Consider the following 72089-nt stretch of genomic DNA (forward strand, 5'->3'; position numbering starts at 1 on the left):
TCAATGCCCGCTATCCTGGCAGCAGCCACAATGTTTTCATCCTGCGCCAAACCGGTGTGCCAGCACTCTTCCAACCACCATGTCAAGCTCGCGGCTGGCTGGTCAGAGACAAGGGCTATCTGATCTCCACCTGGCTCATGACTCCCCTCTGCAACCCCAACACTCCTGGCCAGCACTCATATAATGAGAGCCATGCTGCCGCCAGGAACATCATTGAGCAGACCATTGGGGGGCTCAAGCAATGGTTCCACTGTCTTGACTGCTCGGGAGGGGCCCTCCAGTACTCAGCTGAGCAGGTGTCCCTTTTTGTCATGGTCTGCTGCATGCTCCACAACTTGGCCATCATGAGAGCCTAGCCCTTTCCACCAGGGATTGTGGGACCACTTCAGGAGAAGGAAGAGGGAGAGGAGGAGGATGAGGAAGATGAGAGGATGAGGAGGAGGAGGAGGAGGAATAGCAGTGAGGGAGGAGGCAGCCACTCAACCAGCCTTCCAGAAGGGCAGTCCGTGACTGCCCCATCAGACCGCCGTTACAATAAATTAAACCCTAGACCCCGTTGCTCACCACATCCCTATCATTCCATCCCTGTCGCAAGCCATATCACAGCACAAAGCTGAAATGAGACACACCACAAAAGAATACAAACTGAATTAATAAATTTATCAAATATCAGTGAGTACATATTTACAACAAAAATATTAACTATTCACACTTGTGCAATCCCTTAGTGCCTCTCGTTACTGTGCCTTTGCCTACTCTAGTGCTCCTACAAAGTGTTAGCCCTGTGGCTGCAGCACGGCTGGTGGAAGGCTGCTGAGTGTCCGTGCGGGAGACTTTAGATGGCCTTGCAAGACGCCCTCAACCAGCTCTGGGTCTGGAAGGCCCAGCTGTGGACTACACCACCTCAGCATGGGCGCCAGCAGTCTGGGCTGGCTGAATGACTGGCAGCGACAAGGGCAATGGCAGAGTGGCAGTGGTGGGAGCAGGAGTGCTGTCATCCTGAGAGAGGACAGCAGGTTTCTACGCCACAGACACACTACCACTCCTCCTGGGCAGCACCTCAGCATCCCTACCAATCTGTTGGAGCACAGATTGCTGGCTTGCTGCAACACCGTGAAAGCCCCGGTCGATGGTGGTAGACCCAGCCATGGTGGCAGCAGTCAGAGCTTGATTGGCATCAAGCATAGACTGCATGAGAGCACTAAGACATTGCATTGCTTCCACCTGTGCTGCAATGGAAGCTGCCAGATTGGCCATCACACGCGACATCAGGTCTGGGTTGCCACGGTCTCTCTGGAAGTCTACCATCCTTTCCAGACTGGAAAAGATGGGCTGCATGGTGTGCGCAGAGCTTTGTGCAATGTTGGAGGTGGACTCCTCCATGCTCCTTATCATTGCCAAGAGACTCTCGGGCACCCTTTCCATTGCACCTATCATCTCCGTGTGCTTGCCCATCACCCTTCTTCTAAACGCCTCCTCATCGAGGTCCTCATCTGAGTTGTATGCAGTAGAACTCGCGCATGAACTCGTCCCATGGGGAGCTAGCCCCCAAGCTACCCTTTCCCCCTGACCTTGCTGCAGCCCTCTCATCCCCCGTGCCTCACCTTGTGCAGATCCCACTACTATGCTAGCCTCTAAAGAACGCGTAGTGCCAGTATCTGAGCTGGTGTCTGCGAGTGAGATGCAGGGACGTGGTGTGTTCTTCCGCCTCCTCTTCTCCCACCTCGCTCTCTACTGTGCCCTCAGGGATAGGCTGCTCAGGAGCTTGCTCATTATCTGAAAGCATAAAAACACAAGAGTTGGTTTAAGGTGAGGGGAGGTGGGTAGGAAGGGAGAAATGCATGCATACAGCATGATTAGCTGGAAAGTGCGAAATGATTGTGGGGTAAGGGGGAAGTGGGATGTGAGAAGAAGGAGTAGGGATGAACATACCGTTGTTGTCCCCAAGGGGGTCAACGTCACCGGTGTCCACGGCACCCACCACCTGGTGTCCAATGATTTATTCTCCAGCGCAGACAGTGGTTGGGTGTTGGCTTGCCCCCTGCCTGTGCGCTCCTGCTCCCTTCTCTTGTGAGTCATCTTGGCCCGCAAGAGAATGGAAAGTGTGTGAGTGAGTGTGGAGCAATGTGTTTGGGTGATGTGCCTGTCATAGTTGAATAGTTGTCATTGTGTGCAGGGTGTGAGATGTGGGTGTGAGCGTTGGTAGGTAAAGATTGTTGGTGGGTGAGTGCTGGGGTGTGGTGCTTTGGGCAGTTTGTGAAGACTGGTTCAGATGGTGGTACGTAGCATTTGTTGAAGCATTCACTCACCCTGACCACCTGAGTGAGGTCATTAAATTTCTTCCAGCACTGTGTATGAGTCCTGGGAACCACAGTGCTGCCCGAGATGTGCTGGGCTACCTCCCTCCATATGGTGCAGAAGACTTGCGGCGAGGGCCTCCTGCCACTTGCCGGGTAGAGCAGCGCCCTCCGTCTCTCCACAGTGAACGCCAATGCCTCCAATGCTTGATCGCAAAGTCTGCGGGCTCTCTCCCTGGGACTTGGATCTGTCATGAGTACAGCTGCTTCAGTCCTCTGGCTCCTTCTCCTTGACCTGCTGCTGTTTGCTGAGGCAGCTGCACAGCCAGCAATGCTGAGAATAAAGTTCTGCAGCATCAATGAACCTCCCCTTTAAGAACTAGAAAAAGGCCTGTGGCAATCATGACTTGCAATTAGACTGCACCTGATATTGGTCCACCCTTTAAGTGTAACACCAATGAGCTTGGGCTTAAAGACTTGAATTAGCGCTCCAATCATTTCTTTGAGCAGTGAGAATGAATTTTGCATGTAGTCTAAAGCATTAGCACCTGGCGCTAATTCTCCAACTTTTCTAATTTTACCGCCCATTCCTGGGCTATAATGAATTTCGCCCCCAGGGTCTATTAATTATGGGTTCACAATAAAAACTACAAATCTAACTAGCTGTTCTAATCAAAATGAAAGATATCAATTCTATTTACCACATTTATAATGCTTATTTATAACTTTCTGTACTGAAGCCATAGACCAGTATGTTGCTAAATTAGAAATGTAAATGTTGATCACAATCTAAGATGCACTTAGTTCATGTGAAGGGTTCTGATTTTGAAGAGCTTTTGGATGAGGCCTTAAAACAAAATAATTTGATTTCTTCAGCGATTTACTCCATCATCAAAGCTGATGTAATCATATTTGATCAGCCCTGTGGAAAATGAGATGTGGGAATTGTTCCACAAGTATGCTTGGTGAAATAACTCATCTCATTAAATTGCATTTATGTTGATTAGCTCATTTGTATAGGAGGTAGAAAGGAAACTTGGTGGTGGAGTGGGTTTGCATGTGGTCAGAGTTTGACTCCAACTTTGACTGGTGAAATGCAAGTTTTCTCTCTGCTGCTTTAAGGGTTGCAAGAGCAGGAATTCACAGTAGTGCAGCAGAGTGCACTGTTCTGTGAGTGAGCTATAGGCACGTTGTGGGGTTGGTAAAAGGAACTTTGCTTTGAGTTTAGCTATGTTGTATCTGATATAGAAGTGTTCATAGCTGACACTGGAAAAAGTGTTCAGTTTCCCAGCACAGATATTCTTTATTTTGAGCTGCTTGATGGCTTTCCTCACCTGATCTTTATACACTTGCCCTTTCAGTACACATCACCTGGATAGTGATTAGAAGTAGTAACCCAGGCCACTTCTTTTACTCCCTAGCATGGAAGTACTATGGCCAGTTGTAGCACACTCAATGCCATCCTGCCTGAGATCAGTTAACTCATCACAGACCAGAAGTCAAACCTGGTACTCTCAAGGTCTGTATGCCTCATACATAGAAATACATTGAATGTACAGCACAGGAACAGGCCATTCGGCCCAACTGGCCTATGCTGGTGTTTATGCTCCACACGGGTCTCCTCCCACCCCTCTTCATCTAACCCTATCAACATAACCTTCTATTCCTTTCTCCCTCATGTGCTTATCTAGCTTCCCCTTAAATGCATCTATGCTATTCACCTCAACTACTCCCTGTGGTAGCGAATTCCACATTTTAACCACTCTCTGGGTAAAGAAGTTACTACACCATGCAGTGCACTTACTCGATGAGCCATTACCGGGAGCAACAATTTCTGTTTTTTCACAGAACCATTAAAGGAGCTAAAATATACATCTTTTACAAGTAAACAGGATGTGTGTATTAAGAATTGGATTGGAAATTGAAGGAATAAATGTAGGTGCAGATTATCAATTACTCCACCAAACACCATCTGTGTCTCCACTCCTGTTGAAATCTGTGGAATGCAGTTTTAGACTGATATCCTGAAGTTTTTCCTCAATTATCTTTAAGGGCTAGGGAAAACTTGGAGTCATCTGCTTTTAGTAGTTTCACCTGCGATTAGTCACTGTTCCCAGAGCATTCAATTAGAGAGAGTTCATGACAACACAAGCTGTAAATGTCCCATTGAAAAGAGAAAACTTGATCAGTTGATGACCTTTCTCCTCCCATATTTTCTTGTATTCTAGTGTAATAGATGCAATATTCAGAACAAACTTCCCTTTTGGGCAAAGTACAAAAGCAACAGCAGATCTACAAGCAGCTCGATTTAACATGGGCTGCATATAATTCATCTGTGTCTTCCAGGAAGTAGATTACAGCTACCCACTAATCACACTGGTGATGACACATAGCTTTACCTGCAGCTGTATTGATTATAATTATACTGGTTTTATCAAAGCATGAGTACTTTTATGTTTTAAGCTTTATTATACAGTTACCTCATGCTGGCATGCATCAAAACTCTACCAAAAAATATGTTGCTGAATGAGCGTTTGACTAATTAACTGAGATAGCGACAATACAACTTTATCAGTTCTGCGATCTTAGGAGCAAAAAGAAAAAAGTAAGTTAGAATGAAAATGCATTTACACTGAGCTGTGTCTATTTCTAAAGAGTGAGAGGTCTAGGTGGAGGCTATTTTTTTCCTACAATAGAGATTGAGGGAGGAATTTTAACTCCCAAAGAGAGGTGGGCTGGCGGTGGGTTGAAGGTAAAAATATCAAACACGACCCCAACCTGCCTCCAACACGCCACTTCTGGGTTTAATGGAGGCACGTTTGGCTGTGTGCGAGTAACCTGCTCTCCTGGGCCAGGGCCACATCACTCCTACCAATCTGCTGGAGGGCAGCTTGGTGAAGATCAGTGATGCGTTGTAAGGCCACAGATAAGGAATCTGTCATCTGGTTTAAGGCAGCAGACATCTCCTACCATGGTGCATAGACTCAGTTGAGAGCCATGCTTGAAGCTCCATGAAGTAGCCACTCTCTCCATGGTAGACATTCTCTCAATTACCTGCGACACCAATCCACTACTGTTGGAACTGGACTCCTCCACCCTCTTTGCTGTTGTGGAGCGTGTGCGTGGCATGTCTGTCAGTATCTCGCAAAGTTGCTTCTGTACTTCTAGCATTCTCCTTCACTAATGATAGCTCTCAGGGTTCAGCATCAGTATCCAGCTGAGCAGAGTTGGAGAGGATTGCACACCCTCAACGAGAACTCCCCAGCGCTGTCCCTGCCACAAGTGTCTGCTCATGCTCACTTGTGAAATGTGAATCACCAGGTGAAAACCCAACTAACTGTCTAACTGGACCTAACAAAGTGCGAGTATTTGTGCTGGTCCATGGCTGTACGTCCTGTGATGGTGCATCCTCAGAAGGAATGAGCTCCGCTGAGGAATCATCATCAAGCATGCCCACAAACTGTTGCTTCACACGTGAAGGCCCTGGAAGACAAAAGAAAATGATATGAATTTGTCCTGGCAAAGTAATACTCTTGACAATCGCTATACTCAGGCTTTTCATCGTTCAGGTATTGATGAAATAAAGTCAGCATGTGCTTCAGAGATATTTGTGATTCTCTCACTAGGCGTCTGCATGTTCTCAGTCTCTCCATTTCTAATTGACAGGGATGCAGATGCAGGGACACTTAGCTCCAGTGCCTCCTCCTCTGCATCTGTGAGCTGGGCTATTTGTGATGGATCACCTCCAGTCCTCTCCCTCTCCCTTGCGTTTTGCGCTCTTCTCCTACAAGGGGCGAAAGAACAGACCGGTGAGTGGCTGAAGGTCACATATTCACCCAATGAATGCAATGCATTCGGTGAGGGTGACTGTGAGACAGATTGCATAAGTATTGAGTGAGTGGTAGCAGTGAATAGATAAATGGGGAAGTGAGGAAGTACATTGAAAGTGAAGGATGGGTGCAGGTGAAACAAGTGTATTTGAGGAATGAGGATGTGGAGCACACTTGGCAAAGCAGAGTGAAAGGTGGGGGGGGTGTAATTTGGTAAGGGTGTAAATCAGGCTGGGTGTAAATCGGGGGGGGCATGTAAATCAGGTGGGCGTGTAAATCAGGTGGGCATGTAAATCGAACGGGGTGCAAAGCGGGTGGGGGAAAAATTGGGCAGTGTGTAAACCAAGATGGGTGTACATCGAACTAAATTGGGCAGTGTGTAAATAGAATCATAGAAACATAGAATGGTTACAGCACAGAAGGGGGCCATTCGGCCCGTCGAGCCCATGGCGGCTCTCTGAAAGAGCAATTCAGCTAATCCCACTCCCCCGCCTTTCCCCGTAGTCCTGCAAATGTTTTTCTTCAGGTACTTATCCAATTCCCTTTTGAAAGCCATGATTGAATCTGCCTCCGCCACCCTTTCAGGCAGTGCATTCCAGACCCTAACAACATGCTGCGTAAAAAAGTTTTTCCTCATGTCGCCTTTGGTTCTTTTGCCAATCACCTTAAATCTGTGTCCTCTGGTTCTTGAACCTTCCGCCAATGGGAATAGTTTCTCTCTATCTATTCTGTCTAGACCCCTCATGATTTTGAACATCTCTATTAAATCTCCTCTCGACCTTCTCTGCTTGAAGGAGAACAACCCCAGCTTCTCCAGTCTATCCACATAACTGAAGTCCCTCATCCCTGGAACCATTCTAGTAAATCTTTTCTGCACTCTCTCTAAGGTCTTCATATCCTTCCTAAAGTACGTTGCCCAGTATTGGACACAATACTGCAGTTGAGGCCGAACCAGTGTTTTATAAAGGTTCATCATAACTTCCTTGTTTTTGTATTCTATGCCTCTGTTTATGAAGCCCAGGATCCCATATGCTTTTTTAACTGCTTTCTCAACCTGCCCTGCCACCTTCAACGATTTCTGCACATATACCCCCATGTCTCTCTGTTCGTGCACCCCCTTTAGAATTGTACCCTTTCATTTATATTACCTCTCCTTGTTCTTCCTACCAAAATGTATCACTTCACATAGTTCTCCGTTAAATTTCATCTGCCACGTGTCTGCCCATTCCAACAGCCCGTCTATGTCCTCTTGACGTCTATCACTATCTTCCTCACTGTTCACTATACTTCCAATTTTTCTGTCATCTGCAAATTTTGAAATTGTGCCCTTTAAATCCAAATCCAAGTCATTAATATATATCAAGAAAATCAATATACCTTCCTCCAGCCCAAAAAACAACCATTCACCACTACTCTCTGTTTCCTGTCACTTAGCCAATTTTGTATCCATGCTGCCACTGTCCCTTTTATTCCATGGGCTTCAACTTTGCTGGCAAGCCTATTATGTGGCAGTTTATAAAACGTCTTTTGAAAGTCCATGTATACCACATCAACCGCATTGCCCTCATCAACCCTCTCTGTTACCTCATCAAAAAGCTCAATCAAATTAGTTAAACACGATTTGCCTTTAACAAATCCATGCTGGCTTTCCTTAATTAATCCACATTTGTCCAAGTGACTGTTAATTTTGTCCCTGATTATCGTTTCTAAAAACTTCCCCGCTACCGAGGTTAAACCGACTGGCCTGTAGTTGCTGGGTTTATCCTTACACCCTTTTTTGCACAAGGATGTAACATTTGCAATTCTCCAGTCCTCTGGCACCACTCCCGTATCTAAGGAGGATTGGAAGGTTATGGGCAGTACATCTGCAATTTCCACCTTTACTTCCCTCTGCATCCTAGGATGTGTCCCATCCGGTGACTAATCAGGAAGTAATGAATAGATGATGCCAAGCTTGGATTTTAAAAGTTATTTTGGAGGAAAGAATGAATTATTTTGGTATCTTCTAATGTAAGGAGTCACTGTTGATTTGTAGCAAAACGGGACAGCCAATTTGTGCAAGTAAGTTCCCACAAACGGCAAATGCGACCAATAGCCAATTAATCTGTTCTAATGGTGTTGTTTAAGGGATGAATGCTAGCCTGGACACAAGCAAAACTGCCTGCTTTTTGAATGGTGCCATGGAATCTTTTACATTCTGAACAGACAGAAGGTCTCTTGGTTCAACATCGCAGCCTTAAGATGGTACCTCCAACAATGCAGCACTCTCTCAGTACTGCACTGAAGTGTTAGCCTAGATTTTGCGCTCAAGTCCTGGATTGAGGCTTGAAACCAAACCTTCTGGCACCAGGACAAGAGCACTATTAGCTGAGCCAAGCTGATATTTGAGAGAAGATTTGCCTATTGGAAGACAAGACTTTTCTTGTTTGCTGTCCAAAAATGCAAGAAAATGTTATAACAATAACCCCAGATATTGAATATATTTAAATCTTAGATGGACTTGGGCATTATAGAGAGTTAAAAGATGTTGAAGGGAAAATAAGTGTGTAAGGGGTTTTCCTCAAGAGATGTCCCTGAGGTTTCTCTCTCTAGAGGCCTCTCTCTCTTGCACAGTAAAACCTTGAGTGGTTCAACCCACTCGCCCCTTAGATTCTGTACTCTGGACTTAGGGGCAGGAACTACAATGTAGAGAAAACTCTTGTAGACCAAGTTTGATGAAACAAAATGAAATTTTATTGCATAAGGAAAAATATCAAATCAAATGCAAGCAGATAAGAGAGTACATGGGAGGGAAAAACACAAAACAAATCATAATGACACAGTACTAACTAAGGCAAATACAGGCATCTTATACTCTACAAAGATCATCATGAAATAAGGAAACACACGGAACATCGAGGGACAATAACTCATGTTAATTGTACCCTTAAATCCACCCCCTTATCTAGATCTGATTGTGAAGGGCCAGAAACATGCTCACCAATCCCACGGGAAGTACAAGGTTTTGAACCAGTCTGCGTTTGATCCTTTCAGGCTTTCCGTCTCCACGTGGATCGTGGAGCCCCTGCGAGCTGCGCCACACCTCTCTCCTGAGGTGGGGGTCGGGGGCGGCTGGACACCGGCGGGCCTGGATGTCGGCGGGGTCGAGGATCGTCGGCTCGACCCTGGTCAGAGGAGCCTTGGGCTGGCTCCCATCGCTTCTTCAGTTTGTTTTTATCTCTTCTCCCCCAGCCAGGGTGGCTGAAGGTTTCTTCTCTTGGGGTTTTATTTTTTTGTTTCTTCTCCCAAGTTGGGTCAATGGCCTCTCGTTCCGGCAACGGCCCGGGGATGATTGATGATCTCCCGATGTGTTTCCCGGGGCGGGACGCCGGCTTCGAGACGGCCTTCTTGATGTTGGCTTGGTTCTTCTTCCTCCTCCGATGGTGGAGAGGAGTTTGCTGATCTTCTCCTGAAGCAACTCCTCTTCACCCACCAGTTCTCTCTCCGAAGCTGTGTCTGTGTTCAAGCTTGCCCCAACTGCCGAAAAGTCTTCCAGATATACGTTTCTTCCAGAAACTTCCGTCTCCCGCCCAAAATCAGGTTAGTCTTTGTTTAACTTTTGGTGGGCTGGGAGCACAGCGGGGTAGTTATTATATTTTTTAATGTTTTAAACGGCCGGTAAAGGCCCATCTCTGGCCTGGAATGACCTTCATTGTTTTTAATGTCCTGCTGATCTCGTTATCTAGTCCTTGGTGCTGTTCTCATGAATATGAAATTGTCCCCTTTTGTCTGGGTCAACATTTAGATGGCCTCTGTCTCCAGGCTGATCTTGACTGGATCTGCATCTAATCCATATGTATACGTGTGGGTCTGGTTTCATTCTCTCAGAAACGGCTTCCAGAACTTACTGTGGGTTGAATCCACAAAGCTGTCTGAGGTTGCGCAGGAACCATTTTAAAGTGTCCCAATAAGCTGGTCACATGGTATGGTGGCCATTTTGTGTGCCCCTTTTTCTGGGCTTCTTATAAAACAGTCTTTAAAATCACAGCCTCTTCTGCCATTTGACCCTTATTAATACAAAGTCCAATTTTGCGAATCCTACAAGTGTTTGTCATAAAAGAGATGGTTTTAGCATTAGAGGAGATGTAGGATTCCATTTAAAATCAAAGGTGATAGTAATATCATAAATGTTGAATGTACGACATAATCCTAGTGAGTTGTGTGGAGGTGGGTTGGGGGGACAGTGGAGGTGGGTGGGATTGTGGGGGGGGTGGATGTGAACTCCTCTTGCTATTCAATAGTGTGAACTACAGATGTCTTGTTGCCATTTTGTTTACTTTCTACTTCCTTGTAGACTCGGAGGACACGGATATACAATAATCATCTGTGGATATATAAAAGTGCGGACAACATTGCATTTCAGCAAGATCAGCTATGCTAGTTGTAACATAAGAATGAGCGCAAGAAAAGACCATCTACAATTTGCACCGTTGTGGACTCCCCCTAATTTAGTTAACCTCTGTACAGGCAAAGCTTCTAAAATGGGTAACTTTGTGAGATTTTTGACTGCCTGAAGGTTTTTGAGTAGTTACTCTGGAACATCAATCTAACATAATTGCAACAATGTTGCAATGACATACATTAATGATCTCCTTAAACACAAACTGATGCTTAATCTAGGAAATGAAATACACTTTTAGTAATAATTTATGATGTTTCTCATTGCTTGAGGCTGTGTAAAGTAAATAGGATATTCAAACAAACTGAAAATATGAGATTGTTTATCAAAAGTTTATACGTATCAGATTCTATTAAATACTCTAGAAGCCTGGAGAAAAAGTTTAGCACTGGGATGAAAATCCACTATTCTGCACCCTGCTACATAGAAACTTTAGAATGAGAAGGGGGGAAAGAAAGGTTAAGAGGGGAAGGAGGGAGAGATAAGGAAGGGGAGGGGAAGGAAGAGAGAAAGGGGAATGGAGGAGAAAGTAGAAGGCAGGGAGAAGAGGTTTGATGGGGAGGAGAAGGGGAGTGGGAGGTGTTATGTCCGTGTAATAATAAGAAAAGGACTGCAGAGAACGGTACAACAGGTGTTTACTCAACGTGGTTCAAACTGCAACTGACTGTACATATCACTACTCAGGGTTTATATACAGGTGTGGTCACTGCCGGTACTACAGTATACATGAGCTGTAAAAAGTAGTTCTCCCCCTTAAAGGTACGTACATTACAATTCCTCCCCTTTTAGATTGACAGTACCATAACACTCATTTAACAATTAAATATCAAACTAATTACAATTAACACTTTTAACATGCAACATTAACTGAAAATAGTCTATTTATAAATTCAGTCATTGGGGAGGCTTCCTGATTCTTTCTGGATAACGCCTTTCCCGAGTGTCTCGTTCTTGGTGCGGAGGCGATTCTAACACCCTGTCATCAGTTGATTCATCAGCTTCCAATGCTATTGTTTCTGAGGTAGAGGCGACCTTTACGTCGGGTTCCTCACCAGGTACGTATGGCTGAGACATGGGGTTGACTCCTTCCTGTGACTCTAGGATCTGGTCAGCATGGCGTCTCACAATGTTCTCCCCAACATCCACTGTGTACATTAGTGGCCCCTGCCGTGTGCATATCGTTCCTGGTTGCCATTTCTCTATTCGGTAGTCGCGGTCCAAGACTGGTTGCCCTACATTGAAGCTCCTTGTCGGCTTCTCATTGAGGTGCTGGAATTGCTTACTCTCACCATCTCTTTGTACATTTGGTCTGAGCAAATCCAGACGAGATCTCAACCTTCGGTTAAAGAACATCATGGCCGGGGCTTGGTTGGTGACTACATGTGTCGCATTTCTGTAGGCTAACAGGAAATTGTCCACCTTATGCTGCACTGGAATGTCGTCATCACACATGGCCTTTACTGCTTATTTAAAGGTTTGTACGAACCTCTCAGCCAATCCATTTGTGGCTGGATGATACAGGGCGGATGTGTAATGACTTACCCCATTCCTTTTCATAAATCTTCGAAACTCTTCAGACACAAACTGTGGTCCGTTATCAGAGCAAATCTGCTCTGGCAAGCTGTTCCTGGCAAAAATGATCCGTAGGACTGCAATAGTTTTCTCCGTGGTGGTGGAGGACATTTTGATCACCTCATGCCATTTCGAGTGCGCATCCACGGCTATTAAAAACATTCAGTCCATGAATGGACCAGCAAAATCAATATGCACCCATTGCCATGGAGATGAGGGCCACTCCCATGGGTGTAGAGGAGCATGTGGTGGTGCATTTTGGAACTTCTGGCATCCTGAGCAGCTCTTTGTCAGGTCCTCGATTTGCTGATCGATCCCCGGCCACCACACATAAGCCCTAGCAAGGCTTTTCATTTTCACCCCTCCCAGATGACCTTCGTGAAGCTCATTGAGCACTCTCTCCCTTAACTTGGGTGGAATTACCACTCGGGATCCACACATCAAGGTCCCCTGGCATACTGACAGCTGTTCTCTTCTGGATGAGAATGCTGGCAACAGTGAGTCACCGTGTGCTGGCCATCCCTTCACCATCAAATCATATACCCGAGACAGTGTCGGGTCATTTCGGGGCTCCTTCTCTATACCAGCGTTAGTTACTGGCAAGCATTCAATTATAGTCGAATGAAATATTTCGACAGGATCCACTGGTGGTTCTTCCTCCGCAGTAGGCAGTGGCAGGCGTGATAGCCCATCAACATTTCCATGCTGTTTTGTGCCCTTATACTCGATTTCATATTGGTGCTCCCCTAGAAAAAGGGACCATCTTTGTAGCCGTTGCGCAGTCATCACCGGAATGCCCTTCTTTGGATTAAAGATGGAGACAAGTGGTTGGTGGTCAGTCAGCAAGGTAAACTTCTGCCCGTGCAGATAGTGATTGAACTTTTTCACTCCCCACACTAGGCTGAGGGCCTCCCTGTCAATCTGGGTGTAGTTATGCTCGGCTGAGGTTAGTGACCGAGACGCAAAGGCTACTGGCCTCTCCGAGCCATCCGGGAATTTGTGCGAATGCACCGCTCCAATGCCATAGGGTGATGCATCACACGCCAACCGAATTGGTAGTGCTGGGTTGAAATGAGCCAACACCTCTTTTGATGTGATCAATGTTTTGCTCTTCTGGAAAGCTCGTTTATATTCGTCACTCCACATCCATGGTACCCCAGTTTGCAGTAGGGTGCTCAGTGGGTGTAGTACGGTAGACAAATTCAGCAAGAACTTATGGTAGTAGTTCACCAGCCCGACGAACGACCTCAGTTGTGACACATTTTCCGGTGCTGGAGCCTTGACTACTGCCTCAATCTTTTCAGGGGACTTATGTAACCCCTCTTTATCAATAACGTGGCCACAATACGAGATCTGCTTCTGGAAAAACTCGCATTTGTGGCGATTAGCTCGGAGCCCATATTCCTTCAATCTAGTGAGCACCTGCTCCAGGTTGGCGAGGTGATCACTGTCATTTTTGCCCGTGACCAGGATGTCGTCCAAATAACACTGGGTCCCTGGAATCCCTTGCAGGACTTGTTCCATTGCCCTTTGCCAAATAGCCGGAGCTGATGCTACCCCGAATACCAGCTGGTTGTATTGGTAGAGACCTTTATGAGTGTTGATCGTGAGGTACTGTTTCGAGGCTTCTTCTACCTCCATTTACAGGTATGCCTGGGCCAGATCAATCTTAGTGAAGCGTTTCCCTCCAGATAGTGAGGCGAAAATATCTTCAATCCGCGGAAGCGGATATTGTACAGTGTGAAGGACTGGGTTCACTGTCACCTTAAAGTCCCCACAGATGCGAACCTTCTTTGGTTCCCCAGGCGTATTACTCAACGACCTCTTCATTACAGGAACGATGGGTGTAGCCCACTCGCTCCAGTCTACTTTGGACAGTACTCCTGAACGTTCCAAAACTTCCAGCTCTGCTTCGATGGCTGGGCGGATTGCATAAGGTACCAGTCTAGCCTTAAAAAACTTTGGGCTTGCATTTTCCTCTATTTTGATCATCGCTGTTATGCATTTTAGTGTTCTGAGTCCCTGCTGGAAGACTTCTTGTGCGTCAGTTAACTTTTTTTACAGTCGTGCAGGTGTGACGTCATCATCCTTTTTGGCATCTACAGTCAGCGCTTGTATGGAATGTCAATCTAGCTGTATCTTCTGGATCCATTCACGTCCTAGTAGTGGTGGTCCTCCATCTGGCAATACATATGTAAGAATTCGCAATAATTTACAGTTCTGAAGATCAATTTTTTTGATTAAAGAATCCCTGGGCGTTGTGCTTTTAAATTTCCAGGGATAAAAATGGCTGTCGCACCACATGGCCGAAGACAAAGGGGCTTGGAAAGCAGCTTCCTGTGTCTGGAAGTAAGGTTCAATGGAGACAAAACATTACCACAGGACAATGCTTTGTTTACAAAGCAATTGAATGCTATTAGCATTTGTTTGTATATCGAGTGGATACATCTAAACTGCAGAAGAGACTTTTGTATCTTGAATGGGAACCGTTTAAGAACTGAATGGGTCTAAATCACCTAGCATTCTGGACAATAGAGCAGTTGTATTTCCCTTTTGTTTCAGCCCAGGGAGCTCCGGAAGACACATTAACCCAGTCCAACCACTCTGAGTTAGCCAATCACAGCTTTCTCTTGTGTATTGGACACTTTGGGTGGGAATTTTGCACACAGCCCTTGCAAGGCAGAATGGCAGGGGGCTCACCAGGTATAAAGATAGCTGCTGAGAAGCTATCGCTCTCTCTTTACTTCGCTGGACCACAGGTGAGCAGGGTGTTCTGACTCCTCAACAAGGCAACTTAGCAGGAATTTGGGGTGGTGATTTGAGGGTAATTACTAAGATTGTTTAAGTAACATTGGAGCCATTTTATCCCTCATTTTCGCCGTCTGCAACCCCCTGTTATATAGTTTTACTGTAATTACTGTGTTCGTGTGGTATAGTTTATTCTTTTGATGGTAGTTTATTTAGGTAATAAAACTTGATTTTTCTCTCATCCAAACCACTTGTCCGTTTTAATGTCATTAATTATAAGTTCCTCCACTCAGAACTGAAGGAGGGGTAGCGATTCGAAACCGCTGTTTGTAAATTGGTCAGAGCTCAGAGGCAAAGGCTGCTGGCCAGGTAAATTACATAAACCAGTTAAAAGATGCCCCCCTTACAAATGGCGAGCCAGGTAGGATTGGAGGCAGTTTTTGATTTAATAAGTGGTCTGGATCTGGAGAAAGCATCAGCTATTGTTTCTCTCGTTTTCAGTATGTGGGTCGCCCTGCGGATGTTAGCAGCAGCGTGTAGGCTGACCTATCATGGTATAGGTGGCTGGGTTAAGAAGGATGAGAAGAGGGTGCAGGAGGAGGTTAAAGAGGCCAAGAATCGGGAGTCCCAGCTTGAAAAATGCCAGGCGGAGGTAGAACGCCTCAGAGAGGTATATGAGGCCAGAGCTAGTGGAATGAGGGTGCGGGAAGAGAATGCACGCCTCACACTAGAGGTCACGAAATGCCAGGCATTTATAGAGCGCCTTGTGCAGGAAGTCACAGAGGCGAGGGACTGGGAGATGAGGCTACAGGAGGAAATCGCACACCTCACCCAAGAAGCTAGTGAGGGAAAAAGCCATGCAAGGATCGAGATAGAATTCCTAAAGTACCAAATTATAGAAGTAAAGAGGAGCGAGATGAGACTGCGGGAAGAGAATGCCCGCCTCACCTCAGAAGTAACAGAGCAGGAGGAGAAGGTTAGGGAGGTAAAGGCAGCTTATAAGCTGGCCTGCGCCCTAAGGTTTGAGGAAGCAGATCATGGCCCCTGTAGGGCAGAGATAGAAAGCCGTAACATGGCTTTAAATGCATCAAAGGGGATGATTTGTCTGATCAGCCCGAAGGCAGGTCAGCTGGACTTTACTGGCAGCCCAAGTAGAACCATCCCACAGGCAGCACCCAGAACGGTGCTGGATTGGGAATTAGAGACCCCAAGACCGCAGCCCACAGCTCCGAGTCTTGAGGAGCTCTGGCAGCGAGGAGGGGTGGACAATGGGGTGGTAGGAGAATACCAGCAGGTCCCGCTAGGCAGGCGGGGACCAGGACCAGTGTACCCCCTCCAACAACGGATGTACGGTCCGCCCGTGAGGAGTGAGCCTGAGAATAGGAATCCTCAGCCCACAGCAAGTTCGAGTTCACAGGCAAGCACTGTGGCTTGTGTGGGGGGAGGAGCCATTCATGTTCAGAGTAAGCTGTTTAAGCCAGGGAACAGGGAAGGAGAGTTCTGGGACACCTGTAGAGCAGGTTCAGTAGCAGAAATCCAGGACAAGGGAGGCACACAGGGGATAGCTTTGGCCCCAGATGAAAGGCAGGTCCAAAATTCCCCATTTAATCCCACCTGGGTGAGGGAACATGAGTTTGCTGTCCATGCAAGTTCAAGTTCACAGCCTACAAAGACAGGCAATGTGGCTTGCTTCCAGGGACAGGTTGTCCTGCCCACAAATTGGGACACTTCTCTACCCCAGTGGGACCCTAGTTTTGGCAAAACTTCGAATTTAAAAAGCTCAAATTCGAACCAAAGTTTAAATTTGAGCAAGTTAGGTGGCTCAGAAACAAAGAAACAGCAGCCTGGGATTAGAAATCAGCAGGCTGCTGCCCATTCATTCACTGAAACTGCCCGCGCAGGCGCTGGTCTGGAGACAGGAATCCCCCAGTCGTCTGAACAGCAGATTCACGCAGGTGCAGTGGCCTGTTTAAAGGGGCCAGCTTCCCAGCCCACTTCTAGAGTGGTCCCCCCCATGATGTGGGACCCTGGGGGGGGCAGGGATAGCAATCCCTCTTGCAGGAGACATAGGGGGAAGCTGACACCAGGTTTTAAACATGGGGAGGAAAATTTCCAGCCACCAGCAGCGGGTGGTGAGAGTATACCTGCCCCCAGCACAGGAGTGGGCAGGGAAGAGCAGACAAACCCAGAGAGAGATTTGCACCGGCAGGCTGCCAGGTACATTATACAGTGCGGGCTATTTGGACATGGGGGAGAAGGTTCCCAGCCAGCTGGGGCTGTGACCCAGCTCAGGGTCCGCCAGCCAAAGTTTGCCCCATAGAGACACCCCTCAGAAGGTCTCAGCGGGTGCCCCAGCCTAAGAAAGCATGGTCACCCACTTTACAGTGGAGTAAGGCGGTCTCCCGAACCAGGCAGAAGCCAAAGAAGAGAGGTCCCATACCAACAGCCATAAGCTGCGGGGGACCAGAGATAGGAGGCAGTGCAGCTTCGCTGCAGCCAGCAGCAATCTGCGACAGTGCCAGAGATTAGCCTGGCCATCCGGAGACGGGTGGCATTTGTATTATAGCTGTGGTGTGAATATAGCGTGCTTTTAAGGTGTATTTTAAGTTTGTTGACATAACTAGTCTTAAGTTTAAGTTTAAAGAGTTTAAGTTTACATGTGTGTCAAATACTTTTATTTTGGTCCGAGGTCAAGGGACCCGACCATGTCTCCACCTAAGGCAGCAGGTCAGTGAGACCTGGCTGCATGTCCTTTTAAGTTTTTGCAGGAGATTGGAAAATGAAGCAGCCATGTTCGCCCAGCCCGAGCTGGGCATCGAATGAAGATACGGAGTCAGAATGTTGGGGATCACCTCGCCACTGGACGAATCCAGGAGACCCTGCAGCGATCTTCGGGAAAAAACGGACAGTGTCCGGAGGAACATGCCTACTCCTCCTATGGGGAGGAGATGGCCCCAGCTGGGTGGGGCACGGCCCCCAACCCAGCACTATCCTGGCTGAAGTTTACTTGCGGGAGACCTCGCTGTTGAGGAGTCATGATGGGGAAGCGCGGGCGCCTTGTCGCATAGAGACGCGTTCCCTGGGGGTGGGTGGTGATCGCCCGGGTAGGATTGTAAGGGAGGGGGAGACCCAAGAGTTGCGTGGGTGCGGTCGGGGAAGGGAGGAACTCACCCGGGGGCCCACGGGCAAAGAGGGTAAGTGTGGCTGGGAAGGATGAGTGGGTGGCCGGATCTGGGTGGGGGCAGGGAGAGCCGCCACACAGGCACCCATCATTTTCTGCAGCCAGTCGAGGGAAGACGGGAGGGGGAGGGACTGGGAGTCATGGTCCCATACTCCCCGGTCTCGGTCTGTGCCAAGGTAATTTTAAACAGGAGGGGTACCCTGCCTCCACACAGGGACAAGGGAACGGCTCGGGGCTGGTGGAGCAGGCTGGTCTGTAAATCCATTCTGCCTGTTTTAAAGTTTAAAACTATCAAAGGGGGGTGGAAGGTACTTTTACTGCCTGGGTGGGAGGAGCAATACCCACTCGAATTTTCGCAACCCATCATTGGCACATGATGGTTGGTGTTTATTTAAGCATGTTGTTTCAAATGTTTAATTTTTTTTGTATTTTGTGTTGCAGCCCCAAGTTGAGCAGAGGCGTAGGATCCTCTCTGCGCTTGGGACCATTTTGTGACAACTCCAAGTTGAGCAGAGGCGTAGGACCCTCTCCGTGCTTGGGATCATTTTGATTACATTGTGTAACTAAGATTGCAACATTTTGTAATAAGTTATGATGTAAAAAAGTGATTGTAAATTTGGTTTACATTGTATAATTTTACAAGCGTGTAGGGGTATGAGACCCCTTATTGAAAACTGAAGTATCTGTAAGATGCCTACCGTACCATGGTTTTTTTTCTTGCATTTAAGGGGAATAGACGGGATGGGGATCAGCGGCAGATAGCTATTAGGTAAATACAGGGGATGGTTGTTTGTGAGGAGTCAGAAATTATTGCTCATTTCTTCAAGAGGATACTACAAGCAAGCGGGAACTATCCAAGGGCGGACTGTAAGAATTCGCAATAATTTACAGTTCTGAAGATCAATTTTTTTGATTAAAGAATCCCTGGGCGTTGTGCTTTTAAATTTCCAGGGATAAAAATAGCTGTCGCACCACATGGCCGAAGACAAAGGGGCTTGGAAAGCAGCTTCCTGTGTCTGGAAGTAAGGATCAATGGAGACAAAACATTACCACAGGACAATGCTTTGTTTACAAAGCAATTGAATGCTATTAGCATTTGTTTGTATATCGAGTGGATACATCTAAACTGCAGAAGAGACTTTTGTATCTTGAATGGGAACCGTTTAAGAACTGAATGGGTCTAAATCACCTAGCATTCTGGACAATAGAGCAGTTGTATTTCCCTTTTGTTTCAGCCCAGGGAGCTCCGGAAGACACATTAACCCAGTCCAACCACTCTGAGTTAGCCAATCACAGCTTTCTCTTGTGTATTGGACCCTTTGGGCGGGGAATTTTGCACACAGCCCTTGCAAGGCAGAATGGCAGGGGCTCACCAGGTATAAAGATAGCTGCTGAGAAGCTATCGCTCTCTCTTTACTTCGCTGGACCACAGGTGAGCAGGGTGTTCTGACTCCTCAACAAGGCAACCTAGCAGGAGTTCGGGGTGGTGATTTGAGGGTAATTGCTAAGATTGTTTAAGTAACATTGGAGCCATTTTATCCCTCATTTTCACCGTCTGCAACCCCCTGTAATTACTGTGTTCGTGTGGTATAGTTTATTCTTTTGATGGTAGTTTATTTAGGTAATAAAACTTGATTTTTCTCTCATCCAAGCCGCTTGTCCGTTTTAATATCATTAATTATAAGTTCCTCCACTCAGAACTGAAGGAGGGGTAGCGATTCGAAACCACTGTTTGTAAATTGGTCAGAGCTCAGAGGCAAAGGTTGCTGGCCAGGTAAATTACATAAACCAGTTAAAAGATGGCCCCCTTAAACATATAGGTCCATTTTTGGTGTTTCCTTGCCGTTATATATAACGTTCACCCTTATTTTTCCTTTGGGGTAGACTTTTAGCCCCATGTACGTCTTCAAGACAATCTTTGTATCTCTCAAGGGTATATGTGAGAATAGCCGCTTGTAGTCCCTTCGGTTTATGACTGTTAGGGCTGATCCTGTGTCCAATTCCATTTTCACTTGGACTCCTGCTATCTTGAGCGTGACCCAGATAGTTTGGTGATCCTCCATTTTGATCACATTATGTAGTTTCAGACAACCCAGCTCCTTGCTTCCGGAGTCTGTATCACTCTTCTGTTCGTCTGAACTTCTCTCCGTCACCTTATGCACGTTTTTGTACTTCTCCTGTGGAGATTTCTTGCTGCTGGTTTTCTTTCCCGACCTGCAGACTCTTGCTATGTGTCCTACTTTTCCACACTGTCTGCACACTTTGTCCTTGAACCAGCAATCATTATGGTCGTGTGTTGTTCTGCCACAGTGATAGCACTTCACTGTTCCGTATGACATTTCATTTGTGCCATATTCTTGCGGTCTCCGTTGTATCTCTGCAGCGCCCCGTGCTGCTGCTTCTTGTGATACTGCAATGCTGAAAGCCTTGTCCAGCGTAAGATCCTTTTCTGATAGAAGCTGTTTCTGGGTTCCTTCACTTTGAAGCCCACACACAAACTTGTCACTTAAAGTATCTGCTAGTCCCGTTCCAAACTGGCAGTGTTTCGATAGCTTGCGCAGTTCCATTAAATACTCAGCATTACTTTCATCTTTATGCTGGTTCCTTTTGTGAAACTTAAATCTTTCTGCTATCAGCAGCGGTGTGGGGTTTAAGTGGTCCTGTAGGATTGACACTATGTTTTCAAAATCCTTTTCTACTGGCTTCTCTGGGGTTACTAGGTTTCGTAGTAAGCCATATGTTTTTGCACCCATTGAATTCAACAATACCAGCGCTTTCTTGTCATCTGGCACGTCATTCGCCTTGCAGTATACTTCTATGCGTTCGACATATGTCGTCCAATCTTCGACTTCATTGTCGAACGCTGTCATACTGTCACTCTTCGGCATTTTTGGGTGCGGTTAGACTGGCTTAAAATGGCGTCTCCCGCGCTTTCCTTTCTTCCCCGCTGCGGCTTAAAATGGCGTCTCCCGCGCTGCTGCCAACGCCGCTCTTGGCGGTCCTCGTGGCAAATGGCGACGCCCTTTCGGTTTCGCACGCTGCTCCTGCGCTGCTGCCAATGCCACTCTCTGTGGTCCTCATGGCAATGGCAGCGCCTCGCGTTTTCCTGTGCACCTCTCTCCCCCATTGACGCTGCTCGGCCCTTGAACTCCGGCTGCGCTCTGCACTCTCTCGTCTCTCTCCCCCGTTGACGTCGCTCGGTCCTGAACACCGGCTGCACCCTGTGCGCTTTGCCCTCTCTCTCTCCCCCGTCGACGCTGCTCGGCCTTTTTCTGTGCCGCTCGGTCGGGCTCTAGCCTGTCGCTGTCCGGGAAGGGTCTGCGCAGTACCTGTTGCCAGCCCGTTTCGCTGGACCACCGTGACTGGAAAGCCAAGCCTGGCTCTCGACAGCCTCCCCTGCGATGCTCAAATCTCCGCTGGATGACTGGGCGGTTGCCCGTGGTCGACGCCCGTGCTTCTGGACTCGACCTTCTTCCACTGTTCTCCAGGAGCGAATTCCTGGGAGGTGATGCAGAGTTGCAGGTAGGGTCGAATCTGCTCGTCGCCACTGTTACGTCCATGTAATAATAAGAAAAGGACTGCAGAGAACCGTACAACAGGTGTTTACTCAACCTGGTTCAAACTGCAACTGACTGTACAGATCACTACTCAGTGTTTATATACAGGTGTGGTCACTGCCGGTACTACAGGATACAGGAGCTGTAAAAAGTAGTTCTCCCCCTTAAAGGTACATACATTACAGGAGGGATGGAGAGTAAAGATGAAGAGCAGAAGAAGGATGATGAAGGGATGGGGATGGAAGAGAAGGAGGGGATGGGGACATGGAAGGGAGTGGGATAGAAGGGGCACAGGTGGAATGGGGAACTTATCTCAGGGTGGAGTGCTTTAGGTTAATCTGTAATTGTCTAGCAGGGCAATAGTGACGATCCTTTGGATTGTACTCTGAAATATGTTTAAGAACATAAGAAATAGGAGCAGGAGTAGGCCATTCAGCCCTTTGAGCCTGCTCCGCCATTCAATGAGATCATGGCTGATCTTCTGCCTCAATTCCATTCTCCGGCCTTATCGCCATATCCCTTGATGCCCTTACTAGTCAGAAATCTATCGACTTCTGTTTTGAATATACCCAATGACTGAGCCTCCACAGCCCTCTGGGGCAGAGAATTCCAAAGATTCACCACCCTCTGTGTGAAGAAATTTCTTCTCATCTCAGTCCTGAATGGCCTACCCTTTATCCTGAGGCTGTGGCCCCTGGTTCTAGACTCCCTAGCCAAGGGAAACATTCTCCCAGCATCTACCCTATCAAGCCCTGTAATAATTTTGTATGCTTCAATGAGATCCCCTCTCATTCTTCTGAATTCAAGAGAATACAGGCCTAGTTTACTCAATCTTTTCTCATACGACAATCCAGTCATCCCAGGAATCAATCTCGTGAACCTTCGTTGCACTCCCTCTATGGCAAGTATATCCTTCCTTAGGTAAGGAGAGCAAAATTGTACACAGTACTCCAGGTGTGGTCTCACCAAGACCCTATATAATTGGAGTAAGACTTCTTTACTCCTACTCAAATCTTCTTGTAATTAAGGCCAGCATAACATTTGCCTTCCTAATGGCTTGCTGCACCTGCACATTCACTTTCAGTGACTCATGTACAAGGACACCCAGGTCCCTTTGAGCATCTGCATTCCCCAAACTTTCACCATTTAGGAAATACTCTGCCTTTCTGTTTTTTCTACCTAAGTGGATAACTTCACATTTATCCACATTATAATCCATCTGCCATGTTCTCGCCCACTCACTGAGCCTGTCGAGATCCCCTTGAAGCCTCTTCACATCCTCTTTGCAACTGACAGTGCCACCTAGCTTTGTGTCTTTAGCAAATTTTGAAATGTTACATTTAGTCCCCTCATCCAAATCATTGATATAGATTGTGAATAGCTGGGGCCCAAGCATCGATCCTTGTGGTACCCCACTAGTCACAGCCTGCCATCCTGAAAAAGATTTGTTTATTCCTACTCTTTGTTTTCTGTCTGTTAACCAATTCTCAATCCATGTTAGTATATTACCCCCAATTCCATGTGCCCTAATTTTGCTCACCAACCTCTTGTGTGGGACCTTATCGAAGGCCTTCTGAAAATCCATATACACCACATCTACCGGTTCCCCTTTGCCCACTCCAATAGATTTGTCAAACAGGACTTCCCTTTCATAAATCCATGTTGACTCTGCTGATGTGAGGCTAACAGGTCTGTAGTTCCCTGTTTTCTCTCTCCCTCCTTTCTTAAATAGCGGGATTACATTTACTATCCTCCAATCTGCAGGAACCATTCCAGAATCTATAGAATTTTGGAAGATGACAACCAATGCGTCCACTATTCCAATGGCCACCTCTTTCAAAACCCTAGGATGTAGGTCATCCGGCCCTTGGGATTTATTGACTTTTAGTCCCATTAATTTTGCTAGTACTGTTTTTTTTACTAATAATAATTTCTTTAAGTTCCACATTCTCACGACACCCTTGGTTTTCTCGTATTTCTGGGAGGTTTTTTGTGTCTTTCTCCGTGAAGACAGAAACAAAGTATTTATTTAATTTCTCTGCCATTTCCTCATTCCCCATTATAAATTCTCCCGTCTCTGACTGTAAAGGACCTACATTTACCATCACCAGTCTTTTCCTTTTCACGTACCTATAGAAGCTTTTACAATCTGTTTTTAGATTTCTCGCTAGTTTGTGCTCATATTCTATTTTCCCTTCCTTTATCAATTTCTTGGTCCCCCTTTGCTGATTTCGAAAAAGATCCCAATCCTCAGGCTGACCGCTTTTTCTAGCAACTTTATAAGCTTCCTCCTTTGACTTAATACTAGCTTTAATTTCTTTTGTTAGCCATGGTTGGTTCACTTTTCCTTTTCGGTTTATATGCCCTAGAGGAATATATGTTTGTTGCAAATTATGCATTATTTCCTTGAATGTTAGCCATTGTATGTCCACCTTCATACCTTGTAGTGTAGTCTCCCAATCTACCATGGCCAACTTGTCCCTCATACCTCTGTTTAGATTGAAGACCTTAGTTTCAGATTGAACTACATCACTCTCAAACTTAATATAAAATTCAATCATATTTTGGTCACTCGTCCCTAAAGGCCCCTTTACCACAAGATTATTGATTAGCCCTTTCTCATTACTTTGTACCAGATCCAGAGTAGCCTGTTCCCTGGTTGGTTCCTCCACATACTGATCCAGGAAACCATCTTGCATGCATTCCAAGAATTTGTCCTCCACGCCATTAGTGGTAATTTGATTTGCCCAGTCAATATGTAGATTAAAGTCCCCCATGATTACTGTATTGCCCTTGTTACATGCACTTCTAATTTCTTGATTGATACTGTGCCCTACATTACCACTACTGTTTGGTGGCCTATACACAACTCCCACCAATATTTTCCACCCTTTGTTGTTTCTTAGCTCCACCCAAACTGATTCCAGTTCTACATCACGATCTGCCAAGCTAAGATCTTTTATCTCTACCGTGCCGATCTCATCCCTTATTAACAGCGCTATGCCACCTCCTTTTCCTTTTTGACTGTCCTTCCTAAATGCTGAGTACCCTGGAACATTCAGTTCCCAGCTTTGGTTACCCTAAAACCATGTCTCTGTAATGGCAATTACATCATATCCATTTACTTCTATTAGTGCCATTAATTCATCCACCTTGTTGCGAATGCTATGTGCATTTAGATAAAGTGCCTTCAACTTTGCCTGTTTAAAATTTTTCTGCACTTTGACCCTCTTTACTGTAGGCCGTTGTTTCTGCTCCCTACTAGTTTTGCTGACTACTTTTCTAACTTACACTTCCAGCTTTGTTCCTCTCTGTTCTGGGCCCGCAGTTAGGTTTCCAGCCCCCTGACAAACTAGTTTAAATCCTTCCCAACAGCATTAGCAAACCCCCCTGCGAGGATATTGGTCCCAATTCTGCCGAGGGGTAACCCATCCAGCTTGTACAGGTCTCACCTTCCCCAGAATTGGTCCCAATGCCTCAGGAACTTAAATCCTTCCCTCCTACACCATCTCTCCAGCCATGCATTCATCTGGTCTATTCTCCTATTTCTGCTCTCGCTAGTATGTGGCACTGGGAGTATTCCTGAGATTACTACCTTTGATTTTCTCTTCTTTGACCCCTTTTTATTTTTTTCTCTATTTCCTCTCATCCTTCACTTTCCTTCTGTCTTCTCCAGTTTTTTTTTCTTTCTTTCTACTTTCCTCGCGATCAGGTGAATTTAATATTTTTTTAAAAAATCAGATTTTTATCTGAGTTGGGGGACACCTAAATCCTCCCTCCCTCCAAACCCAGGAATTCCTTTTAGTGATGGAGAACCTTCAGCTATTTTCACCAACACACGGGTGGGGGGAGGGTGGGGTAGGGGGAATGAGAGGTGTTGTTGAATAAAGCCTTGCCTGGTGTGGTGATCTGTAATTCAACTGGGCATGAAGGCAGCACTGGCATTCTAAATTCTGGGGGCAGAGCTGGAACAAGGGTTATGGTGTTGCGAGGCTGTTGTTGCCGGCCGGCAAAGTGTGAGCAAAAGTTTCTCTTTGCCACTAGGAGATATCTTGACCTTGGGGCAGTGCGAGTTCTAGTTTCCAATATGGCCGGTTCAACAGCAGAAGCTCACACATCGAGCTCAGTTGGCTGGCAAGAGATTGGATTCCTCCACTGGAAAGGGTTTCATATGGAGGATTTTGTTTGCATAGAGAATTTTTTTGATCAGGGGAGATCATGGATTTTAGCAAGGCTTTTGATCGAGTGTGGCATCAAGCATTTGATCGAGTATGGCATCAAGGAGCCCTAGCAAAACTGAAGTCAATGGGAATCAAGGGGAAAACTCTCCATTGGTTGGAATCATACCTAGCACAAAGGAAGTTGGCTGTGGTTGTTGGAGGTCATTCATCTCAATCACATGAAATCACTGCAGGAGTTCCTCAGGGCAGTGTCCTAGGCCCAACCATCTTCAGCTGTTTCATCAATGACCTTCCCTCCATCATAAGGTCAGAAGTGGGGATGTTCGCTGATGATTGCCACTGTTCAGCACCATTCGAGACTCGTCAGATACTGACGCAGTCTGTGTCCATATGCAGCAAGACCTGGACAACATTCAGACTTGGGCTGACAAGTGGCAAGTAACATTCGCACCACACAAGTGCCAGGCAATGACCATCTCTAACAAGTGAGACTCTAACCATCTCCCCTTGACATTCAATGGCATTACCATCGCTGAATCCCCCACTATCAACATCCTGGGGGTTACCATTGATCAGAAACTGAACTGGACCAGCCATATAAATACTATGGCTACAAGAGCAGGCCAGAGGCTGGGAATTCTGTGGTGAGTGTCTCACCTCCTGACTCCCCAAAGCCTTTCCACCATCTACAAGGCACAATTCAGGAGTGTGATGGAATACTCTCCACTTGCCTGGATGAGTGCAGCTCCAACAACACTCAAGAAGCTCGACACCATTCAGGATAACGCAGCCTGCTTGATTGGCACTCCATCCACCACCTTCAACATTCTCTCCCTCCACCACCGGCGCACTGTGGCTGCAGTGTGTACCATCTACAAGATGCACTGCAGCAACTTGCCAAGGCTTCTTCAGCAGCACCTCCCAAACCCGCGACCTCTACCACTTAGAAGGACAAGGGCAGCAGACGCATGGGAACATCACCACCTACAAGTTCCCCTCCAAGCCACACACTATCCTGACTTGGACCTGTACCGCCGTTCCTTCACTGTCGCTGGGCCAAAATCCTGGAACTCCCTTCCTAACAACATTGTGGGTGTACTTACACCATATGGACTGCAGCGGTTCAAGAAGGCGGCTCACCACCATCTTCTCAAGGGCAATTAGGGATGGGCACTAAATGCAGGCCTAGCCAGCGACGCCCACATCCCATCAATGAATAAAAAAAACAAGGTCCCACATGGCAGACTAGTCAGAAAAGTAAAAGCCCATGGGATCCAAGGGAAAGTGGCAAGTTGGATCCAAAATTGGCTCAGTGGCAGAAAGCAAAGGGTAAAAGTCGACGGGTGTTTTTGTAACTGGAAGGCTGTTTCCAGTGGGGTTCCACAGGGCTCAGTACTAGGTCCCCTGTTTTTTGTGGTATATATCAATTATTTCAACTTCAATGTAGGGGGCATAATTAAGAAGTTTGCAGATGATACAAAAATTGGCCGTGTGGTTGATAGGAAGGATGAAAGCTGTAGACTGCAGGAAGATATCAATGGACTGGTCAGGTGGGCAGTAAAGTGGCAAATGGAATTCAATCCAGAGAAGTATGAGGTAATGCATTTAGGGAGAGTTAACAAGGCAAGGGAATACACAATAAATGGTAGGATACTGAGAAGTGTAGAGGAACAGAGGGACCTTGGAGTGCATGTCCACATATCCCCGAAGGTAGCAGGACAGGTAGATAAGGTGGTTAAGAAGGCATATGGGATACTTTCCTTTATTAGCCGAGGCATAGAATATGAAAGCAGGGAGGTTATGCTTGGACTGTATAAAACACTAGTTAGGCCACAGCTAGATTACTGTGTACAGTTCTGGTCATCTCATTGCAGGAAAGATGTGATTGCACTAGAGACGGTACAGAGGAGATTTACGAGGATGTTGCCAGGACTGGAGAATTTTAGCTATGAGGAAAGATTGGATAGGCTGGGGTTGTTTTCTTTGGAACAGAGGAGGGTGAGGAGAGATTTAATTGAGGTGTATAAAATTATGAGTGGTCTAGTTAGAGTGGATAGGAAGGACCTATTTCCCTTAGCAGAGAGGTCAATAACCAGGAGGCATAGATTTAAAGTAATTGGTAGAAAGATTAGAGGGAGTTGAGGAGAACTTTTTTCACCCAGAGGGTGGTGGGGGTTTGGAACTCACTGCTTGAAAGGGTGGTAGAAACCTTCATCACATTTAAAAAGTACTTGGATATGATATTGAAGTGCTGTAACCTACAGGGCTACGCACCAAGTGCTGGAATGTGGGATTAGGCTGGATAGCTCTTTTTTGGCAGACACAGACAAGGTGGGCCGAATGGCCTCCTTCTGTGCTGTAAATTTCTATGATTCTATGATTCTAAGATCATAGTGGTGGAATTTACTTACTAGAGTTGGGATTGTGAATGTTCACAGTTCTTCCAAAAAAAAGGCCCTCGAGTGTTCAGGTGAACTCTGGGGCTAGTTTTAGGTGGAGAATAACATTTCAATGAGATTTTTTTCAATACTTCATCTTAGCTTTACTGATAAGTGACTAAATTATACCTTTAAAATGTACTGGTACAACCAATCCTGCTGTGTGGGATGCCTAGGCTAGTGGAGTGTGTGACACGCAAGACGTGACATCGTTAATATTGAAAACTCCAATCACAGTGCTACCTTCAGGTGTTACTGATACTACAGGCAGTTTAATAGGTTTGCCCATAGGGACAAAGTGACCCTGAAAAGTTTCAATAAACGCATGCTCCATGTACTGAATTTAAACATAATAGATATTTTGAAAAATATTTTTGGTTATGCTGGCAACGTACTTTTAATTCTTAATTTTTTTGATAAATTGGAGCTGAAGCCTTTTAGGTATCTAAAGTTTTCTCAGGCACTCACTCCTCCTTGTCAATTGTTTGTATAATAATCTTCAATTCTACATTCACTGTGCCTGTGGATATAATGAAACCATGACATGTACAAGGTAATGTCACTGCACCCTTCTCTCAGCTTTTCTGCAATTCCTTTCAATTATTTTGTTCAAGAAAACATTTATCAGTATGCTACTTTCTATTCTGCAAATACTGTGCCTGTGTATATGGTGAAATCTGTGCCATTACAAATAATGATACAGATTATCCTGGTTCCAGCGATTGGATAATGAGCTATGGGGCATAGCTCATTATTTCACAGTGGAAAGACAAAAATAAGACACCTTCAATTTATAATAAGAACAGATTAAACTTTTTGGGCAATTTTGAGCAATTGTGAATGAATAATATTGTATGTTACGCCCTCAATATAATTTTCACAATTGGGGATTGTCAAGGTAGGGAAGGTGATTTTTCAAATCTACCAACTTGCAAAGATGCTTGTGTCTCGCAAATAAATCATGAGTTGGCCTTGTAACAGTACCTTGTCTGATGCTGTTTTTCAGTAAAGTGCAGTAGGAGGTTTGCAATGTTTTATGTTTGAGGACAGAATCATGCAAGTTCTCTTTTAAAAACCCACGTGATCTCAAAGTTTGTAATCAACTTCTAATAGCAACGCAGATGGTCATGGCTTACATGAAAAAGCACATTTTAAGATTTCGAGAGATGAATATTTTAAAACCGCAGAAGTTGGTCACCTCATTGAATGCTACCCCAAAATAGCTCATTGAGGAGATAAGCACGACAAAGAAAAAACTTAGCAACTGATAACAGAAGCTAAAAGATAAATGAGAAACCTATTGTCCTGGCCTATATTTGTCTGAAGAGGAAATAGGAACTCCCAATCTTGCCTCCCCTTTCCCAACTCTGCTTCATTGCCAAGGTAATAGACTTTGAAAACTTGGCATTGAGAGCAACATCATTAGAGAAGCTGTCCTTAACACAGTTAGTTATTTTTTTGGGGTGATCGAATACATCCCTTTAATCTTTGAAGCTTGTTTTCTATTACATCTTAGTTACATAATGCTAGGCCGGGCATCAATTGTCACTGATATGGTGGCCCTCTATCAAGAACACTGTTTAGCTGGTTGCTCAAGAACATTTTGACAAGGTTCCACCCTTTATAAGAACTCGTAGAGTTTCCAGGGACCCGGCATCTCTACCTTTATCAGGTGGGTTCTGCCAGAGTCCTCCGGGAGTCCAGTGGGACTCTTGCAGGAATTCGGGTCCTAAAGTTAGGAATTTGAATTTTTGAAGTTCACAATCATATTTGGCACCCTTATGTCTGATTGCAATGACACGGCGCAACACTTCCTTGTTGCTCTAGTGATGTATATGTGACTATTAATTGGTGGCAGAGATATGGCTTTTCTAATTGTTGCAAATTCACTAAAATAACAGACTTGTTCCAGTTTCCAAAGTGGTGCACTATAATGGCAAATGCAACAAAGATGGGAATACTTTTTTGCTTTGAAATTTAAGTCAAAGAAAAAAGTAACAATGAGTCATTTTAATGAATATTGTGGTGCTTAAAATGAGAAATGAGAGATGTCATTGCAGGAGAATGAGAAATGTTCTAGCTTTCTGCACTGACTATCAGTATCAATGTGATGGTCTAAATAGATTGTAAATGTTAAGAATGTAAGAAAGGTAATGTTGAATATGCTGTGGAAAGCAAATCTTAAGAGATAGTGCACTCCAAGTGACAGTGAAGAATGTCAAACTTAATCTCTGGAATAAAATGTTAATTAGTTTATTTCCCACTGGAGAAAAGCCAGGGAGCAAGGTGATAACCATTAATAAACTGCTAAGCAGGATGCATAGATTTGAGCAGAATTCTGCATTGCTCAGTGGGACTAAGATGTCAATTAAAGGTCTATTGCTTGTGACTGTAATGTCTGAACTGTACCTCTGCCCCTTCCAATGCCATTGCTATTCCAATGGACTTTGAGAAAAGTAGATGGGGAAGGAAACCATCAAAATCCCTATCCAGGTAGACAATTGGCAGCAAAGCTTCCCAATCTAGGTAGACAAATGATAGCAAAGCTTCATGGGAGAAACTTGAGCTTGCAAATGTAAATATCAAATTCAGGTCTCCTTTTCCAGATGTTCCTGGTGTAGTATGAACTTTGTAACTAACTGTTGCCTTTCTCCTATCATGCCAACTACCCATAAAATTATTATCAATGTTTGGGCTTAGCTAGCAGGTTTGTACCAAGTGTCAGCTGAGGCTCAGTTGTAGCATTCTTGCTTCTGAATCAGAAGGTTGTGGGTTCAAGCCCCACTCCAAGGACTTCAGCACATAATCTAGGCTGATATTCAGTGCAGTACTCAGGGAGCGCTGCACTGTTGGAGGTGCTGTCTTTCAGATGAGATGTTAAACTGAAGCCCCTCCTGTCCCCTCAGGTGGATGTAAAAGATCTCAATGTACTATTCAAAGAAGAGGAAATGAATTCTCCTGGTGTCCTGGCCAGTATTTATCCCTCAACCACCACCACTAAAACTGTTTCTTTGGTCATTTATCTCATTGCTGTTTGTGGGACCTTGCTTTGCACAAATTGGCTGTCTCATTTCCCTATATTACAACAACAACAACAATATTGTGTATTTATATAACGCCTTTAACGTAGTAAAACGCCCCAAGGCGCTGCACAGTGTAGGGGGGCATCCTTTACCTGGTTTATGGTAATTTACCTTCCTTTACCTTGTTTACGGTAATTCACCTGGTCAGGCAGCCTTTTGCTGCTGCACTCTGACCAATCTCAATCAGCGGTTTTGAATCGCTAAACCCACCCTTCCAGTTCTGACTGGAGGAACATATAATTAATGATATATTAAAACGGACAAATGGTCTGGATGTGAGAAAGTCAAATTTTATTAAACTAAAGAAACTACACCACACGATTAAAGTAATCACTGTAAAATTGCTTAAATAGGGGAGGGAAAGAAACGGACACAACGAGGGAAAAACTATTAAAATAACAATTCTTAATGAAATTCCCACTTTACCCCCCACCCCTAAGCCTACCCTAAGTTGCCTTGTGGAAGGCCAGAAAAATATATGCTCACCACTTGCAATGCTAGCTCCGTGCCCTGCGATCTTAGATCTTCACTGCCCAGAAGTGAAAACACCCCAGTGTTTAAAAGTAAACTGCTGGTGTTTAACTTCCACAGACAGACTCCATGCTGTAGAAGGCACATGGAGGCAAGCCAGAGTGAGAGAGAGAGAGAGAGGCCTCTGAGAAGCTATCTCTATATACCCCAATTTTGGGGCCGAAATGTTGCCGCCCACATCTGGAGTTTCCTGGGCTAAAACAAAGGGATCCAAACCATCCCCTTGTCTGGGATGGGTTTGAATAAAGTTGCCATTGTCTGTGATGGCTGTCGATAAAACTGCAGGGGTTTTGAATGTGTCTTCATTCTGGGGCCGAAATGTTCCCACCCACATCCGGAGTTTTCTGGGCTGAAACAAAGGGATCCAAACCATCCCCATTGTCTAGTAATGGGTGATTCAAACCCATTCATTCTTAAACTGTTCCTTTTCTTAGTCTAAAAAGTCTCTTCCGTAGTTTAGGTGTGTTTCATTTTGTGTGGTGGGTTTTGAATGGAGTTGGTTTACTATGTAAACAGAAACCCATTCTCTTGTGGTCATTGAAACCACAGTCAAGTGGTTTTAATCCCTTGTGCAAACATCCTTGTAAATAAGCATCGATTGTCTCTGGAGGGAGGGGGAAACTCCCGTTTTGATTGACAAAATTTGACTGCCAACTTTGATCCTTCTCCCTTTTCACAGACATACACGAGCTGCTTCCAAGCCCCTTTGTCCTTGGCCATGCTTTTCTGATGGCTATTTTTATCCCTGGCCAATTTACCAAACTCAAGGGTACAATTTTTAATTAAAATGTACTGTCTTAAGTTGTGCGATTTTATTACAAAGTTCTTTGATTCCAGTGTTGTCCAAGTGCGGCTTAGCTCACGGGCTCCTTAACGCAGCCTTTTGCAGTTCTGGGCATGTTTTAAAACATTGTCCAACCCAGAGACAATTTAAATCACACAAAGTCTTTGTCCATGATGTGGATTAATATTTCCCGATCTTCGGGGGCTGAGGGGATTTTGCGAACCCCTACATTCCACCCTTGGATACTTCCAACTTGCTTGTAGTATCCTCTTGAAGAAGTGAGCAAAATTTTCTGACCCCCGGCAAACAACCATCCCCTGTATTTACCTATAGCTCCCTATCACTGATTCCCCGACCCGTCTATTCCCCTCAAATCCAAGAAAAAACCGTGGTACGGTAGGCATCTACAGATACATGAACTACAAAATGTTACAATAAGGGGTCTCATACCCCTGCACCACTTGTTACATTATAACATATTACAAAATGTTGCAATCTTGGTTATACAATGTAATCAAAATGATCCCAAGCACGGAGCGGGTCCTACGCCTCTGCACAGCTTGGAACTCTACAACAAAATACAAAAAAATCTTCATTAAACATTTGAAACAAAATGCTGATATAAACCCTGACCATCACATGCCAATGATGGGTTGCAAAATTCGAGTGGGTATTGCTCTTCTCACCTGGGCAGTAAATGTTCCTTCAGCCCCCCTTTAGTGGTCTTAAACTTTTAAAACATACAGAATGGATTTTTACAGAACAGACTGATCCGCCCGCCCCGAGCCGTTCCCTTGTCCCTTTGTGGAGGTGGGGTACCCCTCATGTTTTACAGACCGAGACTGGGGTGTATGGGATCGCGACTCCCAGTCCCTCCCCCTCCCGTCTTCCCTCGACTGGCTGCAGAAAATGATGGGTGCCTGTGTGGCGGCTCTCATTGGCCCCACACTCAAACTTGGATCCCAGATCCGGCCACCCACTCATCCTCCCCAGCCATACTTACACTCTAACCTTGCCTGTGGGCCCCCGGGTGAGTTCCTCCCTTCCCCGAACGCACCCACACGACTCTTGGGTCTCCCCCTCCCCTTTACAATCTTTCCCGGGCCATCACCACCCACTCCCGGGGAACGCATCCCTATCTGACAAGGCACCCGCGCTTCCCCACCATGACTCCTCAATAGCGAGGTCTCCCGCAAGTGAAATTCGGTCAGGATAGTGCTGGGTTGGGGCCGTGTCCCACCCAGCTGGGGTCATCTCTTCCGCGTAGGATGAGTAGGCAGGTTCCTCCGGACTCTGTCCGGTTTCTCCCGAAGGTTGCTGCGGGGTCTCCTCCTGGATTTGTCCAGTGGCGAGGTGATCCCAACATTCTGTATCCATATCTTCATTTGAGTCCCAGCTCGGGCTGGGCGAACAGGACTGCTCCTTTGTCCACTCTCCTGCAAAAAAACTTAAAAGGACATGCAGCCAGGTCTCTCACTGACTGGCTGCCTTAGGTGGAAACATGGTCGGGTCCCTCGACCTCGGACCAAAATACAAGCATTTGGTACACTTATAAACTTAAACTTTAAACTTAAACTCAAAACTACTAGTTATGTCAAAACTTAAAATTCAAACACCTTAAAAGCAAGCTATAAACATTGGTTACTTAACACAAAGCTATAATACAAATGCCGCCCGTCTCCGGACGGCCAGGCTAATCTCTGGTGTCACTGTCGCAGATTACTGCTGCCTGCAGCGAAGCTGGACTGCCTCCTGCTTCTGGTCCCTGGCAGCTTATGGCTGTTGATTGGGGACCTCTGCCCTTTGGCTTCTCCCTGGTTCGGGAGACCACCCTACTCCATTGTAAAGTGGGTGACCATGCTTTCTTGGGCTGGGGCACCTGACGAGACCTTCTGAGGGGCGTCTCTGCGGGGAAACTTTGGGTGGCGAACCCTGAGCCTGGGTCACAGCCCTAGCTGGCTGGGAACCTTCTCCCCCTGATGCAAACAGCCCGCACTGTATAATATACCTGGCAGCCTGCCGGTACTCCGGGTTTGTCTCCTTTTCCCTACCCACTCCTCTACTGAGGGCAGGTATCCCCTCACCACCCGCTGCTGGTGGCTGAAAATCTTCCTCTCCAGGTCCAAAACCTGTTACCAGCTCCTTCCTTATGTCCCCTGCAAGGGGAATTGCTATCCCTTCCCCCCCCCCAGAGTCCCACACCATAGGGGGAACCACTCTAGAAGCGGGCTGGGAAGCTTGTCCCTTTAAACAGGCGACTGCGCCTGTGCGAACCTCCTCCCCGGAGTCCCATGGTCTGTCTTCAAACAGGCGACTGCGCCTGCGCAAACCTCCTCCCCAGAATCCCACGGCAGAGGCTGTGAAGCCTCTGTTTTCAAACAGGCGACTGCACCTGCGCAGGGAAACTAAAGAGGAGCCGCTGGGGTCACGGGCTGGGGGACTGTGCCTGCGCGAACCTCCTCCCCTGAGTCCCTCGGCAGAGGTTGTGAAGCCTCTGTCTTCAAACAGGCGACTGCGCCTGTGCAAACCTCCTCCCCGGAGTCCCACGGCAGAGTAAGCCTCTGTCTTCAAACAGGCGACTGCGCCTGCGCAAACCTGGTGTTAGGAAACCTCTCCCCTCAGGCGCACGACTGCGCCTGCGTGAACCTGGTGTTGGGAAACCTCTCCCCTCAGGTGCGCGACTGTGCCTGCGTGAACCTCTTGTTCAAAAGACTGGGGAATTCCTGTCTCCAGACCAGCGACTGAGTGTGCGCGGCAGTCTCTTCTGTGAATGAACTTGCAGCAGCCTGCAGATTTCTACTCTCAGGCTGCTGTTTCTCTGTTCCTGAACTAGATAACTGGTTCAAATTTAAACTTTGGCCAAAACTTAGGTCCCACTGGGGCGGTGAAGTGTCCCAATTGGTGGGCCGGACAACCTTTCCCTTGAAACAAGCCACAGTGCCTGTCTTTACAGCCTGTGAACTTGAACTTGTATGGTCAGATTTATACAATTTACATTGGTTGGCGTGGAACCACTTTGTGCACCGGGGTAGTTTTACTGCATAGACCAAGGGGCTGGCCCTATCAACTATACTAATGGGCCCCATGTAGAGTGGCTCTAAACTTCCCACCTGGGCATAGTTTCTTACCATCACTAGGTCTCCTATCTCCCACTGGTGGCTCTTGCTAGGCTCGAGCAGCAGCCGGTTATTCCAATGCTGCTTCCCCATGCTGTCTGCTGCCTGCCCATAACTTCATTTGAGGTGTTCTAGGAGGGTTCGGGCGAATTTGTCCCAGTTTATTTCCTGCAGTTGTCCTTCAGTGAGGACTGGGGCAAAGACATGAGTGGGGGTCCTCATAACTCTGCCGGTCATGAGCTAATGTGGTGAATGCCCTGTACTCTTGGACTGGCTGGCCCAGATCCCCATGAGGATCAGAGGTAGGGTCTCTGCCCATTTTTGCGGCGACACCACTGTCTCTTTCCTCAGCCGTTCCTTAATGGTCCGGTTCATGCGCTCCACAATCCCTGAGGACTGGGGATTGTAAGCGACATGCCATTTCCCCTGAATACCAAGCAGCCTGAGGGTGTTCTGCATGACCTGGCCAGTGAAGTGGCTTCCCTAGTCGGACTCCACGAACTGGGGCAGTCCCCACCGCGAGAACACCTCCTTCACCAAGATCTTTGCAGTCCCCATTGCTGTGGCCGTCCTGCAGGGGAAGGCTTCCGCCCACTTGGAAAACACATCCACCAGGACGAGGCAGTATTTGTAGCCTCCCTGGGTGGTGGGCAAGGGCCCTATATAGTCGATCTGGATCGACTGCCATGGTCCCTCCACCCTCCTAATGTGTCCCATGGGTACCTTCCTTTTGTGGGGATTGGGATTATTTGCTGCACACACAAGACAGCTAGCACAGAACTCGTGGACATCATCCCAGAGTCCTGGCCACCATCCCGCCTGTTCCACCCATTGCCAGGTGGTCTATGTTAGATCCGTGTATCTTGATGTTGTGTGTCCTTCAATAACTTGACAAGAGACTGCAGGGAACAATCAACAGGTGTTTACTGGATGAGGTTTTCACTAAAACTAACTATACAGATCCCTACTCAGGGTTTATATACAGGTGTGGTCACTGCCGGTACTACAGTATACAGGAGCTGTAAAAAGTAGTTCTCCCCTTAAAGGTACATACACTACAATTCCTCCCCTTTTAGATTAACAGTACCATAACATTCATTTAACAATTAAATATCAACTAATAACAATTAACACTTTTAACATGCAACATTAACTGAAAATAGTCCATTTATAAATTCAGTCTTTGGGGCGGCTTCCTGATCCTTTCTGGATAGCGCCTTTCCTGAGTGTCTTGCTCTTGGTGCGGAGGCGATTCTGGCCCCCTGTCGTCGGTTGGTTCATCAGCTTCCGATGCTACTGTTTCTGGGGTAGATGCTACCTGTATGTCGGGTCCATCACCAGGTACGCGAGACATGGGGTTGGCTTGTTCCTGTGACTCTAGGATCTGCTCGACATGGCGTCTCACAATGTTCTCCCCAACATCCACTGTGTACATTAGTGGCCCCTGCCGTGTGCATATTGTTCCTGGTTGCCATTTCTCTGTTCGGTAGTCGCGGGCCAAGACTGGTTGCCCTACATTGAAGCTCCTTGTCGGCTTCTCATTGATGTGCTGGAATTGCTTATTCTCAACATCTCTTCGTTCATTTGGTCTGAGCAAATCCAGACAAGATCTCAACCTTCAGTGAAAGAACATCATGGCCGGGGTCTGGTTGGTGACTGCATGTGTCGCATTTCTGTAGGCTAACAGGAAATTGTCCACCTTATGCTGCAGTGGAATGTCGTCATCGCACATGGCCCTTACTGCTTTTTTAAAGGATTGTACGAACCTCTCAGTCAATCCATTTGTGGCTGGATGATACGGGGCGGATGTGTAATGCCTTACACCATTCCTTTTCATAAATCTTCGAAACTCTTTGGATACAGACTGTGGTCCGTTATCAGAGCAAATCTGCTCTGGCAATCCGTTCCTGGCAAACATGGTCCATAGGACTTCAATAGTTTTCTCTGTGGTGGTGGAGGACACCTTGATCACCTCAGGCCATTTCGAGTGCGCATCCACGGCTATTAAAAACATTGAGTCCATGAATGGACCAGCAAAATCAATATGCACCCGTTGCCATGGAGATGAGGGCCACTCCCATGGGTGTAGAGGGGCATGTGGTGGTGCATTTTGGACCTTCTGGCATCCTGAGCAGCTCTTTGTCAGGTCCTCGATTTGCTGATCGATCCCCGGCCACCACACATAAGCCCTAGCAAGGCTTTTCATTTTCACCCCTCCCAGATGGCCTTCGTGAAGCTCATTGAGCACTCTCTCCCTTAACTTGGGTGGAATTACCACTCGGGATCCACACATCAAGGTCCCCTAGCATACTGACCGCTGTTCTCTTCTGGATGAGAATGCTGTCAACAGTGAGTCGCCATGTGTTGGCCATCCCTTCACCGTCAAGTCATATACCCGAGACAGTGTCAGGTCATTTCGGGTCTCCTTCGCTATATCAGCGTTAGTTACTGGCAAGCGTTCAATTATAGGCGAATAAAATATTTCGACAGGGTCTGTTGTATCCGTGTGTTAATGAGACACGGAATGCAGGAGTTGGTTTAACAGGTGTTTAATGAACAAGGTCTGGAGGTGAACTAAAAGATACAAGACACTATACAGGCTTATATAGCCCGAGTGGCCACTACCGGCATTACAGTACACAGGGGCTCTTAAAGGCACATACTCCACAATTCCTCCCCTTTTAGACAACCAGTACATAACATTTTAAGTAATCATTAATTAACATGTTTACAAGAACAATAATCTACACATTTGCTGCAGTTAATCAATTATAAGTCAGTCTCTCTGGAGGCATCCTGACTCGGTCCGGATAATGCCTCGGTGGTGTAGTAGTTTTCGGTGGTGTATTAGGTTCTTTTGGCAAGGTCGATTCGGCTTGAATGCCAGTGTCGGGTTCATCTGGTTCCAGTATCACCGGATCGGAGGTAGATACTATGGGTATCTCTGCCTCATCATTAGACGTATAGAGTTGTGGTGTAGGTTGTCCCTTTTCGGATGACTCTATGATCTGGTCAGCATGGCGCCTTATTATGCTTTCTCCAAAGTCCATGGTATACATCAGCGGTCCTAGTCGTTTGCAAATAGTTTCAGGCTGCCATTTCTCGGTACGGTGGTCCCGGGCCAAAACTTGTTGACCTATCTGGAAGGTTCTAGTTGGCCTTTCATTCATGCCTTGAAATTGTCGGTTCTCTACGTCCCTTCTGATGTTTGGCTTGATCAAATCCAGCCGGCATCTTAGTCTTCTATTGAAAAACATCATGGCGGGAGTTTGGTTTGTAACCACATGTGTTGCATTCCTGTATGCAAACAAGAAGTTATCTACCTTATGCTGTAGATTTATGTCTTCATTACCCATGGCCTTTATGGCCTTCTTGAAGGTTTGGACAAACCTTTCAGCCAATCCATTGGTGGCGGGATGATATGGGGCGGACGTGTAGTGCTTAACCCCATTGTTTTTTAAGAACTTCCTAAATTCTTCGGACACAAATTGCGGTCCATTATCAGAACAGATCTGTTCAGGCAGCCCATTCCTGGTAAATATGGTCCTTAATACTGTGATGGTTTTTTCCGTGGTGGTGGAGGACATCTTTATTACCTCCGGCCACTTGGAGTGTGCATCAACCGCGATTAAGAACATTGAGTCCATAAATGGACCAGCAAAGTCGATGTGTACCCTTTGCCATGGAGATGAGGGCCACTCCCATGGATGTAGAGGGGCTTGTGGTGGGGAGTTTTGGACCTTCTGGCATCCTAGACAGCCCTTGGTCATTTCTTCGATGTCTCCATCGATGCCTGGCCACCACACAAACGCTCTGGCTAGGTTCTTCATTTTCACTCCACCCAGATGCCCCTCGTGAAGCTCCTTTAGCACTTTATCCTGGAGTTTGGGTGGAATCGCCACTCTGGATCCACACATCAAGGTTCCTCGGCACACTGACAGCAGTTCTCTTCTTTGCAAGAATGCTGGCAACAGTGGTTCGCCATGTGCTGGCCATCCCTTCACCGTTAAATCGTAGACTCGTGAGAGAGTCGGGTCATTTCTCGTTTCCTTTTCAATGGTAGAATTTGTTACTGGTAGACATTCCACTATGGTTGAGTGGAACATCTCCACTGGGTCCACTGTAGGTGCCTCTTCTACCGTTGGAAACGGTAGGTGCGATAACCCGTCAGCATTTCCATGCTGTTTTTATCCTTTGTATTCTATGTCATATTGGTGTGCCCCTAGAAAAAGGGGCCACCTCTGTAGCCTTTGCGTTGTCATAATGGGAGATGCCCTTTTTAGAGTTGAATATGGAGACGAGGGGTTGATGGTCAGTCAACAAGGTAAATTTTTGTCCGTGTAGGTAATGGTTGAATTTCTTCACTCCCCATACCAGGCTGAGTGCTTCCCTGTCGATCTGGGCATAGTTACGCTCAGCTGAGTTCAATGAGCATGACGCAAAGGCTATCGGCCGCTCCAAGCCATCAGGGAATCTATGCGATAATACCACTCCTACTCCATAAGGGGATGCATCGCACGCCAGTCTGATTGGCAGTGATGGGTTGTAATGAGCCAAAACTTCCTTGGACGTGATCAAGCCTTTGCATTTATGGAAGGCACGTTTACATTCTTCGCTCCATTTCCAAATTACTCCCGTTTGTAGCAGTTCGTTAAGAGGGTGCAGAACAGTTGACAAGTTCGGTAAAAATTTATGATAGTAATTTATCAATCCCAGGAACGACCTTAATTGTAAGACATTTTCAGGTGCTGGGACTTTTATGACCGCTTCAATTTTTTCAGGTGACTTATGCAACCCTTCTTCGTTAATTATATGGCGACAATATGATATTTGTTTCTGGAAAAATTCGCACTTGGGGCGATTTGCTTGTAGGCCCCGTTCTCTCAGCCTAGTGAGCACCTGCTCCAAATTGGCAAGGTGCTCGTTGTCGTTTTCTCCTGTTACAAGGATGTCGTCTAGGTAGCATTGAGTCCCCGGAATCCCTTGCAGGACTTGCTCCATAGCTCTTTGCCAGATAGCTGGAGCTGATGCTACTCCGAAAACCAGTCGATTGTACTGGTACAGGCCTTTGTGTGTGTTTATCATGAGATACTTTTTAGAGGCCTCCTCAATCTCCATCTGTAGATATGCCTGTGCCAAGTCAATTTTGGTGAAACCTTTCCCTCCGGATAGTGAGGCGAAAATATCTTCTATCCTCGGAAGAGGATACTGTACCATGTGAAGGACTGGGTTTGCAGTCACCTTGAAGTCCCACAGATGCGAATTTTTCTCTGTTCTTCAGATTTATCATTATTCAACGTTTTCTTCATGACCAGGACGATGGGTGTTGCCCACTTGCTCCAATCTATCTTGGATAACACGCCTGCCTTTTCCAAATTCTCCAGCTCTGCCTCGACTGCTGGACGAATTGGGTATGGCACCGGTCTTGCCTTAAAAAATTTGGGAATTGCCGCATCTTCCACTTTTATTGAGGCGGTGACGCCTTTCAAGGTTCCTAGTTCCTGTTGAAACACTTCTTTGGCGTTGGCCAAGATGTCTTTTAATCGTTCAGGTGTGACGTCATCATCATTTTTTTACTTACTGGTCACCGTCAGTGCCTGAATGGAGTGCCAGTCTAAACGTATCTTCCTGATCCATTCACGTCCCAACAGCGGTGGACCACCATCTTGCAGAACGTATAAATACAACTTCTGTATTTCCTTGCCGTTGTATACAACAGGCACCCTTATTTTCCCTCTGGGGTATACTTTCTGCCCCGCATATGTTTTCAAGATAATGGATGTGTCTTTCAAAGGTATATGCGGAAATAGCCACTCGTAATCCCGTCGACTTATGACGGTTAGAGCTGATCCTGTATCTAGCTCCATTTTAACTGGGGACCCCGCTATCGTGAGGGTAACCCAAATGGTCTGGTAATCTTCTTTGGCAATTACATTATGTAATTTGAGACAGCTTAGTCTCTTGTTTCCGGAGTCGCTATCGCTCTTCTGGTCTTCGGAGCTACTGTCCGTCATCATTTGTACCTTTCTGTACTTTTCCTTATGATTATTTTTCTGTCAGTGGATTTTTTGTTTCCAGTTCGGCATACACGTGCAATGTGTCCCATCTTTCCGCATTGCCTGCATGCTTTGTCCTTGAACCAGCAGTCCATCTGGCCATGGGTGGATCTGCCGCAGCGATAACATCTCTCGAAACCCTGTGTCATTTCATGGGTGCCAAAGTCCTGTGGCTTTTGCTGTATCTCTGCAGCTCCTCTTGCTGCTGCTTCGTATGATATAGCCACACTGAAAGCCTTGTCCAGTGTTAAATCTTTCTCAGAAAGTAGCCTTTTCTGTGTTCCTTCACTTAGGAGACCGCAGACGAATTTGTCTCGAAGAGAATCTGCCAGTCCTGCCCCGAATTGGCAGTGCTTTGACAGCTTCCTTAATTCAGTGAGGTAATCAGCGTTACTTTCATTCTTGTGCTGATTTCTCCTGAAGAATTTGAATCGTTCCGCTATCAGCAGCGGTGTTGGGTTTAAGTGCTCCTGTAGGGTATCAACAATCTGCTTAAAATTCTTGTCCATCGGTTTGGCTGGAGTGATTAAATTTCGTAACAACCCGTATGTCCTTGCGCCCATTAGATTTAGAAGTACCGATGCCTTTTAATCATCCTCTATTTCATTCGCTGTGCAATATACCTCCACTCTTTCCACATATGTGGTCTAATCCTCTATATCACTATCGAAAGCAGTAATATTGCCAGTCTTAGGCATCCTGAAAAAAAAATGGCGCCTCCCGCGCTTTCCTTTCTTCCCTGCCGAGAAAAAATGGCGCCTCCCGCGCTTTCCCGCCGCTGCTGCTGACAACGCTGTTTTCCGCGGTTTTTATTTATACAAATATTTTCAATAGTTGGAGACTCATTCCCGCCGGACTCTCTGGGACTTTTCCCTCCCTCTGCTTGGTCCGAACGCCGACCTGCTTTGCAGCGCCGGCCGTCTCCCGAGTGCTCCACCCTCCGTCTCTGTTTGCCTCCGCCTTCGCTGCTCGGCCCCGCTGCAGAGCCAGCCGATCGAGCCCCAGCCCGCCGCCCAGGAAGGATTATTGCAGTACCTGCCACCAGCCCGGCTAGCTGGTGAAACCAAAGTTATTTCTTTCTTTTTTTTTCTTCGACCTTCGTCTGAGGAATCGATCTCCTTGAGGTGCTGCCGAATTGCAGGTAAGTCCGTTTCCAATTCGTCGCCGTGTGTTAATGAGACACGGAATGCAGGAGTTGGTTTAACAGGTGTTTACTGAACAAGGTCTGGAGGTGAACTAAAAGATATAAGACACTATACAGGCTTATATAGCCCGAGTGGCCACTACCGGCGTTACAGTACACAGGGGCTCTTAAAGGCACATGCACCCCACTGCTGGTGCTTCCTCCGCAGTAGGCAGTGGCAGGCGTGATAGCCCATCAGCGTTTCCATGCTGTTTCGTGCCCTTATACTCGATTTCATATTGGTTCGCCCCTAGAAAAAAGGGACCATCTTTGTAGCCGTTGCGCAGTCATCGCCGGAACGCCCTTCTTTGTATTAAAGATGGAGACAAGTGGTTGGTGGTCAGTCAGCAAGGTGAACTTCTGCCCGTGCAGATACTGTTTGAACTTTTTCACTCCCCACACTAGGCTGAGGGCCTCCCTGTCAATCTGGGCGTAGTTACGCTCGGCTGAGGTTAGTGACCGAGACGCAAAGGCTACTGGCCTCTCCGAGCTGTCCGGGAATTTGTGCGACAGCACCGCTCCAATATCATAGGGGGATGCATCACACGCCAACCGAATTGGTAGTGCTGGGTTGAAATGAGCCAACACCTCTTTTGATATGATCAATTATTTGCACTTCTAGAAAGCTCGTTTACATTCGTCATTCCTCTTCCATGGTACCCCCGTTTGCAGTAGGGTGTTCAGTGGGTGTAGTACTGTAGACAAATTCAGCAAGAACTTATGGTAGTAGTTCACCAGCCTGAGGAACGACCTCAGTTGTGACACATTTTCCGGTGCTGGAGCCTTGACTACTGCCTCAAACTTTTCAGGGGACTTATGTAATCCATCTTCATCAATAACGTGGTCACAATACGAGATCTGCTTCTGGAAAAACTCGCATTTGTGGCGATTGGCTCGGAGCCCATATTCCTTCAATCTAGTGAGCACCTGCTCCAGGTTGGCGAGGTGATCACTGTCATTTTCGCCCGTGACCAGGATGTCGTCCATATAACACTGGGTCCCTGGAATCCCTTGCAGGACTTGACCCATTGCCCTTTGCCAAATAGCCGGAGCTGATGCTACCCCGAACACCAGCCAGTTGTATTTGTAGAGACCTTTATGAGTGTTGATCATGAGGTACTGTTTCAAGGCTTCTTCTACCTCCATTTGCAGGTACGCCTGGGCCAGATCAATCTTAGTGAAGCATTTCCCTCCAGATAGCGAGGCGAAAATGTCTTCAATCCGCGGAAGCGGATATTGTACCATGTGAAGGACTGGGTTCACTGTCACCTTAAAGTCCCCACAGATGCAAACCTTCTTTGGTTCCGCAGGCGTATTACTCAACGACCTCGTCATTACAGGAATGATGGGTGTAACCCACTCGCTCCAGTCCACTTTGGACAGTACTCCTGAACGTTCCAAACCTTCCAGCTCTGCTTCGACGGCTGGGCGGATCACATAAGGCACCGGTCTGGCCTTAAAAACTTTGGGCTTGCATTTTCCTCTATTTTGATCATCGCTGTTATGCCTTTTAGTGTTCCGAGTCCCTCCTGGAACACTTCTTGTGCGTCAGTTAGCATTTTTGACAGTTGTCCAGGTGTGACGTTGTCATCCTTTTTGGCATCTACAGTCAGTGCTTGTATGGAATGCCAATCTAGCTGTATCTTCCGGATCCATTCACGTCCTAGTAGTGGTCGTCCTCCATCTGGCAATACATATAGGTCCATTTTTGGTGTTTCCTTGCCGTTATATATAACGTTCACCCTTGTCTTTCCTTTGGGGTAGACTTTTTGCCCCGTGTATGTCTTCAAGACAATCTCTGTATCTCTCAAGGGTATATGTGAGAATAGCCGCTTGTAGTCCCTTCGGTTTATGACTGTTAGGGCTGATCCTGTGTCCAATTCCATTTTCACTTGGACTCTGGCTATCTTGAGCGTGACCCAGATAGTTTGGTGATCCTCCGTTTTGATCACCTTATGTAGTTTCAGACAACCCAGCTCCTTGCTTCCGGAGTCTGTATCACTTTTCTGTTCGTCTGAACTACTCTCCGTCACCTTATGTACCTTCTTGTACTTCTCCTGTGGAGATTTCTTGCTGCTGGTTTTCTTTCCCGACCTGCAGACTCTTGCTATGTGTTCTACTTTTCCACACTGTCTGCACACTTTGTCCTTGAACCAGCAATCATTATGGTCGTGTGTTGTTCTGCCACAACGATAGCACTTCACTGTTCCCTATGACATTTCATTTGTTCCATATTCTTGCGGTCTCCGTTGTATCTCTGCAGGGCCCCGTGCGGCTGCTTCGTGTGATACTGCCATGCTGAAAGCCTTGTCCAGCATAAGATCCTTTTCTGATAGATGCCGTTTCTGGGTTCCTTCACTTTGAAGCCCACACACAAACTTGTCCCTTAAAGTATCTGCTAGTCCCTTTCCAAACTGGCAATGTTTCGATAGCTTGCGCAGTTCCGTTAAATACTCAGCATTACTTTCATCTTTATGCTGGTTCCTTTTGTGAAACTTAAATCTTTCTGCTATCAGCAGCGGTGTGGGGTTTAAGTGGTCTTGTAGGATTGACACTATGTTTTCAAAATCCTTTTTCACTGGCTTCTCTGTGGTTACTAGGTTTCGCAGTAAGCCATACGTTTTTGCACCCATTGAATTCAACAATACCAGCGCTTTCCTGTCATCTGGCACTTCATTCGCCTTGCAGTATACTTCTATGCGTTCGACATATGTCGCCCAATCTTTGAATTCATTGTCAAACGCTGTGACACTGCCACTCTTTGGCATCCCTGGGTGTGGTTAGACTGGCTCAAAATGGCATCTCCTGCGCTCTCCCTTCTTCTCCGCTGCGGCTCAAAATGGCGTCTCCCACGCTTTCCTTTCTTCCCCGTTGACGCTGCTTGGCCCTTGAACACCGGCTGCACTCTGCGCGTTTTCCTGCGCGCCTCTCTCTCTCGTTGACGTTGCTCGGTCCTGAGCACCGGCTGCACCCTGTGCGCTCTCGTTGACGCCGCTCGGTCCTGAACACCGGCTGCACCCTGTTCGCTCTACCCTCTCTCTTTTCCCGTCGACGCCGCTCGGTCCTGAACACCGGCTGCGCCCTGTGCGCTCTACCCTCTCTCTTCTCCCGTCGACGCTGCTCGGCCTTTTTCTGTGCCACCGGTCGGCTCCAGCCGCCGCTGTCCGGGAAGGGTCTGCGCCGTACCTGTTGCCAGCCCGTTTCGCTGGACCACCGTGACTGGAGAACCAAGCCCAGCTCTCAACAGCCTCCCCTGCGATGCTCAAGTCTCCGCTGGATGGTCGACGCCCATATTTCTGGACTCGGCCTTCTTCTTTCACTGTTCTCCAGGAGCAAATCCCTAGGAGGTGATGCAGAGTTGCAGGTAGGTTTGAATCTTCTCGTCGCCATTGTTAGATCCGTGTATCTTGATGTTGTGTGTCCTTCAATAACTTGACAAGAGACTGCAGGGAACAATCAATAGGCGTTTAATAATAATTCAACTTTATTGTCATTATACAACAAAATGTGATCTTGCAAGCTTCCATGAGCCCAGTACAAATAACATTAACCTCAAATAGCACTGTCCTGGGAGAGGCAAAGCCGCTGCGTCTGTGCGCGCCGCCATTCCATTATTCCTCCTATCCGACAATCTTCAGCCCAACACCCAGGCCTGTTCACCAACCACCCCTTCTCGGAGCTCCCTCCGTGACCTTCTTACCAACCACCCCTCCTCGGGGCTCTTTCCGTGACCTTCTGCACCTGGTCTTCCCTGATGGTCACCCCTCCAGGTACTAACCAGGCCTGGCTCTGCTTAGCTTTACATGCCTTGCCAGTGACCCTGCCCCTAGTCCCAGGAACTGGATGAGGGTCACTCTAAAACTAACTATACAGATCCCTACTCAGGGTTTACATACAGGTGTGGACACTGCCGGTACTACAGTATACAGGAGCTGTAAAAAGTAGTTCTCCCCTTAAAGGTACATACACTACAGTCTTAGGCCCGGGGTGTCCCGCTCCCGGCCCCTCATGGGCCAGCTGAAGGAACTCCCTCTGGTGTTGCTGGGGTACTACCCACTGTTCCCCCCTGAACAGCCTGCCTTCCCTTATGGAGAGGGGGGCTGCGCCGTAAGGGCCTTCTAACTTCCTGCCCTCCACCACTGCACTCATGACAACTTTCAGGACTGGGTCCTGGGCTTGGACCGTCTTGAGGTCTGGGGCTAACACTACCCCTGTGCTCCCTTGGGTCCCATCCCTACCTCTAACTGCCACCACGGGCCCAGACTCATACGGGTCCCAGAATGTGCCGGTGTGTGCGCCCTCCTTGGCCAGCATGTCGGCTTGCTGGTTGCCCTGGCTGCGGGGTTCTGTGGAGGAATGGGCTTTCACCTTATGGATGAAAACTGCACCTTCTCCCCCACAGCTGCCAGGATTTTCTCCAGCAGGGGCTTTACTGTCAAGGGCTTCCCGTCGGCGGAGGTATACCCACGACGGGACCAGATGGCCAAGTACTCCGTACACGAGTTGCAAGTGAACATACTGTCAGAGCAAATCGTATACGGGGTAGGGAAGATTTCGGGGTGTGTAACCACGTACATCATCGCGGACAGTTCAGCCTGCTGGGCACTCATGGTTTTAGGGAGCTTGATTGCCAAGGCAATGTCTGCCATTGGGTCAAAGATCCCGCAACCCGTGAGTCGTACTCCAGCGGATGCCATGCTGGAACCATCTACATAGATCTCGCGGCCCGTAGGATGTATCCCGGCCCGTAAACCTATGTTCACTTCCCATACCCCATCTATGGAACATCGGTGGGCTGTTCCAGGGTATACCATATTGGCCGCAAGCTTTGGCTCGCAAAGGCCCTTTACCTTCAGATCCATCTGTGAGAGGAGACGGGTCCAGCTGGAGGAATAGACCACGGGTCTCAGCCTACCATGCCGCTCCTGGAGCAGCACAGCATGGAGACTATCCCCGGTGGCTGCTACCTCCAGAAAAAACTCCCTTTTTCCATCTATCGCTCCTAGGGCTGGTGCGGTCTGCAGGTCTCCCTTTAACTTAACAAATGCCGCCTGGCATCCCTCATCCCAGGACCACTCCACTCCCTTGTGTAGGAGACGGAGCAGAGGGGCCGCTGTGGCTGCATAGTCCTCTATAAAATCCCTGCAGTACCCCATCAATCCCTGGAACGACCTCACCCCTCTTACTGAGTTGGGAATCGGTAACTCCTGGACTGCTTCCCTCCTTTCCTTATCTACTGCCCTCTCTCCTGTGCGGACAGTCAGACCCAGGAATTTAACTTCTTGCTGACCGATCTGCGCCTTCTTGGGGTTGACTTTAAACCCCTTTCTCTGCAGCAGCTCCAGCAGCTCAGCCAGCAGTGGGCCATGCTCCCCGACCGAGTCGGTAAATAAGAGCAGGTCATCCACATACTGCAGTAACTGAGTGGGCTGACTGAACTCCTTTAAACTATCCTTCATGCATTAGTGGAAGATGCTGGGGCTGTTATGGAAACACTGTGGCAGACAGGCCCAGGTATACTGCTGTCCCTTAAAGGTGAAGGCAAACTTATATTGGTCCTCCCGTTTTAAAGGGATGGACCAGGTCCCATTCGAAATGTCCAGCACCGTGAATGTGTTCGCGGATGCTGGAATACTGCTAATAAGATTAGCCACTGCTTCTACTGTGGGGGCACACGCGGGGATATTGCTGTTAAGCACCCGATAGTCCACCGTGGCTCTCCATGAATTGTCCGGTTTCCTAACCGGCCAAAGTGGAGAATTAACATGTGTGGCTAAGGGCCTCAACACTCCCTGTTTAACTAAGGAGGTGATGGCTGCCTCCATGCCGGGTTCTGCCTCCTTGGGGAAATTGTACTGCTTCTGTGGTCGGGCCATGGGGTCCCTGTCTATTGTAACCTCAAACCCTGTGATCCTCCCACAGTCGGGTTTATAGGTGGCAAACGCTGTGAGGTTTGCCTGCATGACTGCCTGCAGTGCCTCCGGGACACCATTTACCATGAGCCCGAAGTCATAACCTTCTTTGGCCTTCACAGTACACAAGGTCCCCTTACCCTCCTTGCCCGGGATGACCACTACACCTTCTTCCCTGCCTGTGCTAGCCCCCCAAAGGCAATGGTTGCGGAGATCCACGAGGATCCCGTGGCCCACCAGGAAGTCAGCTCCTCGGATCCCCTTTCCTTCCTCCTTATTCCACTTTGCCAGGATGCACGTCCACTTAGTTTGGAGCATGCCCAGATGGACTGAGAGGGGTCTGGAGTATACCCCCACCTGCTCCTGACCGGTGAATCCCGATAGTATGCATGGAACCTGTAATGTATATACCTTTAAGGGGGGAACTAACTTTTACAGCTCATGTATACTGCAGTACTGGCAGTGACCACACCTGTACATAGCACTGAGTAGTAATCTGTACAGATCAGTTCCCGTGTGAGCCACATTGAGTAAACACCTGTTGTACCGTTCTCCTGCAGTCTGTGTCTTATTATACACAGACACAACATTGGCGACAAGGCAAGTTCGAACCTACCTGCAACTCTGCATCACCTCCCGGGGATTCATTCCTGGAGATCAGTGGATTGGAGGTCAAGGCCAGAGACTCGGGCGTCGACCACGGACAACCACCCAGTCATCCAGCAGAGACTTGAGAATTGCTGGGGAGGCTGTCGAGAGCCAGGCTCGGCTTTCCAGTCGAGGTGGTCCAGCAAAACGGGCTGGCAACAGGTAGTGCGCAGACCCTTCCCGGACAGCAGCGGGCTAGAGCCCGACCGAGCGGCACAGCAAAGGGCTGAGCAGCATCGACGGGGGAGAGAGAGAGAGGGCAGAGCGCACAGGGCGCAGCTGGTGTTCAGGGGCCGAGCAGCGTCGAAGAGAGGGAGAGAGAGACGCGCAGAAACCCGCGAGGCGCCGCCATTGCCACGAGGACCGCCGAGAGTGGCGTTGGCAGCAGCGCAGGAGAAGCGCGCAAAACCTACAGGGCGCTGCCATTGCCACGAGAACCGCCGGGAGCGGCGTTGGCAGCAGCGGGGGAGGAAGGAAAGCGCGGGAGATGCCATTTTAAGCCATTGGGAGATGCCATTTTAAACCACACCCAAAATGCCGAAGAGTGGCAGTATCACCGTATTTGACAATGAAGTCGAAGATTGGACTAAATATGTCGAACGAATAGAGGTATACTGCAAGGCAAATGAGGTGTCAGATGACAAGAAAGCGTCGGTATTGTTAAATTTAATGGGTGCAAAGACGTATGGTTTATTATGAAATCTAGTAACCCCAACGAAGCCAATGGAAAAGAGTTTTGAAGACATAGTAACGATACTACAGGAACATTTAAACCCCACACCGCTGCTGATAGCAGAAAGATTCAAGTTTCACAAACGGAACCAGCATAAGGATGAAAGCAATGCTGATTATTTAACAGAACTGCGCAAACTATCGAAACACTGCCAGTTTGGAGCGGGACTGGTAGATACCTTAAGGGACAAGTTTGTGTGTGGGCTTCAAAGTGAAGGAACCCAGAAACGGCTTTTATCTGAAAAGGACCTTACGCTGGAAAAGGCTTTCAGCATTGCGGTATCATATGAAGCAGCAGCACGGGGCACTGCAGAGATACAACAGAGACCGCAAGAATATGGCACAAACGAAATGTCATATAGTACAGAGAAGTGCTATCACTGCGGCAGAACAACACACGACCAGAATGATTGCTGGTTCAATGACAAAGTGTGCAGACAGTGTGGAAAAGTAGGACACATAGCACGAGTCTGCAGGTCGGGAAAGAAAACCAGCAATAAGAAACCTACCAAAGAAAAGTACAAGAAGGTACATAAGATGACGGAGAATAGTTCAGACGAACAAAAGAGTGATAACGACTCCGAAAGCAGGGAACTGAGTTGTCTGAAACTAGATAATGTGATCACAACGGAGGATCACCGAACCACTTGGGTCACTCTCAAGATAGCAGGAGTCCAGGTAAAGATGGAATTGGACACAGGATCAGCCCTAACAGTCATAAACCGACAGGACTACGAGCGGCTATTCTTATACATACCCTTGAGAGACACAAAAATTATTTTGAAGACGTACACGGGGCAAAAAGTCTACACAAAGGAAAAATAAGGGTGACCGTTATATATAACGGTAAGGAAACACCAAAACTAGAGCTGTATTTATTGCATGATGGAGGACCACCATTACTGGGACGTGAATGGATCTGGAAAATACGACTGGATTGGCATTCCATACAGGCACTGACTGTGGCTGACAAAAAGGATGACGACGTCACACCTGGGTGACTGTCAAAGATCCTAACTGACACGAAAGAAGTGTTCCAGCAAGGACTCGGAACACTAAAAGGCATGACAGCGACGATTAAAATTGAAGAAAACGCAAGCCCAACATTTTTTAAGGCCAGACCGGTACATTATGCGATCCGCCCAGCCGTCAAAGCAGAGCTGGAGAGTCTGGAAGGTTCAGGTGTACTGTCCAAGGTAGACTGGAGCGAGTGGGCTACAGCCATCGTCCCTGTGATGAAAAAGTCGTTGAGCAGCACGCCTGGGGAACCAAGGAAGGTTCGCATCTGTGGGGAATTTAAGGTAACAGTGAACCTGGTCCTTCACACTGTACAATATCCACTTCCGCGGATTGAAGATATTTTCGCCTCGCTATCTGGAGGGAAACGCTTCACTAAGATTGATCTGGCCCAGGCGTATCTGCAAATGGAGGTAGAAGAAGCATCAAAAAAATACTTCACAATCAACACCCATAAAGGTCTCTACCAATACAACCGGCTGGTATTCGGGGTAGCATCAGCTCCGGCTATTTGGCAGAGGGCAATGGAACAAGTCCTGCAAGGTATCCCAGGGACCCAGTGTTATTTGGATGACATCCTGGTCACGGGCGAAAATGACAGTGATCACCTTGCCAACCTGGAGCAGGTGCTCACTAGATTGCAGGAATATGGGCTCCGAGCTAACCGCCTCAAATGCGAGTTTTTTAGAAAACAGACCTCGTATTGTGGCCACGTTATCGATAAAGAGGGGTTACATAAGTCCCCAGAGAAGATTGAGGCAGTAGTCAAGGCTCCAGCATCGGAAAATGTGTCACAACTGAGGTCGTTTCTCGTGCTGGTAAACTACTACCATAAGTTCTTGCCAAATTTGTCTGCAATACTACACCCACTGAACACCCTACTGCAAACTGGGGTGCCATGGAAGTGGAGTGACGAATGTAGATGAGCTTTCCAGAAGAGTAAAACACTAATCACATCGAAAGAGGTATTGGCCCATTACAACCCGGCATTACCAATTCGGTTGGCATGTGATGCGTCACCCTACGGCATTGCAGCGGTGCTGTCGCACAAATTCTTGGACGGCTCAGAGAGGCCAATAGCCTTTGCGTCACGATCACTAACCTCAGCCGAGCGTAACTACGCCCAAATTGACAGGGAGGCCCTCAGCCTAGTGTGGGGAGTGAAAAAGTTAAATCACTATCTGCACGGGCAGAAATTCACCTTGCTGACTGATCACCAGCCTCTCGTCTCCATTTTTAATCCGAAGAAGGGCGTTCCGGTGATGACTGCGCAACGACTACAAAGATGGTCACTTTTTCTAGGGGCACACCACTATGAGATTGAATATAAGGGCACGAAACAACATGGAAATGCTGATGGGCTATCATGCCTGCCACTGCCTAATGCGGAGGAAGCACCAGCAGTGGATCCTGTCGAAATATTCCATTCGACTATAGTTGAATACCTACTGGTAACTAACGCTTGTATCGAAAAGGAAACCCGAAATGACCCGACACCGTCTCGGGTATATGATTTGACGGTGAAGGGGTAGCCAGCACATGGCGACTCACTGTTGCCAGCATTCTCGACAAGGAGAGAACAGCTGTCAGTGTGCCGGGGGACATTGATGTGTGGATCCCGAGTGGTAATTCCACCCAAGTTAAGGGCTAGAGTGCTCAATGAGCTTCATGAGGGTCATCTGGGAGGGGTAAAAATGAAAAGCCTAGCTAGGGTTTATGTGTGGTGGCCGGGAATCGATAAACAAATCGAGGACCTGACCAAGAGCTGCTCAGGATGCCAGAAAGTCCAAAATGCACCACCACAGGCCCCTCTACACCCATGGGAGTGGCCCTCATCTCCATGGCAACGGGTGCATATTGATTTTGCTGGTCCATTCATGGACTCAATGTTTTTAATAGCCGTGGATGCGCACTCGAAATGGCCTGAGGTCATCAAAATGTCCTCCACCACCATGGAGAAACTATTGCAGTCCTACGGACCATTTTTGCCAGGAATGGCTTGCCAGAACAGATTTGCTCCGACAACGGACCACAGTTTGTGTCCGAAGAGTTCCGGAGGTTCTTGAAAAAGAATGGGGTAAGGCATTACACATCCGCCCCGTATCATCCAGCCACAAATGGATTGGCTGAGAGGTTCATACAAACCTTTAAGAAGGCAATAAAGGCTATGTATAATGACAACATTCCGCTGCAGCACAAGGTGGACAATTTCCTGTTCGCCTACCGGAATGCGACACATGCAGTTACCAACCAGGCCCCAGCCATGATGTTCTTTAACCGAAGGTTAAGATCTCGCCTGGATTTGCTCAGACCAAACGTACGAAGAGATGTTGAGAGCAAGCAATTCCAGCACATCCATGAGAAGCCAACAAGGAGCTTCAATGTAAGGCAACCAGTTTTGGCCCGCGACTACCGAACAGAAAAATGGCAGCCAGGAACGATATGCACACGGCAGGGCCCACTAATGTACACAGTGGACGTTGGGGAGAGCATCATGAGACGCCATGCTGACCAGATCCTAGAGTCACAGGAACAAGTCAACCCCATGCCTTGCCCATACGTACCTGGTTTAGAACCCGACGTACAGGTCGCATCTACCCCAGAAACAGTAGCATCGGAAGCTGATGACCCAACCGATGACAGGGGGCCAGAATCGCCTCCGCACCAAGAGCAAGACACTCGGGAAAGGCGCTATCCAGAAAGGATCAGGAAGCCTCCCCAAAGACTGAATATATAAATAGACTATTTTCAGCTAATGTTGCATGTTAAAAGTGTTAATTGTAATTAGTTTGATATTTAATTGTTAAATGAGTGTTATGGTACTGTTAATCTTAAAGGGGAGGAATTGTAATGTATATAACTTTAAGGAGGGAACTATCTTTTACAGCTCATGTATACTGCAATACCGGCAGTGACCACACCTGTATATAGCACTGAGTAGTAATCTGTACAGATCAGTTCCCGTGTGGGCCATGTTGAGTAAACACCTGTTGTACCATTCTCCTGCAGTCTGTGTCTTATTATACACAGACACAACAGAACCCTGTCAGACAGGGGTGAGGTGGTGGGATTATCCGTATGGATCACGGTGCATGATGCCCCCGTATCCAATAGATACGTCCCTGTAACCTTCGCTACCTCCATCTGTATGAGCGGTCTCTTCCATTCATTGTACCGGAGATTACACAGATGGACAGGTTGCTTGGGCTCCAGTCATTGTGGGGAGGCAGAGGTGGGCGAGGGAGCTGCAGCACCACTGATGGCTGTTGCCTTTCCCTGATTGGCCCTGAGGAAAGATTTTATCGGCTCCATGACAGACTCGACTGTATCGGGAGGAGTTTCTGTCTCTGCCTTCTGAGTTAGGGCTGCAGGGGCCCTGGCTTTATCGTCTCTCCCTGGCTTTTTACAATCCCTGCGCCACTGGCCATCCTCCCCGCACCTGTAACAAGTGACCTTGTTCTGGGAGGGACAGCTCCCCTCCTGGCGCCACTCTTTCTTGTATTGAGCCCCAGGTTTAACCTCGTGGACCTTACCCTTTTACTGGGGGGTCCCACTATTCCTACCATTCCTATATGCTACCGTGAGCTGCCAGATTACAGTCTCTTCGGTTGCTAGGGGGTCTTGGTCGTCAAACCAAGTATCAACATTTGCTTTTATCTGGGGCAGGCAATTGGACACCAGTCTACGAAGCCATTGGGCCTGCTGCTGCTGGTTCAGTTGTGCCCTATTTTGTCCCCCTGTACATGTGCTGCTGTAGACTGGCCACAGCCTGTCTGCAAATGCCTGTGGGGTCTCCCCTTCCTTCTGAAGTGTTTTCCCTATGCAATCGAACGGATTGCTGTCGTTCGCACCCATGGCTTCCAGTATTTCCTCCTTTAGGTCCTCAAAACCCTTCTGCCCTCTCTTAGCCTCATCTGAAAGGGTCTGATAGAGCTTATTATCTACACAGAAAAGCAACATTTTGGCTTTCTCTCCATCATCACAGCCGTTAACACAGGCTGCCTGTTCTATCCCTTGGAAGTGCACTGAGGGGTCTCCCTTTTCGGAGAGCAGGGGAATATGTTTCACCAGGCCTCTGAGCTGTTGGGTATCATAGGGCACCAGATAGGTATGCTGAACAGCCCCTGGGTCATTATCATTCACGGGCGGACATTACCTCCATTGTCGGAGGGGGTACACTGGTCCTGGTCCCCGCCTGCCTAGCGGGACCTGCTGGCGTTCTCCTACCACCCCATTGTCCATCCCTTCTTGCTGCCAGAGCTCCTCAAAACTCGGAGTTGTGGGCTGCGGTCTTGGGATCTCTAATTCCCTGGCCAGCTCTGTCTTGGGTGCTGCCTGTGGGGCGGTTTGGTTTGGGCGGCTGGTACTGTCCGATGGACTTCCCTTCAGACTTACGAGATGTACCATCCCTTTAGTCCTTAATAACTCCATACCCAAGCTCTCTATCTTTCTGTTACATAGGGTATGATCTGCTCCACTAAACCTTTGGTCGCAGGCCAGCTTAAAAGCTGCCTTTACCTCTCTAACCATTTCCCTCTGCTCTGTTACTTTTAAGGTGAGGCGGGCATTCTCTTCCAGCAGTCTCATCTCGTTACTCTTAGCTTCTGAAATTTGGCACTTTAGGAACTCTATCTTGTGCCTTGCGTGGCTTTTGCCCTCGCTAGCTTCTTGGGTGAGGTGTGCGTTATCCTCCTGCAGCCTCATCTCACTGTCCCTAGCCTCTGTGACTTCCTGCACAAGGCACTCTATCTCTGCCTGGCATTTCGTGACCTCTAGTGTAAGGCGTGCATTTTCTTCCCGTACCCTCACCCCACTATCTCTGGCCTCATTCACCTCTCTTATGAGGCATTCTACCTCCGCCTGGCATTTTCCAAACTCTGACTCCCGATTCTTGGCCTCTTTAACCTCCTCCCGCACCCTCATCTCACCCTTCTTAACCCAGCCACCTATACCATAATAGGTCAGCTTACATGCTGCCGCTAACTTCTGCAGGGCTACCCACAGACTAAAAGCAAGAAAAGCAAGAGCTGATGCTTTCTCCAGATCCAGACCACTTATCATATCAAAAACTGCCTCCAGTCCTGCCGCGGTCGTCAATTTGTAGGGGGGCATCCTTTACCTGGTTTACGGTAATTTACCTTCCTTTACCTGGTTTACGGTAATTCACCTGGTCAGGCAGCCTTTTGCTGCTGCACTCTGACCAATCCCAATCAGCGGTTTCGAATCGCTAAACCCACCCTTCCAGTTCTGACTGGAGGAACTTATAATTAATGGCATATTAAAACGGACAAATGGTCTGGATGTGAGAAAGTCAAATTTTATTAAACTAAAGAAACTACACCACACGATTAAAGTAATCACTGTAAAATTGCTTAAATAGGGGAGGGAAGGAAACGGGCACAACGAGGGAAAAATGATTAAAATAACAATTCTTATTGAAATCCCCACTTTACCCCCACCCCTTAGCCTACCCTAAGTTGCCTTGTGGAAGGCCAGAAAAAGATATGCTCACCACTTGCAATGCTAGCTCCGTGCCCTGCGATCTTAGATCTTCACTGCCCAGAAGTGAAAACACCCCAGTGTTTAAAAGTAAACTGCTGGTGTTTAACTTCCACAGACAGACTCCACGCTGTAGAAGGCACACGGAGGCAAGCCAGAGAGAGAGAGGGAGAGAGAGGCCTCTGAGAAGCTATCTCTATATACCCCAATTTTGTGGCCGAAATGTTCCCGCCCACATCCGGAGTTTTCTGGGCTAAAACAAAGGGATCCAAACCGTCCCCTTGTCTGGGATGGGTTTGAATAAAGTTGCCATTGTCTATGATGGCTGTCGATAAAACTGCAGGGGTTTTGAATGTGTCTTCATTCTGGGGCTGAAATGTTCCCACCCACATCCCGAGTTTTCTGGGCTAAAACAAAGGGATCCAAACCGTTCCCTTGTCTGGGATGGGTTTGAATAAAGTTGCCATTGTCTGTGATGGCTGTTGGTAAAACTGCAGGGGTTTTGAATGTGTCTTCATTCTGGGGCCGAAATGTTCCCACCCACATCCGGAGTTTTCTGGGCTAAAACAAAGGGACCCAAACCGTCCCCATTGTCTAGTAATGGGTGATTCAAACCCATTCATTCTTAAACTGTTCCTTTTCTTAGTCTAAAAAGTCTCTTCCGTAGTTTAGGTGTGTTTCATTGTGTGTGATGGGTTTTGAATGGAGTTGGATTACTATGTAAACAGAAATCCATTCTCTTGTGGCCATTGAAACCGCAGTCAAGTGGTTTTAATCCCTTGTGCAAACATCCTTGTAAATAAACATTGATTTTCTCTGGAGCTAGGGGGAATCTCCCCTTTTGATTGACAGAATTTGACTGCCAACTTTGATCCTCCCCCCTTTTCACAGACGGCCATTTTTATCCCTGGGCAATTTACCAAACTCAAGGTTACAATTTTTAATAAAAATGTACTGTCTTAAGGTGTGCGATTTTCTTACAAAGTTCTTTGATTCCAGTATTGTCCAAGTGCTGCTTAGCTCATGGGCTCCTTAACACAGCCTTTTGCTGTTCTGGGCACGTTTTAAAACATTGTCCAACCCAGAGACAATTTAAATCGCACAAAGTCTTTGTCCACGATGTGGATTAATATTTCCCAATCTTCGGGGGCTGAGGCGATTTTGCGAACCCCTATAACAGGAGTATTTTAAGACAAAAAAATTACAACACTGACTATACTTCAAAAATGGTTGTGAAGTGCTTTAGGATGTCCTGAGGCTGTGAAAGGCGCTATATAAATGCAATTTCTTTCTTTAGGTTATTGTGCAATTAGTGTTGTGTTATGATAGGTGCTTATTCGGGCCAAGGTTGAAACTGTCCAAACACATTTTATTTAGAACCCTTATAGTTATCAGAGAAGAGTCTTTTGTTCCATCTTTCTTTTTGATGAAAATGTTTAACTGAGATGTCTGCTTGTTCATGTGATTGTAAAAGATACTGTGTTCGTATATTATTATTCACTGCTCACAATGTGGTCTCCTGTTGGGGAGACCAAATGCAGATTGGGTAATCAGTTTGCTGAACACCTCCGTTCAGTCTGCAAGCGTGATCCTGAGCTTCCGGTCACTTGCCCTTTTAATTCTACATCCCACTTCCACTCTTACCTCAGCCTCCTATGCTGTGCCAATGAAGCTCAACGCAAGCTCGAGGACCAGCCTCATCGTTCAATTAGGCACTTTATAGCCTTCCAGCCTCAACACTGAATTCAACAACTTTAGATCATAATCACTGCTCCCATTATCTTGGACAGCAGGTGCTGGTAATGATTCCTCCTCTAGACCCATCTTTTTCCCATTACCACCCCCTTTTGCCATGCACCATCATCCCTTTTTGACATTGAATCACTTCTGCACTCCACGCTATCACAGACCTTCCTTTTTTCTTATTTCCTACCCCCTCCCCACCTTTCCCTGGCTCTGTACTTGCTTATAAACTGTTAAATTTGTAACTTCTTCCAGTTCTGATGAAAGGTCATCGACTCTGGCCGGAATTTTCCAGAGTGGTCACAGGCGATATTGGTGGTGGGTTGAGTGCGAAAATTGTTATTTTTGACAGCGGGTTGGGAACTCGCTGTCATTTCACTCCCATGCGCTTTTCCCCCAGGCGCGCCTGTCATTGCGAAGCCGACCTGACCGGCAGCGGCAGGCAACCCAAGTTAAACAATTATTACCTTGTTGTCAGACCCTTAAAAGTGTTTTTAAACTTACCTTTTAAATTTCACTGGGTTCCCATGGGGACCACGCTGCTCAAGAACCACGTCTGTAAGCCTAAGGCAGGAGTTGAGTGGTCATTGCTCCAACTGATTAGTTGACAGGATGAAATGTACTATAAAAATGCCCACCTGACAGCTGATCACTTTCCCCATGCAGAAACTGTTTCTCACTGCATTTGCAACATAGATTGAGCTTTCTGCAGGCTGCAAGGCTTTCAAGAAAAGTTTCCATCCACTGTCACCTCATTGGAAGAACCTCTCTCACCATTGACAGAATGCTTCTGCCATCTGCATTTCACCTGCCATCTATTCCATCAACATTGGTGCTGTTTATACTGTCTGACCTTGGTCCTCAGAATCAGACCACAATGGGCCCCAACACCAGCATCACCAGGCACACCAGCAGCACCAACAACAACACCAATCACCTGATGCTGCACAGGATACGGCATCAGCACCTGAGCATGTTGCTGCCCGGGATGCCAGGGATGGCCTCATCATGGCCAGATTTAGTTAACTTTATGCTGTACACCCTGGCTGCCACATGATGCACCAGGTTGGTGCCACCCCACACCAACACCATTAAGCATCCCTATAATGTCCAAGCCATTCCTTTCACACTCATCACCATTGCGGGGGGTACCATTATGCCTCACCGTTTGTTCTGGACCAATGAACATTTTATGTGTGCAGATAGCACCCTCTGGTGGTGGTTATTGTGTTAACAGTTTGTATGCTGGAAAGGTCATCTGATCTTTCTTCCTGTGTGAGGTCATTTGACCTTTGTTCCTTTCTTCCTGTGAGATGTCATTTGGCCTTCCTACCTTTCTTCCTGTTGACCCCAGGAAGCAGTTTTGCCAGGAAGAACCTGACTTGAGTAATGGAGAATCTGCCATGAGAGGTTCCATTTACAATCCAATGTAATCTGATTTCATATGTTAGGCCAAGCGCAATATCTTTTCACAAATTTGTTCAAGTAAAGGCTTCAAGCAGCAAACAGCTTCACGAAGAATTATTTTGAATAGAGTGTTTAACTTGCTGGATAACTAGATAGGAGCACGTCTAGCGCGGCCAGTACAGTGAAAAGATATCAATGAAAAGATAGCAATACGGCTAGCTGTGAAGAGCGGAGCAGGAGGAGCTCAGAGTAAGTCTTAACCTCGTAGAGCACATCTACCTCACATCAACATGTCAGAAGATAATAACAAAAATGCTTTGCAGCAAGTAGAAGACCTTAAACAGGCAGACAAAACTGTAGAACGTGACAATCGGTCTATAAGCTCCGGTTACTACAGATCACAAGTTGGTTCACGGTCATCGGGTGGTTCTAGAGTAAGCATAGCCATCGCCAAAGCACGGGCTAAGCTAGTAGCAGCTCAAGCCAGAGCTGCGCATACGGACAGTGAAATAGAAATAAAAGTAAGACAGGCCCGTCTCCAAGCTGAACCCCAAGCAGAAGAGGCCCGGCTCCAAGCAGAACAGGCCCGGTTCCAAGCAGAACAGGCCCGGCTCCAAGCAGAACAGGCCCGACTCCAAGCTGAATTCCAAGCGGAACAGGCCCATCACCAAGTGGAACGCCAGGCTGAACAGGCCCGTCTCCAAGCCACATTAGACGCTCTGCAGCAACAAAAAGAGATAGATGCTGCATTAGCCGAGACACAAGTATTCGAGGCAATTTTGGAGGGAGCTGATCCCGAGTCAGCTTACAAACCTTTAATTCCCGTTCCGTGGCAGAGTCCACGACAGCGCACCATAGATTACGTGAGCGACCATGCCGACATACAGTTTACAGGAGAAAGGGATGGAGGCCCGCACATCTCTACAGACGCAAACACTTCGTATAACATGCCACAAGTTGCCAACCAAGGTCAAAGCAGACGGCGTGCCTCAAGCCGCAGAGTCTCCCCCAGCAGAACGGAAGACACGGTGCAAAGGAATAGGACGCCGAATAGAGAAAGTCAGAGGCAAATCCCCTCTCGGTCCCTTGAGACCCCCAACAGAACCCCCAGCCAAGGCAACCCTGGCACAGGTCCCAGCACCTACGACCTCACCAAATACATTGCACGCACCCAGCTGGTGACTTTGGGGTTAATCAAGTTTGATGACAGGCCGGAGAATTATCGGGCTTGGAAGTCCTGCTTCCACGATGCCATATCGGGCTTAGACCTGTCGGCAGGAGAAGAGCTCGGCCTCCTTATCAAATGGCTCGGCCCAGAGTCCGCCGGACAGGCCTGCAGGGTAAAAGCGGCCAACGTGGGGCAGCTGCCAGAGGGGTTGAAGAAGGCTTGGGTGAGGCTTGAAGAAAGCTACGGCTCACCCGAAGCCATTGAAAGGGCTCTCTTTGACAGGTTGGAGAACTTTCCGAGGTTGACGAGTAAGGAACCCCAGAAGCTCCACGACCTTGGAGATCTGCTGTCGGAACTCGAAGCCGCAAAGCAGGATGGCTACCTACCCGGTCTATCGTACTTAGACACTGCCAGAGGGGTAAGTCCCATCATTGAGAAGCTTCCATTTAACCTGCAGGAGAAGTGGAAAACGTTTGGATCAAAGTTCAAGCTAAAGCACAACGTGGCGTTCCCACCATTCTCGGCGTTCGTTAAATTCATCCGTAAAGAAGCCAAAGCCAGGAACGACCCCAGCTTCAACTTCTTCTCCTCCCACCCAGCACTTGCCAGAAGAGACAAGTTCGACAGACATGGAAAGACACCAATATCTGTCCACAAAATGCAAGTGTCCTCAACTGAGCACACAAAGATTCAGAAGAAACCTGAGGATATGAGCAAACAATGCCCTATCCACAACAAGCCCCATCCTTTAAAGAAGTGCAGAGGCTTCAGGGAGATGTCCCTGGAAGATCGGAAACAATATCTTAAAGAGAACTCTATATGTTTCAGGTGCTGCTCGTCCACGAGCCATCTCGTCAAGAACTGCAAGATAGAGGCAAAATGCACAGAAGGCGAAAGTGATCGGCACGTTTCAGCACTACACCCAGGCCCAGCTCCTTGGGAGTCAGAGTCGCCTCCTCCCGCTTCAGAGCACGGCGGGGAGAGAGACGGAGCTGCCGGTCCAGAGATTACATCCAGGTGCACCGAGGTGTGTGGCGAAGGAGTGAACGCAAGAGCATGCTCCAAGATATGCCTCGTTAATGTGTACCCTGTAGGACGTCGCACACTAGAGAACAAGCCATCTCAGGTGAGCACACTCAAGACTTCCATCTTGGAGAATGGTCGTCCAAGCTACCTTACCCCATGCAGTAGACAGATCCGCGTGGTGTTTGACTCCAGTGCACCATATCAGGGCGTCTCTCTCAACGACGTACTCCTCACAGGGCCCGATCTTAACAACAGCCTCTGGGGAGTGCTCATGAGATTCAGGAAAGAGCCCGTCGCCATCACTGCCGATATCCAGCACATGTTTCATTGCTTCGTGGTGAGAGAAGACCACAGAGACTTCCTCCGCTTCCTGTGGTATCGGGACAATGACCCTAATAGAGACATTGTGGACTACAGAATGCGTGTCCATGTCTTTGAGAATAGCCCATCCCCTGCTGTCGCCATATACGGACTAAGGAGGGCTGCCAAGGAAGAAGATGACGACTTTGGCAGTGATGTGAGAGGGTTCATCGAATGAGAGTTCTACGTCGACGACGCACTGAAGTCATTCCCGACCGAAGCAGAGGCCATCAGTACCCTCGGACGAGCCCAGGAACTACTTGCACTATCCAACCTCAGGCTGCATAAGATAGCCTCTAACAGGCCAGCAGTGATGGAGGCATTCCCCCCTGAAGATCGTGCTAAGGACGTCAAGGACCTAGACCTCTTCACTGATGACCTCCCCCTATAGCGTAGCCTAGGGTTGTCGTGGAACATAGCAACAGGCACGTTCACGTTCCAAGTCCTAGACACCAAGAAACCCTTCACACATAGAGGAGTGCTCTCTACAGTCAACAGCCTATATGACCTGATGTAAGAAAAAGGAGACTTACCATCAAGTAACTTTAAAGTAAGCTTTAAGTAACTTATAAACACACTATATACAAGAGAGGTCTTTACCATGCCTCTGGTAGAAGCCTCTTACAATACTGAACAGACCAGTATTTATACCAGTCCAACAGGAAGTGACATATGACAGGAAGTGAGGTATGTACACAGTTCATAGTTCATAGTTCACAGTTCACAGGAAGTGATGACATAACTTCCCGGAAGTTATTATTTTTATCACATTCTTCCCTCCTGCAGGATTAGGAGGCTGTGGTCTACCTGTTGGTCCGCAGCCGCCGAACAAGGAAGAGTCGTACCCGTTTGGATTCCCGTCGTAGAGGGTCGCTGGTCCGCTTACATGCGGTTGGCCATTGGTCAGAGTCTGTGTGGCCTGGATTGCCCTGTGAAGGGTCGGGGAGATCATGGCTTCGAGTACGAGCCCCAATAGGTTCAAAGTCGGACTGCCTCTGTTCAGAGGGAGGTGCAGAGCTGGTCTGTGGCGGATCAGTACTTTCATGCGCGGTACTGGGAGGGTCGCAACCTTGAGCACGGGGTTCTACCGGCACCAAGCTAGTTTGTGTCCGATCAGGATCCTGGAGAGGGGTACCCGATAGGTCCCAAGAGTTTCCTGGTGAAATGCCATCACCCGATGTCCCACTAGGTCCTGGTGGGCAGGGAGCCAGATCCCGTAATGATACGGTAGATTCTCGGCCGTCGGAATATCGTATGTTTGCATAGGTGGGGTTGGCATCGGTTAGTTCGACCTCGTCTACAAGAGGGTCATTTTTAGACGTCCGAACGTATCTTCGGAGTAATACAGGTCCAGGAGTAGTTAGCCATGACGGGAGTGATGTCCCATGAGATGAGCGACGCTGGAATCCAAAGAACCGCTCATGAGGTGTAGTATTTGTGGCTGTAGAAAGCAGGGACCGTATAGAGTGCAATGCATCCGGAAGCACTGTTTCCCATTGCTGGTCTGGTAGGCCCCGAGATCTTAAAGCGAGACGTACGGAATTCCAGATGATACCGTTATACCTCTCTACCTGCCCATTTCCGATGGGATGGTATGGTGTTGTTTTGCTTGTAGCAATTCCCCGTTCTGAGAGGTAGTCCTTGAGTTCCCTTGACATAAAGGATGGACCCCGATCTGAGTGAATATAAGCCGGCATGCCACAGAGAGAAAATACCTGCTCAAGGCAGCAGATTACTGTGGACGCCAGCATATTGGAGCAGGGGAAGGCAAACGGAAAACGTGAATATTCGTCGATCATGGTGAGCAAATATGTGTTCCGAGTTGAAGAGGGCACTGGGCCCTTAAAATCGATGCTAAGTCGTTGCATCGGTTGGGTTGCATGTATGAGTATACCATCTGAGGGGCGGAAGAACTGAGGTTTTAATTCCGCTCAAAGCCGGCATTCTGAGCATATTTTCTTTACATCTCCAGTGGAAAAAGGGAGATTCCGTGATCGTACGAAATGTAGCATGCGCGTAACGCCAGGATGACACAAACCATTGTGGACATCCATGAGAGTGGAGGATGACATAGTGGAGCAGAATGCCCGTGTGAGGGTGTCCGGGGCCACATTCTCCTTGCCAGGCCGATAGAGAATGGTATAACCAAAAGAGGCCAGTTCCATCCTCCAAAGTTGTATTTTATTATTCTTAATTTTGGTTCGTTTTCGATTATCGAGCATGAAGGCGACTGATCGTTGGCCTGTGATCAATGTAAAGTGCTGGCGAGCTAGAAAATGGTTCCACTTCCGTACTGCCTCTATGATGGCTGTGGCTTCTTTCTCAACTGGAGGATAATGTAGCTTGGCACCTTGTAAGGTCCTGGACATAAATGCTACAGGACGACCTTCCTGATTCAGAGTAGCCGAGATCGCCACCTCCGAGGCATCACATTCAACCACGAAAGGGAGATTCTCATCAATGGAGTGAAGAGCCGCTTTCTCCAACTGTTTTTTGAGAAGGTTAAAGGCTGCAACAGCCGCTGTTCCCAGTGGAAATGATCTAGCATGCAGCAAGGGTTGGATTTTGTCCGAAAAATGAGGAATCCATTTAGCGTAGTATGCAAACAGACCGAGAGCCCGACGTAAAGAAGTCGGATTCTTAGGTGACGGGAGCTCTTGGAGCGGGCGAAGTCTTTCTGGGTCTGGCTTAATGATACCATTGCCTACGCAGTAGCCAAGGATGTTGATGGTCGGTTGCGACTCAACAGATTTGGATTCATTCAGGGTCAAATTACGGCGATGGAGGGCATCCCGAAATTTTTGGAGGTTGGAGTCGTGTTCCTGTTGATCGTGACCTGCAATGGTAATGTTATCAAGATAGGGAAAAGTGTCCCTTAGGTTTTCCTGCTTAACCAGGCCATCCATTGCCCGTTGAAAGACAGCCACTCCATTAGTAACCCCGAATGGGAGGCGACGAAATTGGTACAGCCGTTCATTAGCCTCAAAGGCGGTGTACTGCTTATCTGAGACCTTCAAGGGTAACTGATGATAGGCACTTTTTAAATCGTAAGTTGAGAACACTTTGTATTCGGCCAGTTTATTAACCATATCATCAATGCGTGGCAATGGGTAGGCGTCCAAGTCGGTATATTGATTGATGGTTTGCGAATAATCGATGCATAGTCGCTGTTTGTGAGGTTTTAGAGGGTTCTTGACAATGACGACTTGAGCCCGCCAGGGCGACGAACATGGTTCAATGATATCCTCTGCTAGAAGTCGAGAGATTTCAGCCGCAATAAAAGATTGGTCTTCCTGATTAAAGCGCTGCGATTTCGTTATTATCGGTTGGCATTGAGGCGGAATACTGGCAAATAATTAGGGTTCATCAAGTGAAGCTGCTGATAATGCACAAAATGGTAATTTAGACGGTATATTAGAAATAGTAAGTCCGGGTTTGGATCCACCAAACTCAATGGTGAGTTTCTTATGCTGTTTTTGGAAGTCCAGCCCTAAGAGGAGATCACTACATAAGTCCTTGAGCACCGAAAGTCGGGTGGAGGGATACATACGACCATGAAGTGTCATATCAACAACACAAAAGCCGGAGATTCTGGTATTAAGTGATGACTGGGCCATCGCAATTGCCTGGTCCGATGGGAAGACATGTAGTTTCAATTTTGCAACAATCTGTTCCTTAATGAAACTATCAGTACTTCCTGAGTCAATTAAGGCATCTAAGGTATGCCCTTTAATTGAAATTTTTGTGGCTGCATGAGACAGGTTCTGTGGGCAAGCAGCTGTAATTGGTGTCGTTGCACAGAGAGTGGCTAAAACTCTCGGTGTGCTTCTTCGGGAGAGAGCTCGAGAGGAAGCTTGATAGGTCCTAGCTGGAGCATCTTGATAGGCCCTAATTGGGGCAGTTCAGTAGGCCTTAGCTGGATTGGCCCTCGTAGAGGCCCTTGATAGGCAAACTTTAGCAAACGTGTCCTTTTTTCCCGCAATAACTGCAGATTGCATTGCGAGCAGGGCAGCTTTTCCTAGGGTGAAAAGCATCTCCACAAAAGAAGCATTCCTTCCTAGATTGCCAAGAGGCTGCTAAAGTGGGGTCGTCCTCCTCTTCTTCATCAGAATTATCAGAATTAGATTCCCCCATGATAGGGTTCACCTGAGACCGCTTGAATTGTCTGGTTGCAGCTACAGCAGCAGATCGAGATCTGGGTAGCTGATAGAGGTCTGCATTTCTCTTTGCCAAATCCAGTGAACAAGCTAGGTCAAAAGCTTTTTGTAGCTCAAGTGTTTTACTTTCTAGTAGACGCTGGCGTATAAATGGAGAGGCAATCCCGCAGATGAAAGCATCCCGAATCATTTCTTGGCGGTACAGCTCAGCTGAGGCTGCCTGAAAGTTACAATCTACGCTGAGCCTGCGAAGTTCTTGCAGGAATTCGCCAATTGATTCCCCTGGCCCTTGTCGGGCTGTGGCCAGTAGATGTCTAGCATAGACCTCATTTGGGGTCTTCGCATACAGTTTCTTAAGTGCCCGAATCACCTCTTCGTAATTATCCCATTCATCAACATATTCGAACACTTTTGGGGTCACATAATTGATAAGTATCTTCAATCTAGCAGGAGCATCCGCTTTACATTCATCCAGAAAATTCTCAAAAGTACGATACCAATGCTTCCATACCCTACCAGCTGCTGGTGTATTCGGGTCCAAGTCCAGACGAATAGGTCTAAGGATTTTCTCCATGATGGGTGGTTCCCTGGATCCTTAACTTCCGAGTTTGTCTGAAGGTCTAGTATTTGTCAGTGTAAATACTAAGTTACTTAAATTGATGTAAGAAAAAGGAGACTTACCATCAAGTAACTTTAAAGTAAGCTTTAAGTAACTTATAAACACACTATATACAAGAGAGGTCTTTACCATGCCTCTGGTAGAAGCCTCTTACAATACTGAACAGACCAGTATTTATACCAGTCCAACAGGAAGTGACATATGACAGGAAGTGAGGTATGTACACAGTTCATAGTTCATAGTTCACAGTTCACAGGAAGTGATGACATAACTTCCCGGAAGTTATTATTTTTATCACATGACCCTCTCGGCTTCTTAGCCCCTGTCACCATACAAGGCAGGCTGCTCCTCAGGGAACTCTCCACACGCGCTGAAGAGTGGGATTCACCTCTCCCTGAAGAGATGGAAGCAGAGTGGGACAGATGGAGAGACTCACTCCAAGACTTACAGGAGATCTGAATACCTCGCTGCTATTCGTCTTTCTCTCCCTTAAATGCCCAATTCAAAGAGCTTTGTGTCTTTGCAGACGCATCCGCTAAGGCCATTGCAAGTGTGGCTTATCTGAAGGTCACCACTCAAGAAGGACAAAGCAAAATCGGCTTTGTCTTTGATAGAGGCAAGTTGGCGCCCCAGCCAGACCTCACCATACCCAGGTTGGAACTGTGCGTAGCAGAACGCAACCTACCCCCTCACAGCAGTCTACGGAAGCTGCATCCTATCATCGACACCGACGGACCGTCTCCGAGCTGGTTCTTCTTTTGTCGCCAGAGGACTCCAGTGACAAGTAGAGTTTGGACTATGTGGAGTCGTTAACGACCCCAGACGGGGAGTGTTCTGGACCAATGAGCATTTTATGTGTGCAGATAGCACCCTCTGGTGGTGGTTATTGTGTTAACAGTTTGTATGCTGGAAAGGTCATCTGATCTTTCTTCCTGTGTGAGGTCATTTGACCTTTGTTCCTTTCTTCCTGTGAGAGGTCATTTGGCCTTCCTACCTTTCTTCCTGTTGACCCCAGGGAGCAGTTTTGCCAGGAAGAACTTGACTTGAGTAATGGAGAATCTGCCATGAGAGGTTCCATTTACAATCCAATGTAATCTGATTTCATATGTTAGGCCAAGCGCAATATCTTTTCACAAATTTGTTCAAGTAAAGGCTTCAAACAGCAAACAGCTTCACGAAGAATTATTTTGAATAGAGTGTTTAACTTGCTGGATAACTAGATAGGAGCACGTCTAGCACGGCCAGTACACCGTTCACTGCAACTCACTAAGCCACTTCTAAAGATTCACACAAATCTGTCCAAGAAAGTGTTGAAAATAAAGATTTTTATGTTTGACGCCATATTAAAAAAACTTTACATAAACATTGGATAAAACACCCAAGTGGCTACCCTTGTGTGCTGTTAGTTGGCATGATTGCACTAGGATGAGGGTGAGTGTGAGGGTTGAAGGTGCAAGCTATGTTGGTGTGAGTAAGGATGTGCAGGAGTAGGGTTGGGAAGGCAGAGTGATGGGGATGTGATGAGAGGCACAGTAGGATGCAGTTGAGTGTGGCTTTGAACTAACGTTACCTGATCTAATGAGATCATTGAGACGTTTGTGGCACTGCAGTCAGGTCCTCCTGATGACATCCCTGCTTGTGACCTCCTCTGCAATCTGCAACAAGGCTGTCTTGGTCTCCGGGGGAAGTCTCTTCCGCCCTTCAGAAGGGAAGAGAACCTCTCTGCGTGCTCTGACTCCATTCATAAGCATATGAAGGGAGTCATCGGAGAACCTGGGTTCAGCCCTCTGCCTCTGTGCAGTCATTATCAGTGTTTGCAGCACTTCAATGCTGTAGTACACCAACAGAACTATGTTAGATTAAACTTCAAATGTAATGTGACCATGGTCCCTTTAAAGATCCTGGCTGAAAACACGCATGAATGACGTCACCAGACCCACTCCGACTCACTGGGCCGGGTAACGCGCTGGGCGGGCTTAATAGGCTCCATTGAGGTAGGTTCATTTTCAGCAGTGGGGTGGAGCCAATAGCGGGGTCGCGACCCGTCAGGGACACCACCCACACTGGATCTGCCCAGGTAGGCAAAATTCTGGCTTCTGTTTCTATCTCCACAGATGCTGCCTGATCTGCTGAGCGTTTCCAGTATTTTCTGTTTCTATTACTGTAAAAGATACCATGGTACTATTCAAAGAAGAGCAAGGATTTCTCCCTCAGCCAATATCACCAAAGAAACAGATTAACGGGTCATTAATCTCATTTGATGTTTGTAAAACCTGAACATGTGCAAATTGGCTGCCCTATTTGCCCACAGAACAATAATGACTGCACTTCAAAAGCAATGAATTGCCTGTGAAGCACTTTGGGATGTACTGAGCATAAGGTGCTATATGAGTGAACGTTCTTTCCAAGCTCTTTCTAATGATCTTGCCTGTATTCAAACCCAATGTTAAAGAAGCAAAAGGATATTGTACAAATTTGGCTTTTAGTGATTCTCTCTCACGAGTCTTTTTTCATTTTATGCAAGGATTGGTGATCAGTTCATGAGTTATTGATTGTGTGTGCACTTGGCAACATTTTCATAAGATATTCACATGTCCTGGATAAGCAAAACTTTCTTTCAAATCTTAATCGGCAAGAGAAAAGCCATTTTTACATTTATCAGCAAAAGCTTTGCACTTTAAACCTCGAATCTGACCCGATGTGTAACCTTTGCTTGACATCATATCCTTGCCATCACCAAAATTGTCTGCCACCCCCCAACATCGCCAGCCTCCAGCCTTATCTCAACCTGACAGCTGCTGACATCCTTATCTTTCTGCTACAGCTGCTGACATCCTTATCTACACCATGGTCATCTCCAGACTCAATTATTGAAATGTCTTTCTTACAACTCTCCTGAGTTCTTCCCTTCACAAAATGAAGTTTATCCAAAACACTGCTGCCCACATCCTATTCTGCACCACATCCCACTCTCCTATCACTTCTGTCCTTTCCAAATTTCAGTGAGTTCTCATTCCTTAATGTATTATTGTCAAAACTCTTGTCCTCACTTACAATCTCTCCATGGCCTCATCTTTCCCTTCTTCCTTCCGATGTATGGTCCAGTATGCCTACTCGTTCTTCTGACTCTGACTTCCTTTGCATCCCTCACCTACTGTTTCGCATTCAGCAGTATAGCCTTACGCTAACTCCACTCCATACCATGGAAAGCTCTCCCAGATCCCTCTGCCTTGCAACCTTTCTCCCCTTCTTCAAAAGCTTCATTGAAAACTATCTCTGACGTAGCATTTGGTCACCACCCCAAACCATTCTTCCATCACTGCTCAATGCTTAGTTAGTTTTGACTCGATCAAGAGCTATGGGATATTAAAGGTGGTATGTAAGTACAAGTTTGTTCCTGTTCTTATATTATCACATTTTCCCCTCACTATCGTCTCTTCAACCAACTGTGGTCAACAAGGTGGGATAAATGGGCAACTTGCACTCCACTGTTAGAGTCACTATGTGGCTGGTCATCAGATGAAAACTCCAAATTGAAATTCCTTCTCCCCTCACCCAATAAGTACCTGATCTCTATTCAGCATTTCCTCACAACAGTGTGACTGAGATTGGGAACTCAATGGTGTGAAGGACCAAGCCTACATTTTGCCAACCCTTGAACCTGCCTCATCTTACCCTAATTGTTAGATCCGTGACTCTGAGAGTATGATGTTTTCCAATAACTACACGGATGCTGTAACTTAACAATGAATAGGTGTTTACTGGAGTAGGGTAGTCTCAAGACTGGGGGTACAGAGGCATGCTCAAGGCTTATATACAGGTGTGGTCACTGCCGGTACTACAGTATACAGGAGCTGTAAAAGTAGCTCTCTCTTAAAGGTACATACACTACAATTCCTCCCGTTTTAGATTAGCAGTACCCATAATATTCAAATAACAATTAACACTTTAACATGCACATTAAACAACAATAGTCCATTTATAGATTCAGTCTTTGCGGCGGCTTCCTGATCCTTTCGGAATAGCGCCTTTCCTGAGGTTCTTGTTCTTGGTGCGGAGGCGGTTCTGGCCCCTTTTCGTCGGTTAGTTCATCGGTTTCCACTGCTACTGGTTCTGAGGTAGATGCTACCGGTATGTTGGGTTCATCCCCAGGTACGCGAGACATGGGGTTGACTCGTTCCTGTGAAACTAAGATCTGATCGACGTGGCGTCTCACAATGTTCTCCCCGACATCCACTGTGTACATTAATGGCCCCTGCCTTGTGCATATCGTTCCGGGTTGCCATTTCTCTGTTCGGTAGTCAGGGGCCAAGACTGGTTGTCCTACATTGAAGCTTCTTGTCGGCTTCTCATTGATGTGCTGGAATTGTTTATCCTCAACATTTCTTTGCACATTTGGTCTGAGCAAATCCAGATGAGATCTCAACCTTTGGTTAAAGAACATCATGGCCGGGGTCTGGTTGGTAACTGCATGTGTCACATTTCTGTAGGCTAATAGGAAATTGTCCACCTTATGCTGTAGTGGAATTTCATCATCGCACATGGCCTTTATCGCCTTTTTAAAGGTTTGTACGAACCTCTCAGCCAATCCATTTGTGGCTGGATGATACGGGGCGGATGTGTAATGCCTTACCCCATTCCTTCTCATAAATTTCTGAAACTATTCGGACACAAACTGTGGTCCATTATCAGAGCAAATCTGCACTGGCAAGTCGTTCCTGGCAAATATGGCCCGTAGGACTGCAATCGTTTTCTCTGTAGTGGTTGAGGACATTTTAATCACCTCAGGCCATTTTGAGTGAGCAT

The sequence above is a fragment of the Somniosus microcephalus genome, chromosome 4, assembly GCF_052327205.1.
Source record: "Somniosus microcephalus isolate GS21.2 chromosome 4, FLI_Smic_1.0, whole genome shotgun sequence".
In the NCBI taxonomy this organism is placed as follows: domain Eukaryota; kingdom Metazoa; phylum Chordata; class Chondrichthyes; order Squaliformes; family Somniosidae; genus Somniosus; species Somniosus microcephalus.